General features: G+C 37.8%; 2 protein-coding genes across 4 annotated transcripts; both read left to right on the top strand.

The window, feature by feature from the left end:
* Positions 1-3198: 3198 nt before the first annotated feature.
* Positions 3199-42782, top strand: LOC117422529 (neuroblast differentiation-associated protein AHNAK-like). 2 transcript variants are annotated; one of them, XM_058991558.1, is made up of 7 exons: positions 3199-3383; positions 20438-20490; positions 21265-21375; positions 21533-21643; positions 22527-22683; positions 22884-23047; positions 23504-42782. In XM_058991558.1, exons 1-7 carry the CDS (start codon positions 3329-3331, stop codon positions 41615-41617), a joined length of 18765 nt encoding a protein of 6254 aa, XP_058847541.1. In that variant the 5' UTR covers positions 3199-3328; the 3' UTR covers positions 41618-42782. The 2 variants fall into 2 exon arrangements, with proteins under 2 accessions (XP_058847541.1, XP_058847542.1); XM_058991559.1 differs by lacking the exon at positions 3199-3383 and adding an exon at positions 10440-10697.
* Positions 42783-45780: 2998 nt separating this feature from the next.
* On the top strand, positions 45781-52429 carry LOC117403988 (phosphatidylinositol N-acetylglucosaminyltransferase subunit H-like). Of its 2 annotated transcripts, none has more exons than XM_058991561.1 (6): positions 45781-45886; positions 46219-46433; positions 46646-46855; positions 47321-47404; positions 47650-47737; positions 50857-52429. In XM_058991561.1, the coding sequence occupies exons 2-5, from the start codon at positions 46257-46259 to the stop codon at positions 47719-47721; spliced, it is 543 nt and encodes a 180-aa protein (XP_058847544.1). In that variant the 5' UTR covers positions 45781-45886; positions 46219-46256; the 3' UTR covers positions 47722-47737; positions 50857-52429. The 2 variants fall into 2 exon arrangements, with proteins under 2 accessions (XP_058847544.1, XP_058847543.1); XM_058991560.1 differs by lacking the exon at positions 50857-52429 and adding an exon at positions 48550-49545.
* Positions 52430-65966: the final 13537 nt, after the last annotated feature.

A 65966-nucleotide genomic window follows, 5' to 3' on the forward strand; every position in this document is an offset into this window, starting at 1 on the left:
TAGCATGTGTGTTCTCTATTAATCATAACACTTAATAGTACTGAATGTAGAAATACTGCACTATAACTTGATAAATTTAATAAATGTTTTGTCAATGAAGACAATGAAAAAGACGTCTAGCCAAAATGTAGGAGGCTGTGTGGTCCAGTTGTTAAAGAAAATGACTTGTAACCAGGAGGTCCCCAGTTCAACTCCTGACTCACTGACTCATTGTGTGACCCTGAGCAAGTCACTTAAGCTCCTTGTGCTCCGTCTTTCGGGTGAGACGTAATTGTAAGTGACTCTGCAGCTGATGCATAGTTCACACACCCTAGTCTCTGTAAGTTGCCTTGGATAAAGGTGTCTGCTCAATAAACAAATATTTTAGTTTTCTATCATTTTCTTTTGTAGTGGTTTCTGCTTAGACAACTTTTTTGTCATGCTTTTCTATTCCAGCAAAAATTGCTTCTGAAAATATTCCCAATCTGATTGTGAGGAAAGGGTTGAGGAAGCATATTAGTGTTGCACAGGCTTCAGCATACAGGGCAATGCTAATAGGTTTTTCTACGTCAATAGCTGGGATCATTGTGATGAACACAACAAAAAGTACCAACAATAACCCCAGTCCCAGGAACACTTTGTGAAATTCTAACCTTATGTTATAAATTATTTCCCTTATAAAGTGTATCGAAACATACATATCCCTTACATTTCAAGATCTACGGGCCGTGAAATTAACAATTGTTGAGTACTTTCATCTACTGACCTCAAAGCGTTGGGATATGCAAATTTAACCATTGCTAAATGTCAGTTATGAACCAAAGTTAACAAATAAGACTATCTAAAATTCTAAGCCAATTAAGTGGAAGAAATAGGGTAATTAAATACAAGGAAGTAATTTAACCCTAAAAGCAGTCAAGAAACAGTCTTGCTGGATTTTGCGTCACCCGAAACCTGTGATTGAACTACAGTTGAACACTATTTATGTGCTGCATACAATACCCTATCAAGTATCCATTATCTTCCAATAGTTGCTCATTACTAGAACTATTAAATTCCACCCCAAGGGCAGTAATGCACTAAAGATGAGCTTAGTGGCACAGAAGGCATATTTTGGTTATATTTATTGCAATCTCATATTCTCTTTATTGACTTCAAAATATAATACCTACCATTGTGGACTTCAGTCTGAATTCTCCAGGGCTGTCTAGTCTATATGTGCCTTTAACCTTTTGAATGCCTTGGAAATTGAATGTTTGTGTTCCTGTTGTGCTCTGGCAAAAACAGCACATTGATCTATTAAAATGTGTTTTTTGATTTTACTGTGCAGCTTTGATTTTGTCTGGAGAATCCTAATTATTGGGATGAAGAGCATTCCTCATTCCATTCAAATCATCTTACTTTTGTTTTTATATAGACTATGTTGGTCTGGCAGAGTTGAAAGGTCACATTGTCACATGATTTGGATGGAATGAGGAAGGCTGTTCAGTCCTGGCAATTAGGATTATCTAACAAAGCAGCTCAAAGCAAGGTAAGGGCAGCAGTGTGGAAGGGCAGCAGTGTGGAGTAGTGGTTAGGGCTCTGGACTCTTGACCAGAGGGTTGTGGGTTCAATCCCCAGTGGGGGACACTGCTGTTGTACCCTTGAGCAAGGTACTTTACCTAGATTGCTCCAGTAAAAACCCAACTGTATAAATGGGTAATTGTATGTAAAATAATGTGATATCTGTATAATGTGAAATAATGTATAATGTGATATCTTGTAACAATTGTAAGTCGCCCTGGATAAGGGCGTCTGCTAAGAAATAAATAATAATAATAATAGTAAGACAGATTTAGAGAACAATTATAATCATTCAATATGGGAGCAGAACCACTCTGAATGATTATAAACACCATACAATAGTAAGAGGAATGTAAAAAAAATAACAGTAGAGATTTTAAAACAATGAGAAAGGAACAGTAAGCAACAGCTGACATTTTGGCTTCAAATGACTGTAATGAAATAAAGATAAATAAATAAAGGCAATTTCTCTAAACTAAAAACTCCACCAAGAGCACTTCACCACTGCACCACTGCAGCACAGTACCACAGCAGCACTGCATCTACTTTATTTGTAGGGCTGGTACTAAATGTATGCAGCAGGAAGCAACATAGAAATAAACGTCACCTTAAAACACACACTGTCTCCTCTTTCTGCCTGGACTGAAGACAGGATATAAAAGTTATGTACACAAATAGTATCTGTTGGTAACCCAGTCTTTCAGGAATACATGCATGCAGTATAAGACACAACAATGAAAGCATAGTAACACCAGATTCTTCCATAGGAGTTCGCTGAGGTCCGGAAAAACGGCTATCGGGTCCAGGAGCCCAGGGTAGTACTGCCTGATTACTCTATAGCATGACTGATCAAATAAGAGTTGACCATGTCAAAAAAGGAAACCAAACTTAAAGTTAGGTAAACCAGCCACTGTATATGCTCCTGTCTTTAAGGAGTGCCAATTATGCGCTGGCATGTTCTGCTGGTAGATATTCTGGAGCCCCACTGCCAGGGATGAATATATCTGAAGAACTGCTTATCGGATTGTCATGAAACTTGCTATTAACATTATCATCATTTATTGAGAGCATCAGAATTTTGAATTTACAGCTATGGCAGGGGCAGGGTATGTTTATGTTACTGACATACATCTTTAGCATGTAAATGCCATCTTCTCAAAAACCAAGTATCTTTCTTGCTGTCCCTCAAGGTCTTAGACACACCAGTATGGTATGCTGTCCCATTAGCTGATCCCATTGATAATGTAGCTCTAATCAGGGTAGCTTGTCCTAACCCAATAAGTAATCACCAATAGATATCTATCTATCTATCTATCTATCTATCTATCTATCTATCTATCTATCTATCTATCTATCTATCAGTGTATCTAGCTCACAGAAACATCCTCTGTCCTCTTACAGATACCCACAATGATACACTGAGTGGTGTCAGATTCCATTACACATCACTAAAACTGTAAAATGGAAGTTTTGGATGCATCTCTCAGCAACGACCTGGACGTCCTTCGCTTCCTACCCTGATCAATTGGGTGGAATGGATTCGCAAGGCATCTAATTTGGTTCGCGTCCAGGGACAAGTATTTACTGTCGGGGAGAGACAGGAGAGCGTGTCAGCAGACTGCCTCATTCTAGCTGCACTGTTTCTTGAGCCTGGATGCAAACGTTTCTCTGTGCTCTGCTCCCACCTCATCTCTCATTCTCGTCGGACTGTTTTCAAGCTCTCGATCTCTGCATCAGGAAACAACAGACAGTGTTCCTGTGAGGAGCGGCGGACTGGACCCCCAAGATGTGTGACTGTTTTCACCTACCGTTTCCCAACTGGACAGGGGCTCCAGTCACTGGTGCGATCTTTACCTTTTTCTTATGCTACTTATGTCATGCTGTGCAGCTGCTCTGTGTAACTGCATTGCCAACTCCCTCCAAGTCCTGCAGCATCCAGGGCGTGTCTGCTTCTCCAGTGCACAGAGAGAGAATAAGGAGGGGTTAGGCAAAGCCAGAAGTCATACGGCACTTTCTAAATAATCTCCATACAGAATACTTTTAAATGAAAAAATTTAAAATGTAAAACTGCATGCTTTGAATATATTTCTATTGCCTTAGTTGATTCAGTAATGATGATCTTGCAGTGTTCTGTGCTATATAGGCAGCATATTTAACTTCAGGAGCTTCAATCACCAATGATAATTTAAAGCATCATTAACTTGTCTAATTCATTGCTTTCATGTCTGGGTGTGGCTTGCTGTTATTTTTTTTAATATAGCCAGTGCTTTTTTTTTTCTTCTGGGATGTTCAGGGTTCATTAAAGATGTTGCATTGGAGATGTTGATTTCTTGGCTATGTTGGTATAAGTTTGTTTGCTTTTACTCACCAAGTAGTATTTGATACTCTAGTATATTGTTTGTTTAAACATATATTTTAAAAACTATTGTTTCAAAGCCATGATCAAACTTTACATATCTTTGTTACATTTCAGCAGCAAGATAGTATGGACATAAGAGTTCAACAGTTTGTACCGTAATTTGTTTTAGAGATGGAATTTACTTATTTCAATAACTTTTTCATTGTAAATGTATGATTCAATACCCCACAGAGGGTTAATGTGATGTACTTGATTAGGGACTGATCTCATCTGTATTGTTCCGTGATGGGAGTTGTGCCACAAGCATGGGTGGGACATTAACCCTGTCCTTACCAAATATGATTTATATCCACCTATCACCGTGATACAGTAAATACAAAACTGCATTGTACCACATTTTGAATTAAGCACAGTTAAACTATACAAAAGGCTAAGCAATGAAATGTCAGATCATTATTCTGCTTAGTAGTGTAGTCAGCTAACAGTTTACAACCAATTAACAAATGCTGCTCAGTGCTCAGACTGCCCTTGGGATTCTGTATTGAAGTTGATGGTGGGCATGCAGAAGCTGCTTCAAGAAGCTGTCTGCACTTAAGGTATAATCAGTTTGCAAAGTGGAGCAGTCTTTGGTTTCTTCCATGAATGCTAAAAGCATCAAATGCAGCACTATATTCAGCTTGGTTCTCATATATTGATAAAAGGCACATTACATTAACTGTGTAAGAACAAAGGGTTTCTTTTAGGGGACCCTTGTTATCCCCAGATAGGGTATATAGTTGAGGTAGGCATACGTACATACTCTGTGTCGCATAGTAAGGTTTTGCAAATACCAAGAGAGCGCTTGTGCAATTCTAATGAAACTTTCTAAGAACCTTTAGCACAAGTTATTCAGTGTATCCTAATTTGTGTCTGCATGGGGTTGTCTGTCTGTCTGTCTGTCTGTCACACTTATACACATAATTCAGGAAAATATACAATTTCTTGTACAAAACAGATTTATTTTTGTCCCCATGTCCAGCAACACTTTATATACTGCATATGATAAATTCTGGCTTGTGAGGTTGGATTTAAAAAATAATACTATAGAGAGGTGACTAAGCATTATATCATATGTGACACAGAAATGGGCACCACAGGGTTATAGATGTATTTTGGATAAACTTGCATAACAGGGGGTTACTACATTGGTAGCTATGCAATTGCAATTATACATTTATTAAAAATAGAACTTGCCTGAGCTGCTTTAAAAACATTCTGCACAAACTGGGTGTGTACAGCGCTTAAACCTGAACCACCCCGATTATTCTGGATTTATCCCAAATCTATAGAAATGATAATTTGTCAAAAATACTAGAATTTGATGGTTGATGATTTTGAAAGCCATAGAAATGGAGAGAGATTCAGTCCAGCCTAGGCTACAATACCCTAGAGAGGTAAAAGATAAGTGCTTTTATCCTGCTTGTTCCACCTCACCCACCTTGCAGTCAGTGCTGTGAATCTGGCTCAATTCATTGGCTATCCCTCTGTCAGACTGCAGCAGTCCCACGTGACTGTATTTTCTTTGACAAAGAAGCTGGCAATTTATAAGGAAACAACTTTAAAAAAAAGATCAAGAAGGCTATCTCATATTGTGACAGTAAATAGTTCAATATCTAAGTATTCTGTTTAATTATTAACACACTAAAACTGTATATATATTGTCGCAGGGCAAAAAAAAGAGTTGGCAGGGATAGGGTTAATTTCTGTCCCTGCCAGATAAATGTGGGTGTGTGGTGTTATTATTATTTATTTCTTAGCAGATGCCCTTATCCACGGCAACTTACAATTGTTACAAGATATCACATTGCTTTTACATATAATTACCCATTTATACAGTTGGGTTTTTACTGGAGCAATTTTAGTTAAAGTACCTTGCTCAAGAGTACAGCAGCAGTGTCTTCCACCTGGGATTGAACCCACAACCCTCCAGTCAAGAGTCCAAAGCCCTAACCACTACTCCGCACTGCTGCCGTGTGTGGTGTGGTGTGGCGTGGTGTGGTGTGGTGTGGTGTGTGTCGTGTCGTCGGTGTGGTGTGTGTGGTATGGTTGGTGTGGTGTGGTGTGTGGTGTATTGTATTGTGTTTGTTTGTTACTGGTAAACGGCTTAGCTGTCCAGTTATAGTTAGTTGAAGAAGTTAGTTTTGTACTCCATGTGGGAGTTAGGTTTGGTTTTATTAATTTTTGTTTTGTGACTAATAAAACTGTGCAACCGCGCTAAACTTCAATTTCTGTGTCTGGGTCTGCTTAAAAGGGGCAAACGAACCTGTGAGCCATTTTAAAAAAGGCATACTACCACAGTAGTGATGTCAAAAAGTGATAATTCCTCTAGAGGAAAATATATTTGAACTTTGACCCATTCGACTCCTCGAGACCATCACTTTCAATTCAAACACAAAATGTCTTGTTTTCAATCACTTGACAACACCCACAATACAGAAATGTTTATTAATGATCAACAAAATGAGAATATGTTAAAAAAAAAAAGATGTAAAACTGGAACATTCGGATTTCAGAGAAACAGATAACGACAAAGAACGTCTGTACAGCACTGAAACAATACGTTTAAAAAAATCCGAACTGTACTGCAGAACCTCGTCTTCTTTAATATTAGCATCACAAGGGTATCCATGTATTATAAAAAATAATAGATGGACCTCTTCAGTGAGTTACATGAAAACAATTCCATCTCGGGTTTCTGTGACAGTTTATAAATTTATGATGTCACAGAAACCCGAGATGAAATTATTTTCCTGTAAGTCACTGAAGCCCAGCTATTATTCTATATATAATGCTTTGCTCTCATGGTTTATCAAGTGACATTATTACTTAGTACTATACAAAATTAATATGTGTATGGACAGTCCAAACCTTACTAATTACCAAAACTACATCATTGCTGTTCAGTTCTTATTTCATTGATATTTAACCATTAACCATGATTACAATACATGCAGCTCATTACACTCAGGTATCAGGCCACACTTATTGAATTGTGCCGTGGTTATGCATGACTACAAAACACATTTTTGATGCAGTTTAATGCAAACCTGCTTCATAAGTATGTTGTATATGTTACAGTACTACTGCAGTACTTTATAGTAAGAGTTATTAAAAACAACAGGCTTTCCTATCCTAAGAGCATGACATAAACCCAGGTCCTCATGCAAATCATCATTTTGGCAAGGATCAGGTTCGACAGCTGTGCAGGGCCAGGAGTGATGAGCTCATGTGTTTGTTTCATTACTTTTTAAAAGCAGTAAAATAATATTCAGTGAGTTACAGGAAAATAATTCCATCTCGGGTTTATGTGATGTCATAAACTACAATTAAAGTAACTTTCATTAAAGTTCAGCTGAAGTTCTGTTTTCCATAGGCTGTGTTTGGCTCCTTGCTATCAACTATTCTCAATATTCTATTATTAAGTGTGGGGTTGTATAAGTACCCTTTATTTACTTGATCTGGGAGTGACTCGTGATTATTGTTTAGAAATTAGAGTCATGTTAATTTAAAGCCTCATATTTTTTTCCAGTTGCTTTTCATATTTTAAATCAAATTCCAACTTGGTTAAAATGGAGACTTCTTTGTAGAGTCTTTTCCAGGGAATTAGGACTTATATTAAATTAGGCTTATGTAATTCAAGTAATATATCAAACACAAATTGCAAATGTTTTTAATTGGATAAACATCTGAATGTCTGTTTCATGATTATTTTATAAAGATTTTTTGAGTTCTACAGATAAATAAATCCCAGATCCTGGGAGGCTCCCCCAGTAAAGGCATGGCTGTGTGGTATGCAGGGTGAGTCCTGCACACCACATGTATAAAGTTGATGTTCTTTGCTTGAGATTCCATGATGAGTGTAGTGGGTTAGGGAGGCAAAATTGTCAGGGACCTCACCTCACAGCCCTTAAGTGGCCCCTACTGGCCTAGCACCAGAAGAGCTCAAGTCCTCGCGACTTTCTCGGGTGTAAGGTATTGTACGTACTAAGCAGCGAACAGTGACCACATTAAAACAATACCGTCTTTCAAAATGTTTTAGGAGCGGTCAAATAAGGTTAGTTTATCTTTCCAAAAAAGATGCCATCTATATCAACTAATTGAATATTATAAAATGGAGTACAATCATTTCCCCAATGGTCCTGATACATTGAAGACACAGTAAGATATGTGGACATACTCAAAAAAAGGCAGTATCTGTTTTGTTTGAATTATTTTCAGAAAAATAAGCATACCGTACCAATAATACCTTATCACATGCTGCATATCATTTTAATCATGAAAATGTCTGTATCAGTCCCAGGGTGTGTGGACCTTTCAGTATCCTATTTTTTGTATACATCTTTTAATCTGTTCATTGAGCTCCAGGCTATGGCATTTCTGATTAAGTATTAACAGCTGAAGTACCCATTTAGTGGAGTTTAGAATACCGGTTTGTCATTACATTGTACATACTTGAGAAGCAGACTTAACTGGGTAGAAAGCAGTAGGTACAAAAAGTTCATTTCAATCTGTGAACGTACTAAAGAAGTGTCAATGACAGTGGATAGGGCCAAAGCAAGTTAGCAGTAAACAACATCCCACACATAATCAAATGCACATGACTGGTGTGTACATGTATTAACACTCACAATTAAACTGTTATAGCTAGAGGAAAATAATCAGCTGTAAATACTTGTGACTTGCTCCAACATGAACATGTAATAGTGCTTAAAGACAAAGGTGTACACTCATTTAACAACTGAACTATGTAATTGGTCTTGCTTGAATAAACATACAGATATACAAGACAAAATTACAAAGAAAAGATTAAAATGCGTGTTTCTGGTACTTTGAACCACACTTGTGTTTGTTTAGACCAGTAGCAATCACTGTAGTCACCTCTTTACAGTCAAACCTCATCAGCAGGCTATTCTTCATCTGGCCACATCTGGCACTGACCAGGTCACATGACTCCAGCCAATTTTCCTCCCAATCCCCTGTGAATGCAAAAGCATATGTTCTCTTTTAGTCCCCAACCAAGATCGAGAACTTGACATGACCAGGAAACTCCCACTTGCATGACTCACACTCCACTCCACATGGTAGTGGCTTTTACTAGGTGAGCCATTCATTGTTTGTTTTTCACCCATGTTGTGAACAATGAAAGGGATTGGCAAAGCTAATATGGTTAACACTTCCTTCCAATCAAACTGTATTATATAACCATTGAACAAGGCCTATATAGAAAATATTTGAACAAGGAGTAACACAGTACAGGTTGACATAACTTGAATATTATCTTTGCATATTAGAAAAAAAATATTTACAACATTATTTTACTAGCGTAATATAGCCTTATATGCTTTAAAGGGTCAGAATCCATAAGCCAAACATTAATACTGAATGCTAGAAGAGACAGACTGGACATAATGTTGCAGAAACTTATTAAGCTTTTTTGAAAGAGACACAGCAGTGTTAAAGGCTGGTAATGCAAGGTCAGCTGCGCCTATAAAAAGGATTGCAGACATGTTTTAGGTCTGTGCTTACAAACTATTAATAATTCATTTGAAAAGAGGATATTGTGACTACCAAGCGTGTTATTATAAAAAAAATAACATAATATATATTAGTGTTACTGAGACAATTGCTTGGGCTGGAATCCTTTTCAGACAATTGGAGCCCTCTGTTATCTAGATCAGTGGTTTTCAACCTGGTGACTAAGAAAAACAAGTTTCAGATCCCAGAAAAGTCATGCCATTTTTTTTATTGAACTATTTATGAAAGTAAATCCTCATTCTCTTCCATTGCAAAAGTATCTGAATCCCCCCATCTACAGAGCCTGGAAGTTAACATAACATAGCTTAGCTAAAGCAACTTGTAGGAAACAGTTTAGTTGCATACGTTCTTAAATGTATACTGTAGTTTTGTAACTTAAACAGTATGTTATTTTTTCATGAAAAAAACTATACAAATAATAGAGCAAAAAGCTTTGAAAATGTAATTTTCTGGACCAATACAGAACATACTGCAAGCACAGAAAAAAAAGTAAGATATCTTCTTACATGTAAACCAAACACTTTTATAATCACAGACCCTATCTGATAGGATATAAGTCGTATTGGGAATTGTGTAAGTACTCCTGATTCATCTCAGTGCATAGAACATGTATAAATATACACCCCATGCAGGTTGACTCACGATAATATATACAGTACCTGCTTGAGGGCTAAGGCGTTGAGAATGGGATTGGAGATATAAAAAAGGGAGGTTTGTTTACAGTTCTTGGTGGTATCGAAATATAAGAAAGAAAAAAAACTCCACCCATAGAAGTGTCTATTGTGAGGGAGGAAAGAAAGCACTCCCTCACTAGGAGAGACTATGGATCCTGTTGTGGGACAGAGAACATGCTCCAGCCACTCTCACAATTCTTAGTCACAGCCCTGCAGCACTCAGGGAGAGAATAAAAGTTGTTGAACTCGGAGACTAACTAAATAAAGTGGTTCAGCTGTTGCTGCTCTTACTACTGTAATATGTGTGTTGAGCTCTTTGGTTTCAGGGACTATTAGTTTGGCACAAGGCGAGCAGCCAAGAGGTGGGGTATCCATTCCCTATTTGTCCTGGACAGACCGCTCCCCTTCAGCCTTACATAGAAGAAAAATTGTTTCACCCAAGTCCTGCTCAGTTACTGTATCACTCAGACTCTGGTAAACAGGGCAAGGACTCCAGACACTGGGCTTACTTCAACTTCAGGGCCAGTGGCTACAGATTTTCACTCCTGGTAAGTTTTTTGCTTACACATTTCTAAAAAAACAGTGTGTAAAGTTGGTACCGCATACAGAGTATTTTTTGGAGAGGTTTTGAACAGTCATATGATGAACTATATTGCACATATTTTCCTGTGCATTTTTTGGAAATGGAAACTGGTGCTGTTATTTTTCCTAACTATTTTGATTTTTTTAATAACTCCTGCACATTTGAAAGTATGTGAAAGACAAATAAATGAAAGCAAAGATCTAAATGGTAAACTATTTTCAGACTGCTTATCTGGCAACAAATGAGTTCTGGTTGTTTGGAAATGGTTTTCAACTGGTTTGTTGAAAAGCTTGACACTGTTTGCGGTTGTACTTTCTGTGTATATTTTTTGTATAACAGCGATCTTACATTTTGCTTGAGAGAGGCTATCTGCATTGAATTGTGATGCAAAAACCCTAGATAAACAACCTACAGCTGGAGATTGTCTTTAAACACATCACTGACACACCTTCCCTCTAGGCTGACTACACCAAAAGTACTATTATTACTAATTGCTTATATTATGCCATGTTGAATAAACAGTTATCTATCTATCTATCTATCTATCTATCTATCTATCTATCTATCTATCTATCTATCTATATAATACAGGTATACTTTTATACAGGTGCTGTTAAATACAGGTTTGACTGCTCCATCTGCTTCAATAGCTTTAAAGGATGCTTATATCAATGGTTTGATTACTTTTGCTTTAAACTGTTATTATTATTATTATTATTATTATTATTATTATTGATCCTTTTTTCTTCTTTTCATCAATGATTTAGCCTGTTTACATTTATTTTTACCCAGCAGAAGAGTATAAATCATTGTTAGCCATGGTGGTAACATTTTCATATTTTGACAAGCCATTGGCATCACAGTGTTGTTAACCAAAACACACTGGTAAAGCTCTGGATTAGTGTCCCTGTGCTTATCACAACCACTGTGCATTTTTGTATTGCAAATCGGTTGTGTTGCCTTTGCATATAATGCAGTGGTCTGCTAGCGGTATAGTATTAAACATTTTGAATGCAATGTGTTCAGGGTGATAATGTGCTTTAATGGTCTGTCTAAATAGTGCAACTAATAGAAGTAAACCTATATAAACAGGGCAGGTGTGCCACAATTTGTATTTAACATTCTCCTCTGAGTCAAAATGTGTACAATGTACTGTATCACCCAGCCTTTCATTCAGAATTCCTTCATGGGTGTGTTAAAACTAGTTAGTCTGACTGGTTTGCAGTTATTGCTAGCACTGTATTGTGTTTTTTTTTACCATTATTATGTAGTAAGAGCCCAATTTTCCAAACACAGTTCACTCCCTGGATTGTAGGTAACTGGACTCCCTGCTGTGCTGAACATGGGAGCTCAGCCTGATTGGAGAAGAAGAACTTCCATTGAACTTACAGAATTATGACAGGAACAGGATATAGAGTCTGAAACGAAAACATCAACAGCAAAACCATTAGGGACTTGATGTGTGAATGTTGTTAAGCTACAAGGAGTAACTTCCACCAGGATGTACTCTAGCTGCAATATGCCAGCTGTAGCAGACAATAAAAAAATATAAAAACTATGTGGAATTTAGTATGGTACATCATGAAATACCAAGGATATAGGAATAATCTGTGAAAGAATACATTTCAGAATGTTGAAATACATTCCTTTTCTATCTGAAATTTAAGCAGATAACAGTGTATTTGTACTAGTATCTTTAAGACATTCCTTAGAGATTTGCCTTACCTATGTTGTTTGTACCTGTGCTTTTTATGAATTGCGTTGTGCTTGCCAAGGGTGTGGAACTTAGATCACTAATAAGAGAAAACCTCTTCCCACAGGTATGGGAGTGGTACTGCACAGGTTGTGTTGTAAATTTTGTTTTGTAACATTTGGTAACACAATGATAATAACCTACCTGTAATTGTAATTGCCTCTGTAGGTGGATAATTGGACTGTGGTTTAATATTGTCTACTGTACATGTCCAATTACATTATACAAATGTCCTTTCGCAGTGTTATGTTTCAAAGTTGTTTCATATGTAACGTGAAAAGGACAATTGCACTTACATACACTATACAAAAATACTGTAGCATGAAAATATTTTCCTTGACCTTTTGATAGCTATAGTGGTAACGCAGCTAAAATACTGGTAATTGTTTCACTTGAGTGTTAATCCTAGCAGGTTTATCATTTAAAGCAAGGAGGGGCAGGAAACCTTGGCACTTTTAGTCCAAATGTTTGTTGGAAACCGTGTGCTTAATTCTAGAATTTGAAAACTGTAAACAATATGAATGGTCTGCTTTTGTGATTTAAGATCAGCTAAATGGGCAACCTTTTCTATTTAGTATAGGGTATTTTAAACAGGAAGTATTAAAGGGATTTGTATTTATTTTCACATTTAATTGTCAGTATTAATTACAGTAAGTGATTGATGCCAGGTATTATTCTACATATATTTGTTGAAACTAACAGAGAAGTTTGATTTGTAGTTTTTCCTTGCAATTGAAGGGGTTGGTAATTCAGATGAGTGTGTCGAGGAGGATGTAAGCATTTCAAGTGCAACAGATTGACTTGCTCAAATAACTGCTTTACAGATTTTTATAAGGGAAATGCCTCTGCAAAATATGGGCACAGACTTACATACATGTAAAGTGAGGTCATTCTGAGAGTAGTTTTTTCTAATAGACTCTGAATCCAAGAGTCTGTTTTAAGAGCTCTGTGTTTCCTGTGAAACAAGTTGGACAAATTGTAGACGGATTACCTTATTGGAATAAAATGCATCTGTGAAAGTGTTTCTTATTATTCCAGCAAATAAGTTTAGTTCTGGGGGTGGATAATGGGTATACATATATTTTACAGAATGTTAAAACTGTGTAGTACTAGAGGCACAGTTCCAAAGGTGGGTACCACAGTGCTAGTGCTGGGTATTACTGTAGCTGTACACTGAGGAGGCATCAGTTATGCATAAGAAGTGGTTTTGTTCCAACCATATCCTTAATTATTACATTGAACCAATTGAAAGTACTTTTTGATTGTACCTGTTAAACCTGTAATTGAACTCCAGGACCTGCTCCTGAGTTAATGGACAGCACATTACTTGTATAGATGGGAGAGGTGGATACAAATACTACTGCTTTTTGGGTGAATTAAAATGTCATCCACTGTGTACGAAGCTTATGAAAACTAGCATCTCTAACAGTGCATCCAACTCTCTTAAACATATTTCTGTCTTCTCCTTGTGGCAAATTTTGATCTGTCAGCTATCAATAAATAAAATAAGTACACTATAGCACTGTGGAAAACATAGCTGACTAATATTTGGAAGTACTATTGTGGTGTATTGGACATCACTAAAAGGATACTTTAAGCAGCTGAAGTTTAAATGTAAACTAATGCATGTAAATCACATGTATTCATTATTTCAGAACCATTGAGATTCCGGTACATGTGGCTTCTTGACATGTATCACTGTACACACCTTTATTATGATACGATAGATCATGTAAAGAAAATATACTGATCTGTTACACCCCTGACAACAGCTGTAAGCTGACATTCTGATATAATACAAAATGAACTGGCAAACACTGTGACATGGTCACATACTGTATCTGCACCCCGAAGTACACCATCATTCCTAATGACATGTTCTAAAGGGTGTAAATGCTTTGCTTTTATGAGGAACCTTTAGAACCAAGACTATTAAAGGAGCATTGTATCACAGTGTCATCTAGAATCTCTTATTGTGAATTCTGATACCTGGCTCCATGGAACTAACAATAGTTTTGCTTTTGCACCTGCATCTGTTTCCTGAGAGGAACATTTCCAAGACATTTTTGTTTTGTATGGGTGTGGTTCTAATTATGTTTCCTGGCATTGTACTTTGTTTTGACCATAAATGAACTCGCTGGTCAAATGAAATTAAGCTGATACTCTAACACTCAGTTAATTGTATGCTGGGAAAAGCAGCAAAATCCACCAAAACACTTGGTAATGTACAAGAACAGAAAGCTGTGACAGTATCCTGTCACAGGGTGGAATTGAAATGACAGCTGAAGAGAAAAGGTTCAGATCCAGATACACAGAGAAACTTTGTCACACAATTGTGGGACCGAATATAAATCTGGTTCTTAAGTGTGACACAGAGTGGCTGTTGTCTTGTGTTCAAATATGCGTATCTGACATATGTGGCCATTTAATGTGCTGTTTTCCAGCCAAACAATAAATCACAGTCATTGAGGCACCAACATTATTTTGGCTTCTCTGCCCATGCCCAACTGATAGCTCAATGTACAATGTGGGCAGGGATAAGTCTTTTCATCGTTCATTGTGTTCTTACTGGATGAGGAGTAGTTGGTGTAATTCCAAGCAAAACCTGCAGGCATTAGTTGGTAACACGCAGTCCCAGCTGGGTGCGGCTAACTTACCAGTTCCAGCTGTATGTGAATTCAATTCATAAATTGCTACAGATTGTATTTCAAAAAGCTGTTAAAATTGTGTTGGACATTTCCCCATTGGTGGGACTGTTTAATTTATATGATTATGACTGTTTTCCAAGAAACAGGCTCTCCTTTAGTGAACTATAATGGTGTCATTTTACATTTTGCATGCATAGTTGGTGATTTGTATTTCTAGCACTCACCAAAACACTTAGCAGTGACATGCAGAATGCAAATAAATCCTGCAAACAGAAAAAACTGGCCACTGCAACAGACCATGCATGTTGTGTTTATATCTTTTTTCATTTAAAGTGTTTCATTGGGAGTGTGTCCTCTATTTGAGTATCTGCTCTTGCAGCAATATCCTGTTTACAGAGGCACAGGGTTACAAGAAAACAATTAACAATGCATTATGAGAACAGATGAAACGATTAAAAGCTCATTTGTGTTTAAACAGTCTTTTAACACTCCTTTTAACAGCTTGAGCATTAAGTGCTTCAATAGGAAGGAAATAGGAAACTTTCTGCCAAAAACTTTAGTTCATCTTTGAATATCAAACAATGTAAAGGGATAATTTATATGATCTACATTTCTCAATATTTAATCCTATTATGTGTGCTCTGTATTCCTATCTATTGTTATTTCTGTTTAGATTAGTATTCACCATTCTTACTATTCCAGTAAAGATTGCTTCTAAAAAGGTTAAAAAGTTTTTCTGAATTGAGTTAGTAAGCAGAATTAACAATGTAATCATACAGAATACACACAATAGGATGTTAAACAGGGAAGTAACAGTAGTAAATATTAGGAAAATGTAGATAATGGAAAGCATCCCTTTAAGGCACTAATCCTGAAAGACAATCCACTGAATAAAAAGTATCAGTAATCTGGATAGAGCATTTGAACCCTTCATTTACTAATATGTTTGGCTAATTAACCCTTGCCTTGACACATGCTTTTTTCAGGCATTTTTGTTAGGTTTGGAAGTTTATGGGCATGTAACAGTAAGATAACATTGAAATAACAAAATGAAATGTTACGAGACAGCAACATTTTGCAAAACTGGGTTCATGAAATGAATATAAATATAAATATAAGTTTTCTTAGTTAATACCCTAAATGTTAAATATCACCGTGCAATCATTCTGTCACATTTAATTGTATTTGGATTCCAAATTATTGTACAATTGTGGCAATGTGCCCCGCCCCTGTGTGCATGTGTGTGTTATATGTTGTATGTTACGTGTTGTGTGTAAATGTTGGTGTATAGAGATAGTACACAGGATATAAACGGGTCTGTGTTTCACGTGTATTTAAAATGTATAATTGTATTAATTCACGTGCAACCTCGTGCTCACATATTATATACTTTAAATGCACGTGCAGTGATGTGCAATCCCGGTGTTAAAGGTATAGCATATATTCATTTATATTTTCCTGATATTTCGGACCATATTCACAAAGCATTAACCACTGTGCTAAGTAAACACCAGTTTTTTTTTTCATTTATAACTGCTAATAACACCATGGTAACTAACTTCTCCATAAAAAAAAATACTTCTGAAAAGACAACTCATGCAAGGAAACAGCATGAAGCCCATGAGTCAATCATTGCTCACTGGTGCATATGCACCACTGATATGCTTCCTTATCAGTTCAGGAAATCGGTTTTGACTTGTTTTTTCAAAAGATGACATAAAGTGTCCCGTTAATGGAATTGAAAATCCCTCAAGGCCATTCTTGTAATGGTGCTGCAGTACAGGGTTCTGTTTCAGGTTGATGGAATGGAGCCACGTGAGTCCTCTGATCCCCTAATTATTTTTAGCCTGGAATGTCTTGTGCTTGCCCACTAATCCTGGCTACAATTTTGAAAGAACTTACAGATTTCTAGATTTAAAAAGGAAAACAACTATTACTTTCTTTGCATGCATATTACATTACAAGTGAGTGCATGGAAAGAAGCCTGGTAACTAGGTATCACATTTCTGCAGACAACAAATTGGTTAAATAAGGTCCAGGGAAGTTGGTGCCACTTGTAGATTTTCGGTGCTTTGCAAACCTGACCTTGTTCCAGATATCTAAAGTAATTGTAACTAGCAAAATAATTCCATAAATTTCATTAGCTTCATAGGTCTCAGATATGCAGTTTTAAAGAAACACATATTATAGCAAACATGTATTTTCATTTTAAAATAGACATCAGGTATTACACTGTCCTAAGTTTGCTTGCCTTGCTATCTAGGAAGTCAGCTGCTGCCGTACATCCTTGGTCATTTCACCCCAGCAGTGTCATGTTACTGGCTGAAAGCATGTCTGTCAAAAAGGAGTGCAGTGGATTGGTTATTGACAGAAAATAAGTGAAGGGATGGGGACAATTTCACCCTCCAGGAAATCACATGAATGTACTGTAGTGAAGCTGTGCAGTTATGGTCCTGTAGGTACAATATAATTATGGGATTCTTAAATTACATTTACAATGTAGTTATAGTGCAGCTACACTGCACTTACAATAGACTTGTAGCACTTTAAAGAAACATCCGTGACAATTGCTATGCTGTAACCCCTGGTTTTAAGTTGCTGGTTTTTTTCAGCACTTCCAAAACCTTTTCTGTTACGTTGCAAGGAGATATGACATAACCAAAAGAACAATGCAATTAAAAAAAAATGCAAACTGGATAGTGCAGTTCCGTTATTTTACATCTAGTTTGGGGTATTTGTTTGTTATTCTTTCAATGAGATTAAGTAACAGCCAATGCTGTTGATGCAGCTGATACTAAGAGTAACATTTAAACATGTGCGTGGGGTGTTTTGGCTAATACAGTTCAAAAATAAATATGATTAAATAAACAAGTTAAAGTGTTTAATGTTTTTTTTTTTTTTTTTGTGTTGTCCTGAATCATACAATTTTCTGCATTTTCTTTCCAGAAGTTGATTGAAGTTGTAGTAGTTGTAGGCTATATGTTAAGAGCTTTAGGAATATGTGGCATATTTAACTTATCAGATATGTGCCAAGTTAAATACATACAGGGTGTGAAACGTCACAATAAGTGTACATTTACAGCATGTTGTAAAGATTATTGAACAGTCTGAATATTCTGTACAGTTAATGCAGGGTCTAACTGCAGACTTAAATCACCACCTTAAAGTTGATCTCCATTACTTTCCTTGACCTTCCTCCTGCAGATATGATTGTAAGTAAATCCTCATAATCAATATCACAGGTCACATGACAAGTATATTTACGAGACTGGTGGAATGCTTTCCCCCCTGGGGTTTCTTTCATGGAAATGCTGCACTAGTCCAATGCAGAGTCATTGTATCTGTTTTATTGTGTCAGCAGTCAGGTCTCATTATTCTGACTGCATGGCAATGGAAAACAACAACTGTGTTGGAACACAACAATTGTGTTTCAATAAATAATCATCTGAGGTTTATATTTTAACACATAGATAAAGGGGTCTATTTTATTAGTCTAAACAGTGGTGGGTCTTCATATTGTTGCCCTAAAAAAACTAACTTTTATTGTACCGTAGTAAGGTTGATAATGGGCCAACAAATTACCCTTGTGGGAAAAAAAAACACAGCAGGATTAATACAGTTAAAGGGCAGTGGTATTTAGATCTGCCACTGTTTCAATAATTAATCATGTGACAATGTGACCTTTCAACTCTGTCAGCCCACCTACTCTCACTGTCTCTCTTTCTCTCTATATAGAAATAATCAGTTGCTTGGAATGATGAAGGCTGTTCAGTACTGGTACTTGGGTTACTCCAGACAAGGTCAAAGCAGCTCAAAGAGAATAATCCTAATAACTCAACATGGGAGTAACAGGACCCAGAACCACCATAGAATAGCATGGAAGATGTTTAAAAAAAGAAATTCAAATGAGATTTGAAGCTACTTACTCTTTCAAATAGACTCCAACGAGAGCTTTTGTACTAACATTAAAAAATAGCATTTACAGGCCCTCAAGTCAGCAGCATGATGTAACAGCTTGACGAGGGCTTAAGTATGCATCAGCTGTACAGTATAGTACAGAATCCCTATTGTGCCCACTCCTACTACTCTCTGCATGAATGTGGAAAAACAGCCCCACTTGCTTTACACAATTTCAAAATCAAGCTCAACAGCACAACCATATTTAGGAGCCTTCTGGCAGTATGACTTGTTTCTAGCTTTCTAAAAACAATTTTGAGGCCAAACCCTTTTCACTGTGCTCCGTGATTTATTCTTACTCAAAGTTTGTAGTCTTAAAGCTCAAGTGTAACGTATACTCCTTACTGGAGTACATAATGTTGAACTGGCTTTTAACCAAGGTGCGCTGCCCTGTATTATAGGCGCAGAATGGCATTGTAAAACTGATCATTAAATGCCATCCCCTGTGCACTAGCAGTTTTATATTTCTGCTATTGAGTCTGCAGGGAAGTAAAAGTTCTACCAGATGGTTGTTTGTGTTTCCTGATCCTGCACTGATCTTTAGCCCCCTCTAGTGTCTGCTCTAATAATATCATCAACACCAGGACCTCATTTTGAAGCAAATACAAAAGCAAAGGCACATGAAACTATTGTGACAGCAAGAAACTACTTCATTACAGGAGGAAGCATTTACAATCATTTACAGTGCTCTATTTGATTGTCTCTGGTTTTAGTGCAGCAGTAATTCAAACCATTGATGTATCTAACCAGCTCTAAATTGATGAAAGTAGAGGCACAACGTCAACGTCATAGTAATAGATCGTAGATCACATTTCCGTTCTTTACTATTATTATTATTATTATTTAAAAAGAACAAAGTTAAATACAAAGCAACGTTTTGGACAGAGGGATTTCACACAGCTTATTTCATCCCAGGCACAGTTTTTATTTTTGCAAACATAATTATCAACAACTTCAAATCACTCATGGCTGGTTTCACAGACCCAGATTAGCACTAATCTTCGGCTAAGTAATGTTATTTTAGGTAAAGTAATCCAAAACTAGTGCTAATCGGGGTCTGTGAAACCAGCCAGCAATCAAAAAAGTGTACTGAAGAAGACACTAGTCAAAACATTTGTCTACTTATAATATTGCTTATAGCATGAAAAACTGGAATATTAACTAATATAGTAAAGTACTATTTTCACATGTCACATCTAAATGCACCATCTTTTGGATTTTGCAATAATTGTCTGGGGGGGTCACTTGAAATGAAAATAATATTGTACTATTGATCTCCAACACTAAACAGTTAGGTAAAATATGAACTACCAAATTATTAATATAATTTGTTTCATTTTTTAAAAGGGTCTGGAAGAGAGCTGAAGGGACCTGAACTGGATGAAGAAGGAAATGAATCTGTAAGTGAAAAACACTAATAAACTAAACAAATCAGTTATTCCTAAAACCATAAAATGTGAAAAGGCTGGTTGATTCCCCTAAAACTAAAAGTGAACAGTAAAACTAACCTTTCAACCTCAGATTGTAATCCTGGAAAATAATCTAAGCAGACACAACAAAGAATGATACAGAACACACATAAAGCCATATAACTTTAAGGACGGTTTTTGAAGAGTGTTAACACACATTTGCTTTAAACAGCACTTGACAAAATGACAATAAACTAATAAAACCTCTCTAAAGCAGTTCGAAAAATTGAATCTTTAAAACAAATCCTTAACAAATCGTTCCCTAAAGTTGTATGAACTGGGCCCATAATAGCATATTAAACAAATCAGGAAATATTATGGTAAGAAAATGTACATTATATAAAGTGCCAGACCAGATTTGTGAACTAAAACAAAAAACAATATACATTCCACTGACTGACAGAACCCATACTGCCAAGGATTTTGTTTTAACCAGGTACCTAAATGTTATTTTTTAAAACTGCATTGCATTTGCATGAATAAAAACTGGCAAAAAAAGAGCCAGGCATAAATGGTTTGAGGTTGTTCACTATAAATACTATAGCCGAGACAAACTGCAGGCTTTTATGTATTTTGGTTAGAGTTAATATACTGCACAAAGCTATTACTTAAACCACACAGGAATAAACAACACACTGTCTTCTGATTGTCCTTATTATGTGAAATTCTATTTTGTTTAAAAGATGTAGCCTCTATGTCTTGCAGGTTAATGAAGAATCACCAGAATTCATAGAAGGGGAAAGACCTCGGCCCCAAGGCTCCTCGCCAGTATATGAATACGCAATCAAAGAGGAATACAGAGACTTAGACAAACAGGTATCATGCAACGTTTACAACCCTAAATGCAAACCCTGAATGGAAAGCAGTACCAATGGAAAAAATAAACATTACAGTAACGCAGTTGCTGCAACTATTTCTCTTTAAGAGACAGTGAACTTGAAATCAAAACAGTGCTTATGTTTTTCATCTTCAGGTCGAGGAGGAAATAGATCAGCAAAGTACAGACTATAAAAAAGGAAAAAGAAAAAGTGGACTTGGAGCATTCTTTGAAAAGCACTTCTCTGCAAAAATGAGTCAAACAGAGGTAAGTGTAACATCACAGGTCATCAGCATGATATTCACAAAGGGGTTTATTCTGTAAAAAAAGAAAAAACACATTATCTACACTATTATGGATGAAGTTTTTTTATTTAAGTGATGTGTTGTGTAGTGTAGTATGTGATAAGCCTAGAAGCATAATAATAAAAAGGTTGTATATTATAATTGTAGCTTTATTAAAAATACTGCCCATGCTTTTCAAGAAGAAACTCCATTTTGTACATATTTTAAAAGTTACAGACTGCCTCAGAATGCTGATAAGGAGATCTTTACTGATTAGTCCAGCTGTTTTTTTATTTTTTTATTTTTATTTATTTTATTTATTGGAGACAGAGACTCTACATTACCTTAAATATCATAACACCTTATCTCTCTCTGCCAGCACCAGAAGTCACATGCTACCTACCAGACAAACAATATCCATCTTCTTTATCTTGTATTATTTACAGATTAACCAATGCTTTAAAATTGATTGAACCAGCAACCATATCATTGCTCACCCATTTTCTTGTGTTGGTTCTTTTATTGTTTTCTATACTTTAATTTGGGGGATGCTGGTGTTTTAAATACAATCTATGGATAAAAAAAATTCTGCTTCCTGACTCCAGGATTTGAGAAGCAATACATCCGTCTCCCTGTAGCATTGCATTTTAAATATTGACATATCCTGACTAAAAGCCATGGTTATTATCACTCCTGACAAAAGGGACAGATTTTTCTAAAATACAAAGCTGACCTCAAGAACACTACTGTTGAAACTAATCCTGTAGCCAGATTAACAGTCAACAGAATATATTTGCAATATATTTTGCGCTATGTTTTATATTTCATGTCATTTCAAATTCTTTTCTCCCCCTCTTGTTCTCCAGGAATTTAGGCCTACAGATGAGTCAGATGAAATTGTACAAACTGAAGCTGAAGCATGTGCCAAGGCAATCGTTGTAAGTGGAGGAGGAAAGGAGGGCATATTTGTCGAGCAAGTGATGAAGGATACGCCCGAGTCAAAGGTTCCGAGCATGAGAGAAGGTGCATATTTTGTATCTTTCGTCTGTAAAATTAATTATTTTTCTGTTACAAATAATTTTCACAGTCCGCTTTCCTGTAAAAAAGAAATAAATTGTAAAAACATGAATTATGTCATTAGCTAATTACAACAGTTAACTTCATCACTTTGTCCCTTCAAGGTTCATGCTCATTAATGTTTTTTATTTTTATTTTTAATTTAGGTGATCAAATACTCAGCGCTACAATATATTTTGATGATGTCAAATATGAAGATGCCCTTAAGATTCTGGAGCATGCTGGGCCCTATAAAACGCAGTTCTGTCTGAAACGCAAGTCCCCTGGTGTAACAGACACTGACAGTTCAGCGACTGTGCAACAGCAGGATGTAAGTTTAAGCTGGTCATTAAAATAGATTGAAAAATGTTGCTGGTAACTACCATACAGCTTCTAGAATTACCTTCTCCATTGATTTTTTTTTAAATGGGTAACCAGTACTGTCAGTTTTAAACTATTCCGCTATGCATTGTCAGGAAATAGTCAACTTGAGGATTTAGTAACTTACCATAAATTCAGATTTGTCAGTGAGCTATTTGTCATTTTAAAATATAGTACAAAACCAGTACTAATGCCAACAGAGTACCACTCTAATGCCAACAGATTACCAAGGTAACAACCCCTGGCCAACTAAAACAGATATTTACCAAATTTAAAACCCTACACAAAGGCATGTATAGAAACAATTGGTTTAGAAGTTGTTGATCTTTAAAAGGCAAAACAAAATGCAGCTTTCATTTTTCGGTATGCTATTAATCTCTATTTCCATGCTATTTGACTCCTGTAGGGGGAAACAGACAAAACACTAAAAAGCACATCTGAGGACTCTGCAGGAACAATTGTGGTAAGGGGTAGAGCAAAAACAGCTAGAAGACAAGATGCCAGGATATCATGGCCTAAATTCTCATCATTTACCAAAGGAAAAAGGATGCAGTTCAAAAGGTCCCACAGCACATCAGAAGCAGAGGAACATAAAAAGCTAGATATCAGTCTTTCTAACAGTGACAATGAGTCTCCTAATAAGTCTCAGGAACCTCTAAAAACTAAGAAAAAGCAGAAACTGAAGCTGCCAAGCCTAGGAATGAGGAGCCTAAGGAGCAAATCAGAGGATCAACACGATAAAGAAACCGTAGCAGAAACTTCTGAACATCTGGAATTAATATGCAGCTATCCTGAAGATGATGTATCCGAAGTGCAATCCTCAGAAGATGTTGACATCAGAAAAAGTGAAACAACACAAATCTGTGAATTTGATTCAGATCAAAGAACTGACACTGCAAGAATAAGAAATGAATATTCATTTTCAAATGTCACAGGCCCTGAAGTTGAAATCATCCAACACAAAGCTGAACTCTATGAATTGGATAAAACACTTAAAACAACTAATATTTTCATGTGCGGACCAAAGCTGGATACAGATGTAGAACCCGGAGATGAATTTAAAACTAAAAGAACACCAGAAAAAAAGATAGAAAAGCCTAATCTCAGATCAGAACTAAAGATAAATATCATAGGAAAAGAAAAAACAGATACAAGCCCTGAAGAAGAAGGCAGGTCACCACAAACTTTACTGGTAAAAGCTTCACCTGGCAAGCTGGGCAAAGAACTTCAATTTCAGCTTCAAACAACAGAAACTGGTATCCAAATACCAAAAGAAGTGATTCTAGGAGATGGAGAAAGACAAAATGTTACATCAGAGATGAAGGAGCGTCAACTTGCTATTGATCTAAACCCCCAAGACTCTATCAGATCTAGTATTAAAGTTGATGTTATTAAGCCAAAGATATGTGATGAAACAAAATATGTGGCTATTCTGAAGGAAGAGACTGATGGCAAGGTTAAAATAACAAAAGCAACAGTGCAGGTAGAAGCTCAGACACCACACCTAGATGTTGACCAAGCAAAAGTTCACGAACCAGAAGTAAAATTTAAAACACAGAAAGGGATGGTGCCAAAGTATGATGTTTCACTGGAAAAACTAGAACCCACACTTGAAATGAAAGCCCCCAAAGGCACCAGATATTCTTTTTGTGAAGAAGTATCTACAGACTGTGGTACAGAAAAAGAAATCCAAGCCAGGGATCCAGAGATTCAATTTACTAAGCCCAAAACTGAGGAGTCCCACTCTTTTCGCACAGCTAAAACTTTAATAAAATGTTATGAGGCAAAATTAGGAGTATCTGCTGCTACAGTTCATGCAGAAAAAGGAAATATTCGGATGCCAAAAGAACAACATCGAAGAGGAAATATAGATGTTGACAAGCCAAACAAATCTCAACCTAAAACAGGCAAACAAGAACCAATACTCACACCAGAGGATATCAAGAGACCTTATTTCAATTATGATCTGGAAAGCAAAGAAAGCAAGGAAGCTAGACAAAGCAATATTACCCAATTACCACGGACAGACATTAGAGGTCCACAGTTGGAAATGAGCATGCCAAATACAGAGAGACACATCATACCAACTGAAGAACATGCTCCTAAGTTTGATGTTGATATCAACAATGAAAAAGTAGATATTTCTCTTCCAAAATCTGGGGTCAAGTCTCCAAAAATAGAAGGCAAAATGAGCTTGCCAAAAGCAGAAATCTCTCTTCCAAAGGCAGACATTGATATAGAGGGACCAGAGCTTACAACAAGGGGAACTGACATTGATCTGAGCCTACCAAAACCACAGATACATGTGTCTGCAGCACAAGCTGCTGTTGATATTGAAGGTCCAGATGAAGACATGAAAGCACCTGAGTTAGACATTGATTTGAAGGGTAAAAGAATCAATGTAGAAGGGAAAGAAAGCAAGTTTAAATTGCCCAAAATGCCAGACTTTGATGTTTCACTCCCCAAAGTCAAAGGTCCTGACATTAAATTCAGTCTGCCCAAATCAGAGGCTGACATTGCTTTACCTGAATGTGTTGAAGTCAAGGCTCCTGATGTGGAAATGGAAGCTCCATCTCTTGAGGGATCTGTGGACATCCCTACAATTGAAAAAGAGGGTGGAAAAGGAAAATTCAAGATGCCACAAATGAAAATGCCTAAATTTGGAATTTCAACATCTGGGGTCAAGGTTCCAAAAATAGAAGGCGAACTGAGCTTGCCTAAAGCAGAAATCTCTCTTCCAAAGGCAGACATTGATATACAAGGACCACAGCTTACAACAAGTGGAACTGACATTGATCTGAACCTACCAAAACCACAGATGCATGTGTCTGCAGCACAAGCTGCTGTTGATCTTAAAGGTCCAGATGTAGACATGAAAACACCTGAGTTAGACACTGATATGAAGAGTAAAGTAATCCATGCAGAAGGGAAAGAAAGCAAGTTTAAATTGCCCAAAATGCCAGACTTTGATGTTTCACTCCCCAAAGTCAAAGGTCCTGACATTAAATTCAGTCTGCCCAAATCAGAGGCTGACATTGCTTTACCTGAACGTGTTGAAGTCAAGGCTCCTGATGTGGAATTGGAAGCGCCATCTCTTGAGGGATCTGTGGACATCCCTACAATTGAAAAAGAGGGTGGAAAAGGAAAATTCAAGATGCCACAAATGAAAATGCCTAAATTTGGAATTTCAACATCTGGGGTCAAGGTTCCAAAAATAGAAGGCGAACTGAGCTTGCCAGAAGCAGAAATCTCTCTTCCAAAGGCAAACATTGATATACAAGGACCACAGCTTACAACAAGTGGAACTGACATTGATCTGAATCTACCGAAACCACAGATGCATGTGTCTGCAGCACAAGTTGCTGTTGATCTTAAAGGTCCAGATGTAGACATGAAAGCACCTGAGTTAGACATTGATATGAAGAGTAAAGGAATCCATGTAGAAGCTAAAGAAAGCAAGTTTAAATTGCCCAAAATGCCGGACTTTGATGTTTCACTCCCCAAAGTCAAAGGTCCTGACGTTAAATTCAGTCTGCCCAAATCAGAGGCTGACATTGCTTTACCTGAACGTGTTGAAATCAAGGCTCCTGATGTGGAATTGGAAGCTCCATCTCTTGAGGGATCTGTGGACATCCCTACAATTGAAAAAGAGGGTGGAAAAGGAAAATTCAAGATGCCACAAATGAAAATGCCTAAATTTGGAATTTCAACATCTGGGGTCAAGGTTCCAAAACCAGAAGGCAAACTGAGCTTGCCAGAAGCAGAAATCTCTCTTCCAAAGGCAGACATTGATATACAAGGACCACAGCTTACAACAAGTGGAACTGACATTGATCTGAATCTACCGAAACCACAGATGCATGTGTCTGCAGCACAAGTTGCTGTTGATCTTAAAGGTCCAGATGTAGACATGAAAGCACCCGAGTTAGACATTGATATGAAGAGTAAAGGAATCCATGTAGAAGGGAAAGAAAGCAAGTTTAAATTGCCCAAAATGCCGGACTTTGATGTTTCACTCCCCAAAGTCAAAGGTCCTGACGTTAAATTCAGTCTGCCCAAATCAGAGGCTGACATTGCTTTACCTGAAAGTGTTGAAATCAAGGCTCCTGATGTGGAATTGGAAGCGCCATCTCTTGAGGGATCTGTGGACATCTCTACAATTGAAAAAGAGGGTGGAAAAGGAAAATTCAAGATGCCACAAATGAAAATGCCTAAATTTGGAATTTCAACATCTGGGGTCAAGGTTCCAAAAATAGAAGGCGAACTGAGCTTGCCAGAAGCAGAAATCTCTCTTCCAAAGGCAAACATTGATATACAAGGACCACAGCTTACAACAAGTGGAACTGACATTGATCTGAATCTACCGAAACCACAGATGCATGTGTCTGCAGCACAAGTTGCTGTTGATCTTAAAGGTCCAGATGTAGACATGAAAGCACCTGAGTTAGACATTGATATGAAGAGTAAAGGAATCCATGTAGAAGGGAAAGAAAGCAAGTTTAAATTGCCCAAAATGCCAGACTTTGATGTTTCACTCCCCAAAGTCAAAGGTCCTGACGTTAAATTCAGTCTGCCCAAATCAGAGGCTGACATTGCTTTACCTGAACGTGTTGAAATCAAGGCTCCTGATGTGGAATTGGAAGCTCCATCTCTTGAGGGATCTGTGGACATCTCTACAATTGAAAAAGAGGGTGGAAAAGGAAAATTCAAGATGCCACAAATGAAAATGCCTAAATTTGGAATTTCAACATCTGGGGTCAAGGTTCCAAAACCAGAAGGCAAACTGAGCTTGCCAGAAGCAGAAATCTCTCTTCCAAAGGCAGACATTGATATACAAGGACCACAGCTTACAACAAGTGGAACTGACATTGATCTGAATCTACCGAAACCACAGATGCATGTGTCTGCAGCACAAGTTGCTGTTGATCTTAAAGGTCCAGATGTAGACATGAAAGCACCTGAGTTAGACATTGATATGAAGAGTAAAGGAATCCATGTAGAAGGGAAAGAAAGCAAGTTTAAATTGCCCAAAATGCCAGACTTTGATGTTTCACTCCCCAAAGTCAAAGGTCCTGACATTAAATTCAGTCTGCCCAAATCAGAGGCTGACATTGCTTTACCTGAAAGTGTTGAAATCAAGGCTCCTGATGTGGAATTGGAAGCGCCATCTCTTGAGGGATCTGTGGACATCTCTACAATTGAAAAAGAGGGTGGAAAAGGAAAATTCAAGATGCCACAAATGAAAATGCCTAAATTTGGAATTTCAACATCTGGGGTCAAGGTTCCAAAAATAGAAGGAGAACTGAGCTTGCCAGAAGCAGAAATCTCTCTTCCAAAGGTAAACATTGATATACAAGGACCACAGCTTACAACAAGTGGAACTGCCATTGATCTGAATCTACCGAAACCACAGATGCATGTGTCTGCAGCACAAGTTGCTGTTGATCTTAAAGGTCCAGATGTAGACATGAAAGCACCTGAGTTAGACATTGATATGAAGAGTAAAGGAATCCATGTAGAAGGGAAAGAAAGCAAGTTTAAATTGCCCAAAATGCCAGACTTTGATGTTTCACTCCCCAAAGTCAAAGGTCCTGACGTTAAATTCAGTCTGCCCAAATCAGAGGCTGACATTGCTTTACCTGAACGTGTTGAAATCAAGGCTCCTGAAGTGGAATTGGAAGCTCCATCTCTTGAGGGATCTGTGGACATCTCTACAATTAAAAAAGAGGGTGGAAAAGAAAAATTCAAGATGCCACAAATGAAAATGCCTAAATTTGGAATTTCAACATCTGGGGTCAAGGTTCCAAAAATAGAAGGCGAACTGAGCTTGCCAGAAGCAAAAATCTCTCTTCCAAAGGCAAACATTGATATACAAGGACCACAGCTTACAACAAGTGGAACTGACATTGATCTGAATCTACCGAAACCACAGATGCATGTGTCTGCAGCACAAGTTGCTGTTGATCTTAAAGGTCCAGATGTAGACATGAAAGCACCTGAGTTAGACATTGATATGAAGAGTAAAGGAATCCATGTAGAAGGGAAAGAAAGCAAGTTTAAATTGCCCAAAATGCCAGACTTTGATGTTTCACTCCCCAAAGTCAAAGGTCCTGACATTAAATTCAGTCTGCCCAAATCAGAGGCTGACATTGCTTTACCTGAACGTGTTGAAATCAAGGCTCCTGATGTGGAAATGGAAGCTCCATCTCTTGAGGGATCTGTGGACATCCCTACAATTGAAAAAGAGGAAGGAAAAGGAAAATTCAAGATGCCACAAATGAAAATGCCTAAATTTGGAATTTCAACATCTGGGGTCAAGGTTCCAAAAATAGAAGGCGAACTGAGCTTGCCAAAAGCAGAAATCTCTCTTCCAAAGGCAGACATTGATATACAAGGACCACAGCTTACAACAAGTGGAACTGACATTGATCTGAATCTACCAAAACCACAGATACATGTGTCTGCAGCACAAGCTGCTGTTGATCTTAAAGGTCCAGATGTAGACATGAAAACACCTGAGTTAGACATTGATATGAAGGGTAAAGGAATCCATGTAGAAGGGAAAGAAAGCAAATTTAAAATACCCAAAATGCCAGAGTTTGATCTTTCTCTCCCCAAAGTCAAAGGTCCTGATGTTAAATTGAGTATGCCCAAAGGAGAAATTGATCTCTCTGCACCAAAAACAGAAGTTGAGCTTAAGGGACCAGAGATAGATATTGAAGGTCCATCTGTTGAAGGAGCTGTGGACATCCCTAAAATTGAAACAGAGGGAGGAAAAGGAAAATTCAAAATGCCACACTTTAAAATGCCTACATTTGGCATGTCAACATCTGGGGTGAAGACTCCTAAAGTAGAAGGCGAAGTAAAGTTGCCAAAAGCAGACATTGACTTAAAAGGACCACAGCTAACGTCAGGTGAAACTGACATTGATCTGAACCTTCCTAAACCTGAAATAAATGTGTCTGCAACACAACCTGCTGTTGATCTTAAAGGTTCAGATATAAACATCAAAACACCTGAAGTAGCCTTTGATGTCAAGGGAAAAGTCGATGTAGAAGGGAAAGACAGCAAATTTAAAATGCCCAAAATGCCAGAGTTTGATCTTTCTCTCCCCAAAGTCAAAGGTCCTGATGTTAAATTGAGTATGCCCAAAGGAGAAATTGATCTATCTGCACCAAAAACAGAAGTTGAGCTTAAGGGACCGGAGATAGATATTGAAAGTCCATCTGTTGAAGGGGCTGTGGACATCCCTAAAATTGAAACAGAGGGAGGAAAAGGAAAATTCAAAACGCCACACTTTAAAATGCCTACATTTGGCATGTCAACATCTGGGGTGAAGACTCCTAAAGTAGAAGGCGAAGTAAAGTTGCCAAAAGCAGACATCTCTCTTCCAAAGGCAGACATTGACTTAAAAGGACCACAGCTAACGTCAGGTGGAACTGACATTGATCTGAACCTTCCTAAACCTGTAATAAATGTGTCTGCAACACAACCTGCTGTTGATCTTAAAGGTCCAGATATAGACATCAAAACACCTGAATTAGCCTTTGATGTCAAGGGAAAAGTCGATGTAGAAGGGAAAGACAGCAAATTTAAAATGCCCAAAATGCCAGAGTTTGATCTTTCTCTCCCCAAAGTCAAAGGTCCTGATGTTAAATTGAGTATGCCCAAAGGAGAAATTGATCTCTCTGCACCAAAAACAGAAGTTGAGCTTAAGGGACCGGAGATAGATATTGAAGGTCCATCTGTTGAAGGAGCTGTGGACATCCCTAAAATTGAAACAGAGGGAGGAAAAGGAAAATTCAAAATGCCACACTTTAAAATGCCTACATTTGGCATGTCAACATCTGGGGTGAAGACTCCTAAAGTAGAAGGCGAAGTAAAGTTGCCAAAAGCAGACATCTCTCTTCCAAAGGCAGACATTGACTTAAAAGGACCACAGCTAACGTCAGGTGGAACTGACATTGATCTGAACCTTCCTAAACCTGAAATAAATGTGTCTGCAACACAACCTGCTGTTGATCTTAAAGGACCAGATATAAACATCAAAACACCTGAAGTAGCCTTTGATGTCAAGGGAAAAGTCGATGTAGAAGGGAAAGACAGCAAATTTAAAATGCCCAAAATGCCAGAGTTTGATCTTTCTCTCCCCAAAGTCAAAGGTCCTGATGTTAAATTGAGTATGCCCAAAGGAGAAATTGATCTCTCTGCACCAAAAACAGAAGTTGAGCTTAAGGGACCGGAGATAGATATTGAAGGTCCATCTGTTGAAGGAGCTGTGGACATCCCTAAAATTGAAACAGAGGGAGGAAAAGGAAAATTCAAAATGCCACACTTTAAAATGCCTACATTTGGCATGTCAACATCTGGGGTGAAGACTCCTAAAGTAGAAGGCGAAGTAAAGTTGCCAAAAGCAGACATCTCTCTTCCAAAGGCAGACATTGACTTAAAAGGACCACAGCTAACGTCAGGTGGAACTGACATTGATCTGAACCTTCCTAAACCTGAAATAAATGTGTCTGCAACACAACCTGCTGTTGATCTTAAAGGACCAGATATAAACATCAAAACACCTGAAGTAGCCTTTGATGTCAAGGGAAAAGTCGATGTAGAAGGGAAAGACAGCAAATTTAAAATGCCCAAAATGCCAGAGTTTGATCTTTCTCTCCCCAAAGTCAAAGGTCCTGATTTTAAATTGAGTATGCCCAAAGGAGAAATTGATCTCTCTGCACCAAAAACAGAAGTTGAGCTTAAGGGACCGGAGATAGATATTGAAGGTCCATCTGTTGAAGGAGCTGTGGACATCCCTAAAATTGAAACAGAGGGAGGAAAAGGAAAATTCAAAATGCCACACTTTAAAATGCCTACATTTGGCATGTCAACATCTGGGGTGAAGACTCCTAAAGTAGAAGGCGAAGTAAAGTTGCCAAAAGCAGACATCTCTCTTCCAAAGGCAGACATTGACTTAAAAGGACCACAGCTAACGTCAGGTGGAACTGACATTGATCTGAACCTTCCTAAACCTGAATTAAATGTGTCTGCAACACAACCTGCTGTTGATCTGAAAGGTCCAGATATAGACATCAAAACACCTGAATTAGCCTTTGATGTCAAGGGAAAAGTCGATGTAGAAGGGAAAGACAGCAAATTTAAAATGCCCAAAATGCCAGAGTTTGATCTTTCTCTCCCCAAAGTCAAAGGTCCTGATGTTAAATTGAGTATGCCCAAAGGAGAAATTGATCTCTCTGCACCAAAAACAGAAGTTGAGCTTAAGGGACCGGAGATAGATATTGAAGGTCCATCTGTTGAAGGAGCTGTGGACATCCCTAAAATTGAAACAGAGGGAGGAAAAGGAAAATTCAAAATGCCACACTTTAAAATGCCTACATTTGGCATGTCAACATCTGGGGTGAAGACTCCTAAAGTAGAAGGCGAAGTAAAGTTGCCAAAAGCAGACATCTCTCTTCCAAAGGCAGACATTGACTTAAAAGGACCACAGCTAACGTCAGGTGGAACTGACATTGATCTGAACCTTCCTAAACCTGAAATAAATGTGTCTGCTACACAACCTGCTGTTGATCTTAATGGTCCAGATATATACATCAAAACACCTGAAGTAGCCTTTGATGTCAAGGGAAAAGTCGATGTAGAAGGGAAAGACAGCAAATTTAAAATGCCCAAAATGCCAGAGTTTGATCTTTCTCTCCCCAAAGTCAAAGGTCCTGATGTTAAATTGAGTATGCCCAAAGGAGAAATTGATCTCTCTGCACCAAAAACAGAAGTTGAGCTTAAGGGACCGGAGATAGATATTGAAGGTCCATCTGTTGAAGGAGCTGTGGACATCCCTAAAATTGAAACAGAGGGAGGAAAAGGAAAATTCAAAATGCCACACTTTAAAATGCCTACATTTGGCATGTCAACATCTGGGGTGAAGACTCCTAAAGTAGAAGGCGAAGTAAAGTTGCCAAAAGCAGACATCTCTCTTCCAAAGGCAGACATTGACTTAAAAGGACCACAGCTAACGTCAGGTGGAACTGACATTGATCTGAACCTTCCTAAACCTGAAATAAATGTGTCTGCAACACAACCTGCTGTTGATCTTAAAGGTCCAGATATAAACATCAAAACACCTGAAGTAGCCTTTGATGTCAAGGGAAAAGTCGATGTAGAAGGGAAAGACAGCAAATTTAAAATGCCCAAAATGCCAGAGTTTGATCTTTCTCTCCCCAAAGTCAAAGGTCCTGATGTTAAATTGAGTATGCCCAAAGGAGAAATTGATCTCTCTGCACCAAAAACAGAAGTTGAGCTTAAGGGACCGGAGATAGATATTGAAGGTCCATCTGTTGAAGGAGCTGTGGACATCCCTAAAATTGAAACAGAGGGAGGAAAAGGAAAATTCAAAATGCCACACTTTAAAATGCCTACATTTGGCATGTCAACATCTGGGGTGAAGACTCCTAAAGTAGAAGGCGAAGTAAAGTTGCCAAAAGCAGACATCTCTCTTCCAAAGGCAGACATTGACTTAAAAGGACCACAGCTAACGTCAGGTGGAACTGACATTGATCTGAACCTTCCTAAACCTGAAATAAATGTGTCTGCTACACAACCTGCTGTTGATCTTAATGGTCCAGATATAGACATCAAAACACCTGAAGTAGCCTTTGATGTCAAGGGAAAAGTCGATGTAGAAGGGAAAGACAGCAAATTTAAAATGCCCAAAATGCCAGAGTTTGATCTTTCTCTCCCCAAAGTCAAAGGTCCTGATTTTAAATTGAGTATGCCCAAAGGAGAAATTGATCTCTCTGCACCAAAAACAGAAGTTGAGCTTAAGGGACCGGAGATAGATATTGAAGGTCCATCTGTTGAAGGAGCTGTGGACATCCCTAAAATTGAAACAGAGGGAGGAAAAGGAAAATTCAAAATGCCACACTTTAAAATGCCTACATTTGGCATGTCAACATCTGGGGTGAAGACTCCTAAAGTAGAAGGCGAAGTAAAGTTGCCAAAAGCAGACATCTCTCTTCCAAAGGCAGACATTGACTTAAAAGGACCACAGCTAACGTCAGGTGGAACTGACATTGATCTGAACCTTCCTAAACCTGAATTAAATGTGTCTGCAACACAACCTGCTGTTGATCTGAAAGGTCCAGATATAGACATCAAAACACCTGAATTAGCCTTTGATGTCAAGGGAAAAGTCGATGTAGAAGGGAAAGACAGCAAATTTAAAATGCCCAAAATGCCAGAGTTTGATCTTTCTCTCCCCAAAGTCAAAGGTCCTGATGTTAAATTGAGTATGCCCAAAGGAGAAATTGATCTCTCTGCACCAAAAACAGAAGTTGAGCTTAAGGGACCGGAGATAGATATTGAAGGTCCATCTGTTGAAGGAGCTATGGACATCCCTAAAATTGAAACAGAGGGAGGAAAAGGAAAATTCAAAATGCCACACTTTAAAATGCCTACATTTGGCATGTCAACATCTGGGGTGAAGACTCCTAAAGTAGAAGGCGAAGTAAAGTTGCCAAAAGCAGACATCTCTCTTCCAAAGGCAGACATTGACTTAAAAGGACCACAGCTAACATCTGGTGGAACTGACATTGATCTGAACCTTCCTAAACCTGAAATAAATGTGTCTGCAACACAACCTGCTGTTGATCTTAAAGGTCCAGATATAAACATCAAAACACCTGAAGTAGCCTTTGATGTCAAGGGAAAAGTCGATGTAGAAGGGAAAGACAGCAAATTTAAAATGCCCAAAATGCCAGAGTTTGATCTTTCTCTCCCCAAAGTCAAAGGTCCTGATGTTAAATTGAGTATGCCCAAAGGAGAAATTGATCTCTCTGCACCAAAAACAGAAGTTGAGCTTAAGGGACCGGAGATAGATATTGAAGGTCCATCTGTTGAAGGAGCTGTGGACATCCCTAAAATTGAAACAGAGGGAGGAAAAGGAAAATTCAAAATGCCACACTTTAAAATGCCTACATTTGGCATGTCAACATCTGGGGTGAAGACTCCTAAAGTAGAAGGCGAAGTAAAGTTGCCAAAAGCAGACATCTCTCTTCCAAAGGCAGACATTGACTTAAAAGGACCACAGCTAACGTCAGGTGGAACTGACATTGATCTGAACCTTCCTAAACCTGAAATAAATGTGTCTGCTACACAACCTGCTGTTGATCTTAATGGTCCAGATATAGACATCAAAACACCTGAAGTAGCCTTTGATGTCAAGGGAAAAGTCGATGTAGAAGGGAAAGACAGCAAATTTAAAATGCCCAAAATGCCAGAGTTTGATCTTTCTCTCCCCAAAGTCAAAGGTCCTGATTTTAAATTGAGTATGCCCAAAGGAGAAATTGATCTCTCTGCACCAAAAACAGAAGTTGAGCTTAAGGGACCGGAGATAGATATTGAAGGTCCATCTGTTGAAGGAGCTGTGGACATCCCTAAAATTGAAACAGAGGGAGGAAAAGGAAAATTCAAAATGCCACACTTTAAAATGCCTACATTTGGCATGTCAACATCTGGGGTGAAGACTCCTAAAGTAGAAGGCGAAGTAAAGTTGCCAAAAGCAGACATCTCTCTTCCAAAGGCAGACATTGACTTAAAAGGACCACAGCTAACGTCAGGTGGAACTGACATTGATCTGAACCTTCCTAAACCTGTAATAAATGTGTCTGCAACACAACCTGCTGTTGATCTGAAAGGTCCAGATATAAACATCAAAACACCTGAATTAGGCTTTGATGTCAAGGGAAAAGTCGATGTAGAAGGGAAAGACAGCAAATTTAAAATGCCCAAAATGCCAGAGTTTGATCTTTCTCTCCCCAAAGTCAAAGGTCCTGATTTTAAATTGAGTATGCCCAAAGGAGAAATTGATCTCTCTGCACCAAAAACAGAAGTTGAGCTTAAGGGACCGGAGATAGATATTGAAGGACCATCTGTTGAAGCAGATGTGGACATCCCTAAAATTGAAACAGAGGGAGGAAAAGGAAAATTCAAAATGCCACACTTTAAAATGCCTACATTTGGCATGTCAACATCTGGGGTGAAGACTCCTAAAGTAGAAGGCGAAGTAAAGTTGCCAAAAGCAGACATCTCTCTTCCAAAGGCAGACATTGACTTAAAAGGACCACAGCTAATGTCAGGTGGAACTGACATTGATCTGAACCTTCCTAAACCTGAAATAAATGTGTCTGCAACACAACCTGCTGTTGATCTCAAAGGTCCAGATATAGACATCAAAACACCTGAAGTAGCCTTTGATGTCAAGGGAAAAGTCGATGTAGAAGGGAAAGACAGCAAATTTAAAATGCCCAAAATGCCAGAGTTTGATCTTTCTCTCCCCAAAGTCAAAGGTCCTGATGTTAAATTGAGTATGCCCAAAGGAGAAATTGATCTCTCTGCACCAAAAACAGAAGTTGAGCTTAAGGGACCGGAGATAGATATTGAAGGTCCATCTGTTGAAGGAGCTGTGGACATCCCTAAAATTGAAACAGAGGGAGGAAAAGGAAAATTCAAAATGCCACACTTTAAAATGCCTACATTTGGCATGTCAACATCTGGGGTGAAGACTCCTAAAGTAGAAGGCGAAGTAAAGTTGCCAAAAGCAGACATCTCTCTTCCAAAGGCAGACATTGACTTAAAAGGACCACAGCTAACATCTGGTGGAACTGACATTGATCTGAACCTTCCTAAACCTGAAATAAATGTGTCTGCAACACAACCTGCTGTTGATCTTAAAGGTCCAGATATAAACATCAAAACACCTGAAGTAGCCTTTGATGTCAAGGGAAAAGTCGATGTAGAAGGGAAAGACAGCAAATTTAAAATGCCCAAAATGCCAGAGTTTGATCTTTCTCTCCCCAAAGTCAAAGGTCCTGATGTTAAATTGAGTATGCCCAAAGGAGAAATTGATCTCTCTGCACCAAAAACAGAAGTTGAGCTTAAGGGACCGGAGATAGATATTGAAGGTCCATCTGTTGAAGGAGCTGTGGACATCCCTAAAATTGAAACAGAGGGAGGAAAAGGAAAATTCAAAATGCCACACTTTAAAATGCCTACATTTGGCATGTCAACATCTGGGGTGAAGACTCCTAAAGTAGAAGGCGAAGTAAAGTTGCCAAAAGCAGACATCTCTCTTCCAAAGGCAGACATTGACTTAAAAGGACCACAGCTAACGTCAGGTGGAACTGACATTGATCTGAACCTTCCTAAACCTGAAATAAATGTGTCTGCTACACAACCTGCTGTTGATCTTAATGGTCCAGATATAGACATCAAAACACCTGAAGTAGCCTTTGATGTCAAGGGAAAAGTCGATGTAGAAGGGAAAGACAGCAAATTTAAAATGCCCAAAATGCCAGAGTTTGATCTTTCTCTCCCCAAAGTCAAAGGTCCTGATTTTAAATTGAGTATGCCCAAAGGAGAAATTGATCTCTCTGCACCAAAAACAGAAGTTGAGCTTAAGGGACCGGAGATAGATATTGAAGGTCCATCTGTTGAAGGAGCTGTGGACATCCCTAAAATTGAAACAGAGGGAGGAAAAGGAAAATTCAAAATGCCACACTTTAAAATGCCTACATTTGGCATGTCAACATCTGGGGTGAAGACTCCTAAAGTAGAAGGCGAAGTAAAGTTGCCAAAAGCAGACATCTCTCTTCCAAAGGCAGACATTGACTTAAAAGGACCACAGCTAACGTCAGGTGGAACTGACATTGATCTGAACCTTCCTAAACCTGTAATAAATGTGTCTGCAACACAACCTGCTGTTGATCTGAAAGGTCCAGATATAAACATCAAAACACCTGAATTAGGCTTTGATGTCAAGGGAAAAGTCGATGTAGAAGGGAAAGACAGCAAATTTAAAATGCCCAAAATGCCAGAGTTTGATCTTTCTCTCCCCAAAGTCAAAGGTCCTGATTTTAAATTGAGTATGCCCAAAGGAGAAATTGATCTCTCTGCACCAAAAACAGAAGTTGAGCTTAAGGGACCGGAGATAGATATTGAAGGACCATCTGTTGAAGCAGATGTGGACATCCCTAAAATTGAAACAGAGGGAGGAAAAGGAAAATTCAAAATGCCACACTTTAAAATGCCTACATTTGGCATGTCAACATCTGGGGTGAAGACTCCTAAAGTAGAAGGCGAAGTAAAGTTGCCAAAAGCAGACATCTCTCTTCCAAAGGCAGACATTGACTTAAAAGGACCACAGCTAATGTCAGGTGGAACTGACATTGATCTGAACCTTCCTAAACCTGAAATAAATGTGTCTGCAACACAACCTGCTGTTGATCTCAAAGGTCCAGATATAGACATCAAAACACCTGAAGTAGCCTTTGATGTCAAGGGAAAAGTCGATGTAGAAGGGAAAGACAGCAAATTTAAAATGCCCAAAATGCCAGAGTTTGATCTTTCTCTCCCCAAAGTCAAAGGTCCTGATGTTAAATTGAGTATGCCCAAAGGAGAAATTGATCTCTCTGCACCAAAAACAGAAGTTGAGCTTAAGGGACCGGAGATAGATATTGAAGGTCCATCTGTTGAAGGAGCTGTGGACATCCCTAAAATTGAAACAGAGGGAGGAAAAGGAAAATTCAAAATGCCACACTTTAAAATGCCTACATTTGGCATGTCAACATCTGGGGTGAAGACTCCTAAAGTAGAAGGCGAAGTAAAGTTGCCAAAAGCAGACATCTCTCTTCCAAAGGCAGACATTGACTTAAAAGGACCACAGCTAACGTCAGGTGAAACTGACATTGATCTGAACCTTCCTAAACCTGAAATAAATGTGTCTGCAACACAACCTGCTGTTGATCTTAAAGGTCCAGATATAGACATCAAAACACCTGAAGTAGCCTTTGATGTCAAGGGAAAAGTCGATGTAGAAGGGAAAGACAGCAAATTTAAAATGCCCAAAATGCCAGAGTTTGATCTTTCTCTCCCCAAAGTCAAAGGTCCTGATGTTAAATTGAGTATGCCCAAAGGAGAAATTGATCTCTCTGCACCAAAAACAGAAGTTGAGCTTAAGGGACCGGAGATAGATATTGAAGGTCCATCTGTTGAAGGAGCTGTGGACATCCCTAAAATTGAAACAGAGGGAGGAAAAGGAAAATTCAAAATGCCACACTTTAAAATGCCTACATTTGGCATGTCAACATCTGGGGTGAAGACTCCTAAAGTAGAAGGTGAAGTAAAGTTGCCAAAAGCAGACATCTCTCTTCCAAAGGCAGACATTGACTTAAAAGGACCACAGCTAACGTCAGGTGAAACTGACATTGATCTGAACCTTCCTAAACCTGAAATAAATGTGTCTGCAACACAACCTGCTGTTGATCTTAAAGGTCCAGATATAGACATCAAAACACCTGAATTAGCCTTTGATGTCAAGGGAAAAGTCAATGTAGAAGGGAAAGACAGCAAATTTAAAATGCCCAAAATGCCAGAGTTTGATCTTTCTCTCCCCAAAGTCAAAGGTCCTGATGTTAAATTGAGTATGCCCAAAGGAGAAATTGATCTCTCTGCACCAAAAACAGAAGTTGAGCTTAAGGGACCGGAGATAGATATTGAAGGTCCATCTGTTGAAGGAGCTGTGGACATCCCTAAAATTGAAACAGAGGGAGGAAAAGGAAAATTCAAAATGCCACACTTTAAAATGCCTACATTTGGCATGTCAACATCTGGGGTGAAGACTCCTAAAGTAGAAGGCGAAGTAAAGTTGCCAAAAGCAGACATCTCTCTTCCAAAGGCAGACATTGACTTAAAAGGACCACAGCTAACGTCAGGTGGAACTGACATTGATCTGAACCTTCCTAAACCTGAAATAAATGTGTCTGCAACACAACCTGCTGTTGATCTTAATGGTCCAGATATAGACATCAAAACACCTGAATTAGCCTTTGATGTCAAGGGGAAAGTCGATGTAGAAGGGAAAGACAGCAAATTTAAAATGCCCAAAATGCCAGGTTCTGAAATAGAGTGCAGCATATCAAAACCAGACTTTGATATACCTTTGCCAAAATCAGAAGCAGGCACCAAAGGACCACAGTTAAAGACAAGTGAACTTTTACCAGAAAATGTTGAGGCTGATGAAAAAGATCCCCATCAAACATCAGACATCAAAATGGACTCAGGGGGGAAGCATACATTATCCAAAATACGCCTGCCAGGGTTTGGAGAATTGTTTAAAGGGCTAGATCTTGAATTTCATTTGCCTAATTTAGATCCTGATGCTTCTTCACCAGAAACAGAGGAAGTAAATTTGCCAGCAGACAAAACTGCTCACGCTGAGGTAAATGATGGTATATCCAATGTCCTTGGAGAGGTGATTGTTGGAACACCTGTAGTTCAAATTTCTCAGCAAGACACAGCAAAACAAGCAAAACAAAAAAGAACAAAAGTTGTGCCAGACTCAAGTTTAGATACAGCTTCTGAGTCTAAGGATAAAGACAGCACAAAAAATAAGGAGAAGTCTGGTAAATTTACGTTTAGATTTCCGAGGCTAGGTTTTACCGATTCTTCTGAAGAAAGCAACAAGACAGAAACAATAAGTGCTGTCAATGATTCAAAAGAGAAGGCTTCAGAAACTACTGAAAAAAATGAAACCACGTCAAAAACCACATCAAAAAGTGAAAAAAGTGGTTGGTTTACTTTTCCAAAACGAGGGCATTCCTCTCCTTCAAAAAAGGCTAAGGATTCTGATAAAGAGAAGCTTGGCACCCCTACGGAAGAGTTAAGCGGAAGCTTAGCTGCTGATGTTGATGTTGTTCAAAGAGATGTCAAATCAACTGAAGGCCTGCAGGGTGTTGATTCCAGCACTGCTAATGAATCAATTGGTACTCCTTCAAAAGTTACTGTGAGATACACAAAACCTGACATCTTGATAGCTGGCCATGATGTGAAGGTTCCCAGTGATATTATTACGTCAACAGCCAGAACAGAATTAATTCTACTAGAACCAAAATTACCTGAAAAAATAAATATCACCACTGTTCCCTCATCAGGAGATCAATCACAACAGTGCGCAGTGACCAGTGCCCAAACTGTGAAAGGGGATACAACAACGCCAGGCAAAATAACAACCTTTAAGTCTTCCACACAAAAAGGCACACCTACCATCGAACATTCAACAGTTATCACTAGAGTTCAAACAGAATGCAAATTACCTGTAGAAAAAGTTACTGTGAAACTGGGCTCTGCACCTTGGCTGCCTGAAGAAACAGCTCAAACGAGTTTTAATGTGCCCACAGAAAAGTGTGTCTCAGTTGAAAGGCATGTTGTGAAACAAAGATTTGGTGAGGAGAAGGAAACAGTTGTGATAACCAAAGGAATTCCATCACAGCAAGGGTATACAGCTTCAGGAAAAGTACTCTCAGAGGAGGCAATTTCGTCACTCCAAAGGCTAAAAGACACAATGCACTCTGAAAAAATGAAGTTCTTTGAAACTTCAGAAACGCCTACAGCAGCATCAAGCAGCGATGCAACAGTAGAAAAAGAGTCTCAAAAGAGTGCTAATGGCAAAAAGAAGTAGGCACACATTTAAAAGGCTATTGTTTCCTCCTGTCATTGCTTTGGACTTATTGTATCTCTCACTATTAAACTGTCTTATGGAGTGATCTCTGCAAACATGTAAGTGTTTAAGGCTAGAGCTATGCTATAAAATGGCTAGTAATATACATTTAACTTACTCTTAAGATTATGTTAGCTCATACTATATATTTGTTTATTAAGGATGATTGACAATGCTATACCTGTTCTACATCTAGTACAATATCACTGACCTTAATTACAGAGCTACTACACTGTATACTACACATATGGTAAAGTTAAACATACACTCCTTACAAACATGTAAAGACCTGTACCCTAACATGAAGCATGCAATACTGTACTGTGAAAAATACAACACAACAGGTAGGGAAGTTAATTTGGTGTATGGCTTAAGACTGTTACTTTTAATAAAAAAATAAATAAAAAAAAAACATAAATATACGGTATATTACAGTATGATGGAGTTAAAAGAGTCAGTTAATATAATCAGTTTAGATAAATGACATTCAAATTTTATTTGAGGATTTTTAAAAAAATCGAAAGCATTGGTTTATGAGGCTGGCTATGAAATTGTTTTAAAGTGTATAAAGTGTGGAAACATTTGGTGTAAATATACTGTATGCGTTATTTCTTAGGCCTACTGCAGTTTACTTTATTGCTAGAACCACCTTTATTTTTCTGCTTGATCTGTATTAATGCAATCAATATATTTGAAAATGAATATTCAATAAAGTATATTAAAAAAATAAATAAAAAAAAAATAGTGTTCTGTGGGCTTATTGTATAAGACTGTGGACCATGTGAATGCATTTTACGCTGTAACAGTTATCCATTTTAGAACTGAATAAGTCTTTATCTGACCTAACCTGGTTGTGAGCTGAAGAGTCCTAACTGACAGGCATTTCAACTCTGGCTCTATCCTTTGTACATGTACCATATAATTGCAGAACAAGGCGTATGGGCTTATATTTGGGTGTATTTTGTTTTTTTTCTGTGAAAATGCAGTTACCGTACTTGTTTGGTTTTGTATGTTAACCCAAGATGTGTGGGAGCTAAGATGTTTACAAAGTTGCATCACTATAGAACAGCATAGCTTGCAAAATTGATACAAAAAAATATATTAAAGTCTATGAATTCCTAATAAATCTATTCATTTCTTGTCAGCTCTTTTTCATAAGTGCATAAAATCACATCCACTAGATGAGGCCAGCAGATTTGAAAGGTCATATTGTCACATAATACACATACATATGAATTATTACAAAATATATTATGATTTTATCCTAAATTATCACCACATTTTTGTTTCCTAGGGAAGTCACTTAGGTGATTGAAATGCTATTGCACTGCTGAATATGGTACTGAAATGTTTAACATTACATTTTTACATATATACTGATGTGACAGAGAGCGAATGAATTCTAGTCAACAATCTCCCTCCCAACCTGTGACGGCACGGTATAACAGGAACAGTGTGCCCCGAACTGGATGGTTTGACAGTTCATTCCAGGGTCAGTTGGAAGTCGGCCATCCAGAAAGGGGGCGGAGCCACAATACCAGAAGTCATTGCCTTAATGAAGTAGGCGATGTGTCAGTCACGGATTGGAGGATACGTGATTGGACTTGCCACCGAAGGAGGCGTGACTAAAGGTATTTCAGGGGATGTGGCCAAGCAATCTGTTCCTTTGTTATAGTTATGGACGGACCTGTAGAAGGAATACAGAGATAAAATAACTGTGAGTGCTGTATTTTGTTTGTGTTTATAACTGTTTATTTGTAATTATTAGATGGCTAAACACCCGGGAGCTGTCGCTGTCACTAATCACTGTGTATTCACCACCAGTACAGGAGCACCGTGAAAGCACGCAGAGCCATGTCAGGACATTGCCTTTGTGTATTATTGTTTCGGGACTGAAGCCCAGTATTATTTCACTGTGCAAACTATAAAATAACTGTTTGCACTGTGAACTCTGTGTGTTATTGTTGGAGCACTGCATCACCTCTACAGCTGCGCACTACAAACCACTTTGCCACAACCGATTATCTATAAAGTATATTAAAATGGAGCAACTGGAGAAGTCATTAAAACCATATTCAAACTATTTTGTTGCTACATCAGTCTGAAAACATAAAATCTGATATCTGACAAATGATGCCAAATGGATGATATATATATTTATTCTCAAGTTACTGTAAGAAAAGAGATATGTCACACACCAAGTTCTAGTTTCAAAACCAGAGGTTGCTTTATTGTAATCACACAAGAGCGAGGTTACAGCGCTGGAGAGAACTTCAAAATTCTCTAACACAACAGAGTTCACACAACCTTTTTATACATGCATGCAAAACAACGTCAGTATACACCCTACAAACTGTTCGTGCCTTTTGTCAAATCGACCTTCACAAACTGTTTGTTCTCAGTACCGTCTCGTTATCTACTAGCCTCCACCCCGCTCCTTTCTTACAGTCTGTTCTGTTTTTAGCTGATTATCAACTCCAGGCAGCTTCTGCTTACAGGCAGCATTGATTTACAGAAAAAACAAAAGAAGCAATAATAATGCAGACTCGCATTAACTGTTAAGATTAACTATATTTTGTTAGTAATTATACATTGTTAATTCAAGTAATAAAAGTAATGAAAGAAATAAGCTTCTCAAATTCTGTCTTACATTACATTGCTTTTAAGGCAACATACCTTTTTAGGCCTACAAAGCACCAAATTCCAAATGTGTTTGTACACAGCTTGGACTTTGTCCAATTTCATCTCAGAGGAAATTAGTTCCAGACAATTTGGAACTGGCAAGTCAACGTCTTCTGAGATCTGAGATCATACTTTTTGCAGATATTACCCTGGTAAGTAAACAGATGTTGCAGTACTACAATGCCCCTGCTGGCCACATGCAAAGGAGAACATGTGTAATGATTAAAGTAGCAGTTAATAAGCCAATCAATCATCTTACAGTTAATATAACAATCCAAACATGCCTTCAAATACTGCACTAGATGAAGAAGAAAACAATGATGTTGATTATAAGCATGATACACAACCACAGTAACCATACCTATCTTGAGGGGAAATCCTCGTAGCTGTATCGGTCCAAGTGAAAAACATAGTGTGGTTATCCTAGTTTAAATGGCATGTCTCCAATTAACAAAATTACCAGTAAAACAGACTGATTTAGCAGGGGAACCCTCCTGATTATTAAAGTGACTGTGCGCTCCCAGGTTGGTTGATGTATTCATACAGCAACCAAGCCTGAGTGATAACCCAGCCCCTGTTGAGAATAAGCTACAGTCGCACTGCCCATATTCACAATAGTAAACACACTAGAGCTTTACTGACCGAAATACATTCAAGAGATGTTAGTTGTTTGATATTTTAAAGTTATACAAAGGGCTCCATTTTAATTATGTCAGCAGGAACACTATTCAGATTTGATGCTGTATAGATTTACCAGACCACATTATTAGGTGTTTTTTTGTTAAAATGTTGTCAGCAAACAAAAGCAAAAAAAAGGGGGGGGGGGGGAGGGGGGGAGGGAGAGAGAGAGAGACGTCGCTGTGTTAAAACAAAGCCTGCATATGGAATCCACTGCTGCAGGTAGTAGCAGAAGGCTGTTTTGTTCGCAGTGTGACAGGCCAGAAAGCTACAAGGTGTCTGCAACTAAAACTACCTGAGGTAATTAAAAAACAAACAAATAAACAAACAAAAAACTGGTAAGCCAACAATTTATAATTTCAGGTTAATTAACTAGATAAAAAAAAAATACATTCAAGAATTATAGGAATTATATGGTGTTGTCAAAGGTAACCTTATTGTGGGACACTGTAGTTATAAATAAACCAAGGTTCAAATGAAACAAAATAGGCGTTTTTGACATTTTCTATTTGTTATACCAAGTGTCTGTGCCTGAAGAAACAATAAAATTAAAACCATATGCAAAGGAATTCTGATTTAAAAAAAAAAGTATTTTAATAACTAGAAAATAACTCTTTGTAGTATCTATATAATACATAGTTATTTATACTGTCAGAATATCTACGCTGTATTAATTTCAAATTTATTATACAGTGTAATAAATGTAAATTTGGAGTCGTCGACAGCGCTAGGGCCATCTCGTGGTTGCAGCTCAAAAGTGAAACGAGCTCAGCGAGTTCACGAGTAAGAACTACACCTCCCATGTTGCACTTCGAATTTTTGACCTGCGTGAGTCCATAACATTGCGGTAGAGCTGTTTATATTTGGAAGGTAAAACATTTCGAAGAGAGATACTAATACAGTATAAATATGTCAGATCACTGATGTGCTTTAAGCATAGCTAGTGGAATAGGGAACGCTGTCTTGTACTAGCTACTTATTAATGCTAAATCAACGACAAGATGTTGTGGCCCATGACAGAATGGTAGAAAAGACAGCGCCTACAGGAAAATATGACATGCATTTACAGTGTCATGCATATTAAAATACGTTTAGCTATTCTGTAAATCGTGTGTTTTACTCGCATTTCTCTTTTTAAGTCGTATATTTTGCACGCCTTTCATTGTGTAGCTGATGCTTTGAACACATTTAATTTTGTACAGGTTCAGCTTGTGACTGTGTAAGCTGATGTACAATAACGATGACAGAAGAGGAATTCTTCGATATAAACGGAAATACGATCTCACTGGACTGTCAGAGTCATTCTGAGTTTTGCAAGGAGTTCACTGTAAGCGTTCCTAAACTATCTCTGCGGAAAGTGATGAACTACACCTGCGCAGTATGGCTGACCGCGTATGCTGTGTTTTTTGCTACTGATGTAAGCAATATTCTATTACCATAACATATTTCTTTATATAGCCATTTAAAAAAAAATCAGTTAACTAAAATAAAATTAACAGATTAGTCTTTTCATTACATACCTTAATAGGAGAGTCAGTTTTCGGTACTGTTTTTGATTTTACCAAGGTCTAAAAATAAACCTGTATTTTCCTAGGATTGATCACGTAACCGTTATTGTTCTCGTTGCAGAATACCAATGTCTTGTCGGCAGCTATTATTGTAACCCTTGTCGGGATGATGCTTCACCTTCACTTTGTGAAAATAGACCATGAGTCAATGTTAATTATCGGCTCCCTTGGGATTCAGATTTCTGCCTCATATGCCTCAGGCAGGGAGAGCACGTCCTTTATAGAAATGAGCAAGGTCAAAGATATTGTTATTAATGAAGCCATTTATATGGTAAGTTGATCAAGCACACAAGACGGTTCGTTTATGTTTTGTAAAAATTACAAAGGAACCTAAGTCAGTTGTGCATTATTATTAACTGGAATACTACAGGAACACGAATTACAAGTTATCATGACGTTTGATTACTGAAGGTTTGTCAAGTTTTTAAACGACCAGTTTCACAGACCCCGATTAGCACAACTTTTGCATTACCTAATGTAACAACATGCAATGATAATCTGGGAATAAAATGTAACAAAGCCTTTTAAAATATTCTGTAGTTTATTATACTTTACATCATCTGAATTAAACATTTATTAGCTGATTTACTCTGATTTGATTTGCTCTGGCTTTGGAAATTGTGTGTGTGTGTGTGTGTGTGTGTGTGTGTGTGTGTGTCTGTGTGTGTGTAAAACTGTCCGTGAACCATCATCAAGTCTTTCTCGTATATATTTTGTTTTTGTTTTTCTCTTTAAGCAAAGGGTCATTTATTACCTTTGTATACTGTTAAAAGAGCCTTCAGATCCGGATGGAGTCAGTGCTGTTGTGCCGCTATTCCAGGTAAAAAGATCCAATAATGTAAATAATACATTTTGCACACAATAATAGAAATGTCGTGATTGTAATGCAGTACAGGACCCTGTACACAGCAGATCAAATAAACACAAAACTCTCCCCATAAAAATGCACTACTATTCATGTATTAACATTCAGTCCTAAAACTTTGGAAGTGTATATTTCCTGTTAGATTGTTTTCACATGGTTTTACAGGGATGTTAACTGTACTTTATCTCTGTTTATTTCAGAGCTCCAAGCCTCGCCTCAATTGCTTGGAAGAAGTCTATAAAAGTTGTCAAGACATTCTGGGGCAAAGTTAAGAGCATCAGTATAAAGGTAAGTGTCATGCAGGTCTCATCCTCAAATGAGACCTGCATGAGACGGATTTCTTTCACCTTAGTTTACTAGAAAAACTATTTTATACACCACGTGAAAAGCCAAAAAAATGATTATTAGTCGTAGTAGTAGAGGTAGTTGTAGTAGTTCATTTGCTGTGTGAGCTTTAGCGCTGTTGTCATGCTTTACTTTCATAACCAAGACAACCAACCAAGACATTTAAGTAGGTATTTAATTTTGATTTAAACTTTTTCCTTTTACTCTGTATTACCCCTGCTGGTCTTTTCCCTCTGGGCAATTTATATGCTTCATTAAATATATATTTTTTAAAAGACAGTGAAGAGAGGTGTAGGAGAGCGCACGCTTACTACTTTTTAAACACTTGCTGCTGTTCTGGAGGCGAGCCCCTATGGTATTAAGCTGGGACTTGCATCTTTCCCTCCGTTGTGAAGTTTCTTGCCTTGTCCACCTCTGTGCCTCATTTGCAGCTACATCTACCTTTCGGGGGTTAGACAGGTTGCATCTCCTGGCCTTGGTTGACCTCTGGCAGCTGTTAAAGGTCCCACCTCACAAGGGGACGGCTAATTTCAGGGGTGAGATCCTGGGTGGCACACGTACCTGTTCAATCATGCTGTATTCATACTGCAGTGTTATGGAGATCCAGACCAGTCTAGATCATTAAAATAAACTACACAATGTACATTTTATAGATTTATTTTTTAAATGTAGATTTAGACACCAAAAAAAGGTCTTCTGATGAGTATTCAGTTCTTTTTTTAAAAAAAAAAAAAATCATGTTACTTCATTTTCAGGGGAAGGATGAAAACTGAAGATACGTGTGCCTAGAGGAATATCCAGCCGAAGACAAATAATTATAGAATAGTACACCAGTAGCAAAAGTATGTATCAATGACACACTGAGGGTCTTAACCAGAATACTACAATTTATAAACTCTAAATGAACTAAACCCTTTCCAAATATGCACTGTTCTCAATGAATGTAGTGCTGTTCAGGGTTAGGCTGTACACACAGTAAATCACAGTTTAGGTTAGAAAAAGGTGAATCAGGATTGTGCTGTTGAGACTTGCATTAGGTTGCTACTGTGACACCACCTTTGAAATACCTCATTGTGTTTATTAATAGCTGTGCCATTTTATACTATACCTCTTTTTAAAACTTCAGTGCCCTGTTAATTTACTATATATATATATATATATATATATATATATATATATATATATATATATATATATATATATATATATATATATATATATTATATAATGTGTGTGTATGGGGTGGATTAATGAGATTGTTTACCTGTTTGTTTTTTTTCTATTCTAAAATATTTTTTGGTTTTGTGGTTAGAAAACCACAAGAGGTCACCCTGCTTCAAATAAACTTAGGAATACTTATACTGGACTGCAGCAGCAGATGGCGCTGTCTACAGGATGCTACAAAGTGCAGCATCAAATTGTGTATGTGTGTGGAAAAAATACTTTCCATGGCAAATCTTAGCTGTACCTTGAAGAGTATATCCAATGAAACTTACTCCTATAGACTTCACACACATGTATTGAATAACCTGATTTAGAAATCTCTTTACATTACCAATGAATAGTTTCCATATTGGCATATCATGTATTCACTACAGTAAATTCTACACAACATGATGGTTTTAATTACAAATGTGTTTAATTAAGGGGAACATATTAGTGTGTTCATTTAAACCGTTTCTTCTAATGTATCAATTTAGAACAAATCATTTTGTATTGTGTATCATAAATAAAATGTGTCTGTAATGTTATGTTCCAGTATTCTTTTTAACTGCAAAATTGTAATTTACATGTGTCTGTAGTTTACAGATTCGCAAGTTTTTTATTTGTTATTCCTTTAGCCACCTTTAATTACAAACAATGTAAATGTAATTTGTGGTTAAAAAACATTTTTAAATAATAATGATTTCCCTTTAAAATGCTTGGTTAACATTGAAAGTGTACAGGTGTAGATGTTGTCTAATGCTAAAATATCTTCAGAATACTGTTGCACTTAAGAACTAGACCAGGAAACTTCCTTCAATGCTTTGTCTTCCCTGAATCCTTTTTTGCTTGCTCTTGATGGTTAGCATTATTAAACTCTTGTTAATTGTAATGGAAATAGTTAACCTTCATCAGAAAGGATTATAGTTAATGCATATGAAACTGAGTCTGGGTTAAATACAGCTGAGGAGCAGTATCGCAAAACTGTATTTTGGAACAGGTGTTCATGGCTTATCGTCTAACACTGAATCATTTTAGTAACCGGAATTTCTGGCCCACCCTGTGCATTTAGAACTGTGCTGCTTGTCATGTATCCTGCCTCCTTATCCTGCACCGGTGCAAAGCAGTCTGAGGTCATTGCACTGAATGAATGTCTGAGATCACCGTTGTTCTTCTTTTAATCAGTGACATTTCATGTTTGACGATTACAAAATCCCTGAAGTGTGACGTGACCAGTCGACAGCAGGACAAAAGGTTGAAAATGAATACTGGAGCAAACATGGCCCTTTGTATGTTTTTAATTTACCTGTGAGGGTTTCACTGTCCTGTTATCACTTAAAACACACTTCAGGGTAAATTATTGGAAAGCTTTGGTTGTTTTTCTACAGTGCATAATATAGTATATGTGGCCTGTTTTAAAACACCAGTGTTCAAGAGTTGTTTTCAGTTTTACTTAGTGTCTAACATCATTCTTCCAAAATGTAGCCTGTGTACAGTACTTTGTCAACCTTGTTGATAGTTCAGTTTGTTTGCATGCCCCACAGATAGTATAAGATAAATTAGAAACAAGATTTCACCTCTCTTTAAGTGGCTTGTTTACGATTACATTTTAATTATGACCCTCCCATCCTTAAAGTGAGTTTTAAAAGTACCAAGAAACAAAAAACTATGAATGTGCATTTTAAATGATTTTTAAAAAGTCTTCTCAGGGTTAGTTTTGGTATTTTACTTGAACTCAAACTTGCATGATAGTTTTTCAGTTTATTTTTTGTAACTTTAACTGCTTGCTTTGTTTAAAAAACTGTAGCATTATGTTGTCAACAACATATTGTTTATTTAAACTTACCTTGTTTATTTAGATGGTGATGGACCAGACCCAGACTGTCCTCTCCAAAATTTACAATAGACTTGACCATTTGTTATCTTCAGTCTGTGAACGCCTCTCGGTGGGATGTTTCTCAGACGCCACAGGAGTGACATTTCTTGGGGCCGCTTCACACTTTCCATTGACACGGTGTGGACTGGTTGCTGGCAAATTAATTAGCAACATTCGAGGTGTGATCTTAAGTTCAGCTCCTTGCACTCTAATACACATCAGGAAAATGATTCTGCTCAAGTCTGCATCACTAAACCCTAAACATCCTGTATTAAAAAGGTTTATTTATTTACTGGTCTGAGGAAGCTATTCTGAAAATACATGTTATACACCTGTGCACCTGTGGGAACCTACAACTAAAATCATATACTGTGGTTTTTTGTTTTTTTTTTACTACCATTAACGTGGTTGGGTTAAAATTGTGCAGTTGAGGTTCAAAATGAGAACAATAAAGTAATAAAGAAGAAATGTAGCATTTTACAATATGATTCAAAAAAATAATATGGGAAGTTACATGACTAACTGTCCAATAATAATTCACTCATACAGTACTTGAATAGAGCAATCGAAGTTCAGATGATCACACTACTCCAAGATCCCAAAACCAAAACTGTTAAACTAATGCTAAAATGTTCCTTTTTGGGGGCACTGATAAATCTGTACTAGATTTCTGTAGGGCCTGTGAATAGAAAACATGACACCATGGGGAAGTAAGTTATTTACAATTTTATGTATGTATTTGTATTATACTACTACTAGAAATAGTGCTGAAATTGTTTTTAGAATTTTATTTTTATTTACCGGTACATAGTTTAATTATCATGTGTTATTGCATACACCTACACAATAAAACCATAACATTAAAAAAAACATATAAAAAGAAAAGGTGGTAGTTTTTATTTTTTAACCAGGCCCAAAGAAGAGAATTCATTGATTTTGTTGTACATGCTTCTTAAATTCAGGTATGCTGTTCCCTTGGTGCTGCAGGGCATACAGATTTTAATCAAAAAATGGAAAATGAAAACTCAGAGCTATGTATGGCTGTAAACACGGTATAACATGGATTTCTCTGTTTGGACTGCAGTTGATTTTATGTGAACTGTCTTTTGATGGCTTCAGCTGTAAGGGACACTACAAATCAAAGGTGCTAGTTGATGTATGCAGGTGGTTAGGACCTGTGCAAAGAACGGTTAAGATCTTTTCAGATGAGAGGTAATTAGAGCAGAGCCACTAAATAAAATCACTTGGAATTGTTATTTTCAGTCCCATTGTCTACTGTCTATTTTGTTATATGTACTGTATTACCCTTCAAGACAGTCAGCATTTAGTGCATGCTGTTATCTTAATTCACCTGATGTGATTGAGTGTGAAAGAATTAGGTCTGACAATAGCATGCTAATAACCCACACTGCCAATACAGCTACTCGACTCATAATGTAACAACAGTAAAGCAGGCTACAGTCCCATCAGATTGTTAGCATCAGTCTCATATTTAATAGCAAGGCCTCCTACCATTTAACTGTCCTTGTGGTTCTGTTTTTGTGCCATTGTTATTAATCTGGTGGTCATTTGGTCAGGTTGTGAGCATTGCAAGCTTACAGAAGGTCATTTTGTTCAGTTCTAAGTCCATTAGTATCTGTTTGTACTTGTCAAACTCTGGTGGAGTGGCAGTGGCTTATTGGAGTGAGTTTTCTTTTGTGTCTCAGAAAGGTATGGATCTTCTTTTCCTGGCTGTTGACACCCAACCCTTCAACCTGCTTGGGCTGCTGTACTAACCGGCAGAGTCCGTCACCTTGTACTCACACACACACACACACAAAATAAACAAAAAACCATTTAAGAAAATAGTTTGTACCTTCATGCAGAAACAATACAATAGGCTTAGGAGTAGGGATAAGTAAAGAGGTGAAAGTGTAATTCTTGTTTGGTTCCCAAGACAATAGGATATAACCACACATCACTTCTATCTGTTAGTGTGATTAATTGTATCATCTGCTTAAAGGAGTCCCCTATAGAAGTTACTGCATTGAGGTCAAAGAAGTGAGGTAAAGTATGGTATAGACCATTAAAAAAACACATGTGCAAATAAAAAACTGGTTGTGTTGTTTATTATAAAGCCCAAGCTGATGATGGAATCTGTTCATTTATTTTTGGCATTTGAACCATATTTCCTAACCGTTCTTCGTACAATACAACAATATATCCCTGGCAACTTTCCCTTTGGCAAGAGATCTAAACTGCCAAAGAAATTGCTAGCTGACAGCTTAGTGTTTTTGAAAATCACCTTCATTGATTTGCTGAATGGGATATAAAGCAAGCCTCTTCCATTCAACAAACTGGTTTTATATTTTTTAACCCCCCCACCTTTTATTCTAAAATGGTTTGACCACGTTGAGTGTAACTAATGCTAATGTCACTGCATTGCTGCCTTTTGGCTTTCCACACCTGTATGAACTCTCACCTACAGTGAACAGGATCCTCTGCCAGTTTAATCACATCTCCTGCGGTGTAGAAATACATATAGGTTTAGCTTGGAAGTACAAGAATACCGGTCAAATTTCAGTAAATGTAGATGTAAGGGAATTTTTTTTTTTTTACTGTGAAGGTGAAATGAAGGTGTCATGCCTCATTTGCAAGTACACCCTACAGACAAACTACAAATATCACCACTACATCAATATCACAGAACACTGAATAACATTCATTTAAATTGAACCTGCCATTTTCCATAACAGTTGCACTTTCAACGAATTGCCTGGCTTACTGCTTTTAGGGAATTAAGCGTTGGCAGTGCTAAAAGAGAGGATACTGCTCAGCTACTTCCAGTATTTATTCCCAAAGATTTTACCACTTAAAGAGCCACTTGGTAAGGGTATAACGTCTCACAGTTATCTTAAAATGTTTTCTTCTTGTTGTTTAGAAGTATGAAAAACATCAGGGAATTTATTTTAATTTCTTAAATTGTAATTATGTGTTTATATAAATGTAATAGACCTCATAATCTTAAGAGTATAGATCAGTCATTCTCTGAAGAATCACAGACGTGTCGACTGTCAGTATTTTAAAACCTACTGATTGACTTCATGTTTGACATACACGTCTATGCCTGCATAGCTAGAAACTGAACAACAAGAACCCTGGGAAAGGAGTTGTTTTAAACACTTATCCTGGTGTACCATCCCCAGCCAAAAGAAATGACTTAATAAACAGTAGAAAAAAATATATATCCTGTATACTCAAGAAGGTTAACTTTATGTTTACTTCTGTAAACAATGGTACATGTGTTACCTTGACAAGCCATTGATTTTAAACTCATGGTGAGTCTGTGGGCTTTGTGGTTAATGCTCTCTCCTAACACAATGTTTGGCTTCTGGAATGGCAAAGTGGCAAGCAGGTTTTAAGGGGTTAGTTTTGGGTGGTGCATAACAAACTGGAAAGGAAACCAGCTCTGTCTTTTGAGCATGCAGTAAGCTAAACTATGGAAGCATGTACAGTAGTAGACACCATTAAATCATATATGATTGAAATGAATTGTGGGACACTGTCGCTTTAAATTGCAAGAGTTCTAATGGCCATTTAAGTTTATGAATGGCCAGGGGAGTGCGGAGGAGCAGCAGTGGCAAAAGAACATTCAAAGTACCACTTTCAGGTGATTTACTTCTGTAGTAGCAGGTACAGGAAGTCTCATCCCATGAGGTAATGCGAAATTGACAAGCATTTTTCTCCTGCTGATATTCTTAAGTAAAGAGACTGTTTCACTGTTTTCAGCCTAAGAGGATAATGAGTACTAAATTGATAGCCATTCACTGTTAAGCAGTCTGTGGTTAGTTAATACCGCCCATTCTTCATCTCACTTCCTGGAAGCAGATACACTCTGTGAAGTTTGGGGGTACTGAGTAATCCCATAATGCTGCCTAACTTAAAGCAGGCAGTCAGCTGAGCTCTTTCCACTGACATTGAAATTCTAGAACCCTAACCGGTCAGACCAGCTACAGTCAAGCAGATAAAGCATTTCCTTGTAGAACAGGTCTTATGAAATGAATTGGCTGACTCTTTAGTAACCAATCATAGATACCTACACCTTACCAGTTTTAAGGTAAAGGCAGGAAGAATGAAAGAGATTATACTTTATAGTTCCCCTGCCACTGCAATGTGTTTATTGTGCTTTGCCATATATTACAATACTGTATTTTTATAGATAGATTAACAATGACAGTCTGTGCTTTACTCTGTACTTATCCAAATAGAGTCCTTTACAATATAGTTTGTCTGAGCACACTAACTACCACCACCAAAAGTACATGTGAAAAACATGATATAGCTTAAGTGAGAGAAATTCATAAAAAATACCAGAGGATTTTAAAAACAATTTAAGAGTGAATATGCAGAAAAAATGTATCGTATAACTTGTTTTGAGTTTTTTCTGCTTTGTTAATTTATGTCGACACCATCAAGGAGAGGTTTTTTATCAGCCTTCATCTTCCCCTCCGTCTCTGTTGAATGATTTACTGTGCATTGATAACTCAAAGAACACGTTAATAGAGTGTATTGCGCTTTGAGAAGAGGCTTCAGTGCTTTAGACTCCTGTTGATTTTCGGGGTGATTGAACTAGGGGAATGATCAGGATGAGAATGTCACACAATTCAGTAGAGCCTGAATTTAGGTAAACCTGAGAACACCCGGATGTTTTAAATGATTTCCTGTTTTAATGAAGTATAATTCTTAACTCTCTTTTTGGCATTAATTCAATACCGGTAATGTACTGAATTTGAGGTTTTTAAAAAACACTTATGATACATTATATGATCTCCGAATAACCCCTAATTATTTTGAGCAGTGTAATTGAGACTTGTAAGGATATTCAGACAGTCCCCCATACTTATCTAAAACTAAAACCAAACCTCTAAAGTAATATAAATGTCTCAACTCAGAACTCAACTCATTTTGAAACATAATTGTTCTCCTTTCAAACAATTAGGAGTAAATTACAGACTGGAGTAAATGATTAAAGATGTAATGATTGCAGAACATCTGTAGCTAATTACTGATTAAAGAGCAGCTGCGTCTGATTAAAGTTTAAGATAGTGTAGGCTGTGCTCATTACCAGTAATATGCTTCATTCTTCTCATGTTAATTCATGTTTTGCTCAAGTGCTGGAATTGTCAGGAGTGTAAATTAATCTCTTACCAACTAAATTTTACAAACTATTTAAAAGTTTTAAAATAAATGCTATGAAATGCAACACCCTGGAATAAATGCAAGAACAGAGACCAGTTTCAAAGGTCCAGAGCAGCAAGTTCAGTAGAAGGAGTATTTTTTTTTTTTTATATAACATGTTTTACTTTAAAAATAAACCAAATTCACTGGTCAGAGTAACAACCACAGTAACAGCTTTCCAGGTTGCATGAGTGTGTGCAAGAAACCTCCCACAGTTTTCAGGTAGGTCTGGTTTGAGCACAACCATTTTACCTAAGATGTGTCTATCACTAAAACAGAAACCATTAACAATCTGTGCACTACATTCAATTGTTAAAATGAAACATAGCCATTTTAAATAGCTGTTCTAGTATGAAAATGGAAGGACAGGTTCACTAAATTGGTTAATTGGTTTAATTACTACAGTTTTGTTGATCACTATAATATTGAAATATTGAATATTGAAATTTGACATCACTTTAACATTCGCACAGTAAATAAGTAGTAACTATAAAGCATTACTTTACAGCGCACTTTCACTATGGTGTAAATGCATGTGCTTCATTTCAAAGTGACCATGAAGCAGTGAATGAAATTCAAAGCATTACTCAAAAGCTGGTTGTTTATTCGCTTTGGATTACACAGTTTGTTAATACACTGTTCACACAGACAGGAGTCAATGCTACGACAATGCTGAGCCAACAAGGATATGCAGTCATTATTTGTAATGCATACATTAACCTACTGGCCCAGAATAGTGTTATCTGATAAAGACCAGCCACCAGATGGATTGAAGTAATGTTCAGTGTCTGTCCCAGTTTAGGGACAAGTACTGTACATGCTAATGTAATTGCTGTAGTTCCTGCTTACATTTTCCAGCTGCACGATACATCCACAAAATAAAAGATTTACATCATGACACCAGAGCTGAAATGCAATCACTGTACGTTCTTCTGACAATCAGAGCTTGTTGCATTTGCCAGAAGTTACACGTTCAAATCTAAGCATATTCAGTGTATCTAAATGTTCTCTTGCTGACTCAGACATGAAAATGGAACAACTGGTAAGCTTGGTTTAATGTCAGTTTGAATAAACCTCCAATACCTTATATGGGGCAAAGTGGCCAAGTGTAATAATGCAGTAGCCTTTCTTCTCTGGAGGCCTGGGTTCAAATCCAGCTTAAATCACAAGTGAAATTAATATTGTGATCATAACTTTGGAAAACCACTAGATCTTATTGTATTACTTGTATTGTAACGCTTGAAATGTTTTTGCTTACGATTGTAAGTCGCCCTGGATAAGGGCGTCTGCTAAGAAATAAATAATAATAATAAATAATAATTCACCAAAATATCCATTATGCACATTGCAGGCAAGTTACAATAGGTATATAGTTCACACAACTCCATTAAGTTTAAGATTACTCCTTTAAGTCAAATTAGATTATATTTTTTATAACTAATCATCTTGACATCTTTCACCAGTCAATCAGTCTACAGAACTGATTTGTAATTTTAGGGTGTGGTATTGAGATCCGCCATTGTTTAGATTGTTAAAACAACAAACCACCTGGTGCTGTTAAACAGGTGCTACACCTCATAATCAGGAGCTGAAGGAAGGACAAACATGATTGTTGTTAGAGAGGGTGTGCGACTGCCTGGAGGTCACATGGATGAATGGCCAGAGCTAGCAAAAAGGGTAGAGATGTGACATAAAGCATGTTTACAGGGATGAAAAGAAGGATTTACCTCAAAGGCAGCGTAAAGATATTGATGCAGGTCCTGTGGAAACAGAAACTAAAAGACAAAGGATAGAACAATTGAAAGTGCCTCAAATGCAATTAACAACCAAGTGCTGCTGAAATGCAGTATCACTGTACATTTTATTTATGTAGTATATTAATAGCAACATGAGTGAACAAGGAATTGATATATCAAATTGATCATGCATGTTACATTTAAACTGCTTCACACTCATATGGCTAAGGAGTCATTGTCTGACTATATGTAGACCAAGAGGTTGCTGCAATGGCAGAGATAGCAAAACAATTAGTTTTGAACCAAACCAGCTATTGTAACCTTGTGGATTTTGAATAAATATGACTGCACACTGGTACCGATACAATTCTTTGGTACTGCAATTAATTACTGATGTGCATTGGTTAATGTCAAAATCTGAAAATGTTTCACTGTAGTACCATTGTTACTAATAGCACTGTAGCTGCCCTTAGTACAAAATCAAGTTACATTGTAATGTTTGTCTTTTTATTTTATGGACAACTTCAGCATACTAGCTCATAAATTAATTATGATTGTAAATATGCAAAATCTCATACAATATTTAGTTCTCCTTTTACATTAATATTTAAAATCTTTATTTTAATTCCTATCATTTTAATAAAGGTATATTTATAACCATGTGATGATAAATTAAGACATTTTAATTAACCAGGCAATTAAATTAAAAGCTGGTTTAAGTTGCATAATATACCAGTCTGGCACAAATCACACACCCAAGAACAGCATGGTACGATATGTAAAACATTAAAAAGAAAAGTCTGATTTGACTAACTGTGAGTTTCTGTCCAGTCTCTGGAACAGTCACCCAGGGCATGCTGAAACAGGTAGTTCAACAATCAAACAATAAGGCTTATCTTCTCAAGGGAAGATGAAAAGAAGGCAGTGCTTGTCCTACAGGCTCAGAGAAAACCCATATTAGCTTAAATCAACAAAAAAAAGCTTTTAATATTGTATCCACCGGTCACTGTACTTCCACTGAGTAGAAGAGGGAGCTGATTGCACTAGTTGAGACTTATCACAGGCCGTGCTCTGTTGCGTATAACTCTCAATGTTGTTATGAAGCTGTCCAATTGCACAACTCCAAAGTGTGAGAACTTGTCAGTTATATCTTTCCCAGACAAGCAGAAAACATATACAATATGTTTTTACCTGTGTAAAACAGGGAAGTGTGTTACCTTCAGTTTAACTGCCCACTCTATGTTTGTGCAGCGTGCACACATCTGTACGAAAAAAAAAATACTCTAGACACAGGTTTCAAACTTTATTATATTAGATATACATTAAAATAGAGATTCAGCTTTATAATAAAAGAACACATTATTACATAGCATGCATTTAATGAAAAATAATATACACAAACTAATTTCATACATTGACAAAAATATTTGGGCACCCTTACGTTAGTATTTTCTATGCCCACCCTTTGCTTCCTTTACAGCTTGCAGTCTTTTTTTGTATTTTCCTATTTTTCAGAAATTCCTTGTAGACTTCACAGAATGCTAGGGTCCTTATCAACCGAATTGTGGTTGTGTCAGTGAGATGAGATGAATGCAAAGGAGCCTGGCTCTGGGTAAGATGTTTGCTTGCAGTGGGTAAGGTTGTCGCTTCATGTCTAGCCTGTGCCCCATTAGACAATACCAGATCATTAATTCATTTGACACTGTAAAAACGTTTTTATTGTTATTTTTAGGTTCTTCAAGTAAGATGAAAATTATATATAATTATGTTTCAATAATCCTCAAATGTTTCAGTTGCTTGTAATATTGTAATAAAAACTTGGCAAATTAAAACTTAGGGTAACTGAATAAAACATTGTTGGTGCGACTGCCTGTTTGTATGACAGGAAACTCATTTTCTGAATAAGACAGGCGTTGACAACATTGTTGTAGACTAATAATTGCAACAAGATGTACTTTGTATCGATGTACTGTTTGTTCCTAATTCCTTGATTTATATTTGCTTTGAAGTCATATTAAGCCTGTCAAGGAAGGGGGCTGAATTAGTACAGTGCTAGTGGAGTAATGCATAAACCACCTACCTACTGGAAATCCTTTTCACAGAGGCCCCAACAAACACCTGCCTGGAATGACTATAGTTTATCGTTTCAGCTGCTTTGACTCAGCTACTTAAAAGAGAAATCCTTCTTATTGTCTAAATGCATTGTGTGGACAAGCAGGTCTATTTTAATGAAGAATATGTCTTGTGAATGGATTACTTACAATTGATTAAACTTGGGACTGATGTTTGCTCAAAGGTGCTGGTCATCGAATTGATGTGATTGTCTGCACTATTGTATGCTATATCTTGGGAACCTATATGGTATTTTTTTATGTGCTACACGCTGTAGGTCAAGGTTACCTACTTTTTCAGGATACTGATATCCTTTGGCAGGATATACAGTATGTATGTTACTTATACCACATGCATTCTATGTGCCTATATTAAGTAAGGGCAACAGGTACTGTTCCAAGCAACATAAACACCTGCAAGTTCTCATAAAGTCTGCCAAGGGTGACCTCATCGAAACAGTGGAAACTGGAACGCAGCCAAGAAAAGGAATAGTTGGTTTCTCATGGGCCCTGGGAAATAAAGGCTTTCCTTCTGGCAGAATCTAAAGACAATTCATTTTAACCAAACCCAAAAACCACAGACTAAAAACACCTTGTTGTTCATGGGAAACTAGACCTGTCAGTTTTGGTTTTATTGCTTCACATCTTGGGCTGTGTCATAGCTGCATTGCCACATACAGTCCTTGATATTATCATTACAGGCAGTTTCGTCTCCGCTGATAACAACTCTGCAGTAAAATATATTTTTTCTCACTCACATACAATATAATTACTCATTTTGCACGATATATTCTTCCCTTTGCATTTTAGTTTTGAAATAAAAAATAAAACTTTTCCTAGCTTGTATAAACTGTATGAAATCATGTTGGCCAAAAATCCTTTCTAATTTCTCATGATGGGTTCTGTATAGCTTACAAAACAGAGACACAGATCTCAACAAAAGAAGTTCTTCTAAAATGGATCCCTCTTAATAGAAATAAACCTCCTAATGGGGTGTGATTTTTATTTTTACACATTCACACGTGTGGTGCCAGTAGAAATTATTTCAGATACCCTTTTGAAGACTGCCAGCCAAGTTGCCATGTATCAACAGTAATGATTTTTGATGTGGACACCTCACTGGTTTCCGATTATGATAATGATGAGCAGACGGAAATCTGTTTCTCAATTCACTGTGGGAAATATACTTTAATTTATTACTGCTTCATTACACCACAGTGACTCAGAACCGAGTACCTTAGCTTTGCCATGTACAGGTTTGATTCCCCAATAACGCCTTAGGCCATGAGGTGTACATGTTACTGAGAAAGGCCTCAACCTGGTCCTTTGTCTCCTACATCACCAAAAAAGATGTGTTCCAGTAGGGCTATGCATGCTGTAGGTCAAGAGCTATTTTGCATACATATCATTAAACAAAGCATGCTTGTGTTCATTTGCACTGTGTCTAGCAGATCTCAAGATTGCTGTTGGTCTAGTGGAGCCTCTCACTTGGGGGAGAATTGAAAGTTGGTCTAGTGGAGCCTCTCACTTGGGGGAGAATTGAAAGTGGTCCCCTAGCTTGTGGGACTGTCTGGTTGAAGATGGTCATTTGTTTTCAGATTCTCTTTAAATCAGGCTCATCAGGTGTGAAGCTTCTGCAGCTGCTTCAGGAACTGTGATGGGTTTTAGGCTAAGAGAGCGTAACCCTGCAGCAGCAGCTTGATGTTGGAGTGCATCTGTATGCAACATATCCTTCCACATTAGGTGGTCCAAGGTTTGCATATATTTTGACATTAAAACCAAGGGCCTGCATTAAACCAGGGGAGTTAAACTTATGTTAAAAGTGTACTGGGAATCAATTTCATTGTATTTAAGGGACATGCAACATTTATATAAATGTAACATAAAATATGCAACTGGTAAGTGTGATTATAGCATCATTTTTTTTTTGAGTAAATAAAACCAGTCATGCCTTATCATTACAGTGGGAAACAGAACCCAATCGGCCGTATTCACAAACTCCAGAATTATGTATTTATTATTCTTTGTAACTTTTGAAGACTGACCCTCAGTCAAGTCTCTTTTTAGTACTACTATGATTTATTTAAAGACTGCTTTGATGATTAAAATACAGTTTTATATTCAATCTAAACTGTTGTTGGCGAAACAATGCAATAGACCTTGAACAGTGATCCTGAAGGAAGGATACAGGATTACCAGTATGCACTGGTTCATAGACTTTGTGATACCATTGTTATGCCATTTTTTTTAATACCTCTTGCCTTATATGTCATTATAGCTGCACTTGTGCTATCATTGCCTTTTTTTAATAAAACAATTCCTAGAGTTGCCTCTGAATAATTTCAATTTTCTTTATACTCACCTAACACAAATAATTTATGAAAACTGTCCAGTATCATTCATAATAATATGTCTTGATGTACTCATTGATATTTATCTAAAGTATACATACACAATAATGATCACACTCTTGTAAAAGTTTACCATGGTAGATTTGCTTGGAACTTTCACATTTATTATGATTCCATCACTTTTTACCACACTTTTTACTGTGCTTACAGTGCCCCACCCCCCCTAATGCTAGACGTTTTAAATGACTGTGGGACAGGCTGAAAATCCTTTCCTTGGTAAGTTAGCGCATCATTTTCACATCTGAAAAGAAATTAAATCATTTTTATTTTTACTCTTTTCCAGCTCTCATCTCTTAATTAATGTCAGGTGCCAATACACAGATCCTACTTTTTTTTAAGCCCTCTCCTTTTGAATGACTTGAATGTCTTTGATTGTGTTTCTTCAATGGGATAGGAGGAATTTGCATCTCATGCAAATACATTGTAACTCCTGGCTATCAAGGTTCTCGAGGTTTGCATTTGTATTGGGAAAACTCAAGATTATTTAAAGCAGTCTAATTTTAAAGAACACTTTTTTTTAGTATAGCCTTGGATATATTTTCCTGTTTAAGACTAGAGGAAACAAGCACATTGCAATGCATGCAGGCTACAGAGCATGCATGCTGCTGTGGGCTACAGTGCAGCAAATAAACATGCCCTGTCTCCTGGTGAATCCACATCCTAATTTCCTGAACTATCTCCTGATTGAAAAAATGCAGTGTTTTATAAAAACAAATAGGATTCTGTTACCAAGATGATATAAATCAAAATGCAATAAATTGTTGCATAAGTTTTTGCTTTTATTTTTATTTTTTACACATTTTGTAAGTTTGATTTTCCTTTCACAAAAACAATCTGGCCCATAGTGACTGACATATTGTATTAATATTAGAGCTTATACAACAGCCCATAAAGCAACCGTTGTGGAAATCATTCCTTATGTCACTGTTTCTGTAAAAAAAAAATTGTTGTAATAAAGGCGTGGATTAACGTTTAAACCTGCAGCTTCCTGCCAGCTACCAGCCTTGGCTGTGGCACTTTTTCTTCCACAATCCCTCTGCTAGGTTTTCTATAAAGACTATTTTACTCAGTCTCTTTGGTGGCTGTTAAGGGAGGATTCCATTGTATTCTCAATAGCAAAATAATAAAAACAAAATGGCTGTTTGCAATCCCAACCAATATCTATAGAAAAAAAAATACACACCAAAAAACCCAAAAAACTTTAAAGGCATTCTTGATCTCAACAAGAATAAGGTTGGAACCACTTTTTTATGTAAAAGGTCATGTACTGTCAAAGTTACAAAACTGGAAATGAACAAGCCATAATATTATAATTATTATTATTATTATTTATTTCTTAGCAGACGCCCTTATCCAGGGCGACTTACAATCGTAAGCAAATACATTTCAAGTGTTACAATACAAGTAATACAATAAGAGCAAGATAAATACAATAACTTTTGTTCAAGCAAAGTACAAGTGTGACAAAACACAATTCAATAATACAGCAGATAGTGATAGTTACATCAGGATATGATTAAATACAAAATACTACAGGTTAAACACTTGGCAGATTACAGTATTCTGAAGTATAGGATTAAATGCAGTGAAATAGGGGGCAGATAAGAGCAAAATAAAGCGCATTTAAATGAAGGGTGATAGTGTCCCAGGATACAAACAGAGGAGTTCTACAGGTGCTGTTTGAAGAGGTGAGTCTTAAGGAGGTGTTGGAATGTGGTCAGGGACTGGGCAGTCCTGATATCTGTGGGAAGGTCATTCCACCACTGTGGAGCGAGGGTGGAGAAGGATCGGGCTCTGGAGGCAGGGGAGCGTAGCGGAGGTAGAGCCAGTCTTCTAGTGCAGGCAGAGCGGAGAGGTCGAGTGGGGGTGTAGGGAGAGATGAGGGTCTGGAGGTAGCTGGGTGCAGTCTGGTTAAGGTATCTGTAGGCTAGTACAAGAGTCTTGAACTGGATGCAAGCGGTGATCGGGAGCCAGTGGAGTGAGCGGAGTAGTGGAGTAGCGTGGGAGAAGCAAGGCAGAGAGAACACCAGGCGGGCAGCGGAGTTCTGGATGAGCTGGAGCGGACGGGTGGCGGACGCAGGGAGGCCAGCCAGGAGGGAGTTGCAATAATCTAGGCAGGAGATTACCAAGGCCTGGACCAGGAGCTGGGTAGCGTAGTTGGTGAGGAAGGGTCGGATTCTTCGGATGTTGCTCAGGAAGAATCGGCAAGTGCGTGCCAGAGTGGAGATGTGCTGGGAATAAGAGAGGCAGGGGTCCAGGGTGACTCCGAGGTTCTTAGGAGAGAGTGTGGTAGATTCCAGAGGAACAGAGATAGAGAGATCAGAGGAGGGGGAGGAGGAGGGAAAGAAAAGGAGGTCAGATTTAGAGAGGCTGAGTTTGAGGTGATGCGAGTGCATCCAGGAGGAAATAGCAGACAGACAGGTAGAGATACGGGAGGAGATGGTGGAGTCAGAGGTGGGGAAGGAGAGGAAAATCTGAGCATCATCAACATAGAAATAGTATGAGAAACCATAGGATGCGATGAGGGGGCCCAGGGAGCGGGTGTAGAGAGAGAACAGGAGAGGACCCAAGACTGACCCTTGGGGGACTCCTGTTAAGAGAGGGTGAGGTGTGGAGGTTGCTCCACGCCAGGTTACCTGGTAAGTGTGGTTGGAGAGGTAGGAGGAGAACCAGACCAGAGCAGTGCCAGAGATCCCCAGGTCAGCAAGAGATGATAGTAGAATAGAGTGATCAACAGTGTCAAAGGCAGCAGAGAGGTCGAGGAGAATTAGGACAGAGGAGAGAGAGGCAGCTCGGGCAGACTTTAGTGAGTTGGTGACAGACAGGAGGGCGGTTTCAGTGGAGTGAGCAGAGCGGAAGCCAGATTGGAGGAGGGTCGAGCAGAGAGTGGTTGGACAGGAAAGCAGAGAGCTGGCGGTGTACAGTCCGCTCGAGGGTTTTGGAGAGGAAGGGTAGGAGGGAGACAGGACAGTAGTTCTGGAGGGAGGTGGGGTCGAGGGTAGGTTTTTTGAGGAGGGGAGTGATAGAGGCTTTTTTGAAGGCAGAGGGAAAGAGACCAGAAAGTAGAGAGGTGTTGAGAAGGGAGGAGATGAAGGGGAGTAGAGCAGGAGCAGCAGCTTGAAAGAGGTGAGTGGGGGGGGGGTCCAAGGCACACGTGGTGGGTTTGTGACCCTGGAGCAGGGAGGAGAGGTCAGAGTCTGAGAGGGGCAAGAAAAAAAATAATAGGGACAAGGTGGGGTCCTGCATTATTGAGTGAGCTGAAAGAGGGACAAGGTAGGGTTAATTCCACGCTTGAGGAGGAAAAGTGTTTCTCTCAATGTTATGTGTATAGTCTTCTTCATGTGCCAAGAAGGAAGTGATCCTGATTTGATCCCATAAACAACTCAGAATGCTGATAATGAAACGTTTACTAGATTTGCAACATTAACAATTGTAACTTCCTCCAGTTGTTAATTCAAGGCTGGGAATACTCTCAAGAAGCCCTTGATTGCCCCTCAATAACTGTCCTCCGTGACAGTTTAAACTATTTGATCTCTGCTGATTTGTGACTCCCAGTGGATCTGACCATTTATACCGAAGAACATCAAGGGACAGCACTACTGTAAAATGTAAAAATAA

This window comes from Acipenser ruthenus, chromosome 18, assembly GCF_902713425.1.
Source record: "Acipenser ruthenus chromosome 18, fAciRut3.2 maternal haplotype, whole genome shotgun sequence".
NCBI classification, from domain to species: domain Eukaryota; kingdom Metazoa; phylum Chordata; class Actinopteri; order Acipenseriformes; family Acipenseridae; genus Acipenser; species Acipenser ruthenus.

Bases quoted from the DNA above. Each gene is read 5' to 3' on its own strand.
- LOC117422529 (XM_058991558.1), top strand. From the start codon at position 3,329: ATGTGTGACTGTTTTCACCTACCGTTTCCCAACTGGACAGGGGCTCCA. The intron at 20,491-21,264 runs GTAAGTGAAAAA...TATGTCTTGCAG, and splicing joins ATGAAGAAGGAAATGAATCT to GTTAATGAAGAATCACCAGA. The intron at 22,684-22,883 runs GTGCATATTTTG...TTTTTAATTTAG, and splicing joins GGTTCCGAGCATGAGAGAAG to GTGATCAAATACTCAGCGCT.
- LOC117403988 (XM_058991561.1), top strand. From the start codon at position 46,257: ATGACAGAAGAGGAATTCTTCGATATAAACGGAAATACGATCTCACTG. The intron at 46,856-47,320 runs GTAAGTTGATCA...TTTCTCTTTAAG, and splicing joins TTAATGAAGCCATTTATATG to CAAAGGGTCATTTATTACCT. The intron at 47,405-47,649 runs GTAAAAAGATCC...TGTTTATTTCAG, and splicing joins CTGTTGTGCCGCTATTCCAG to AGCTCCAAGCCTCGCCTCAA.